General features: G+C 40.3%; 3 protein-coding genes, 5 long non-coding RNA genes and 1 pseudogene across 11 annotated transcripts; 2 read left to right on the forward strand and 7 right to left on the reverse strand.

Annotated features, from left to right (window-relative positions):
- Positions 1–556: 556 nt before the first annotated feature.
- On the reverse strand, positions 557–1,392 carry LOC129750561 (uncharacterized). The gene is made up of 3 exons (XR_008738412.1): positions 1,260–1,392; positions 1,066–1,196; positions 557–1,009 (listed from the first exon to the last, which is right to left on the reverse strand). It is a non-coding gene; the product is annotated as an uncharacterized LOC129750561 (long non-coding RNA).
- Positions 1,393–18,838: 17,446 nt separating this feature from the next.
- On the reverse strand, positions 18,839–26,788 carry LOC129751680 (RAC serine/threonine-protein kinase). The gene is made up of 5 exons (XM_055747336.1): positions 25,989–26,788; positions 25,724–25,921; positions 25,503–25,654; positions 24,786–25,404; positions 18,839–24,713 (listed from the first exon to the last, which is right to left on the reverse strand). Exons 1-5 carry the CDS (start codon positions 26,538–26,540, stop codon positions 24,633–24,635), a joined length of 1,602 nt encoding a protein of 533 aa, XP_055603311.1. The 5' UTR covers positions 26,541–26,788; the 3' UTR covers positions 18,839–24,632.
- LOC129758876 (U4 spliceosomal RNA) lies at positions 19,213–19,374 on the reverse strand (annotated as a pseudogene).
- Positions 26,789–36,735: 9,947 nt separating the features above from the next.
- On the reverse strand, positions 36,736–37,911 carry LOC129757823 (uncharacterized). Its single transcript, XR_008739819.1, has 3 exons — positions 37,565–37,911; positions 37,158–37,344; positions 36,736–36,988 (listed from the first exon to the last, which is right to left on the reverse strand). It is a non-coding gene; the product is annotated as an uncharacterized LOC129757823 (long non-coding RNA).
- Positions 37,912–38,476: 565 nt separating this feature from the next.
- LOC129756849 (protein C1orf43 homolog) lies at positions 38,477–40,254 on the forward strand. 2 transcript variants are annotated; one of them, XM_055753878.1, is made up of 6 exons: positions 38,477–38,883; positions 38,949–39,123; positions 39,180–39,309; positions 39,370–39,456; positions 39,520–39,824; positions 40,141–40,254. In XM_055753878.1, the coding sequence occupies exons 1-6, from the start codon at positions 38,653–38,655 to the stop codon at positions 40,164–40,166; spliced, it is 954 nt and encodes a 317-aa protein (XP_055609853.1). In that variant the 5' UTR covers positions 38,477–38,652; the 3' UTR covers positions 40,167–40,254. The 2 variants fall into 2 exon arrangements, with proteins under 2 accessions (XP_055609853.1, XP_055609852.1); XM_055753877.1 differs by having other exon boundaries at positions 40,122–40,252.
- A 1,414-nt stretch (positions 40,255–41,668) lies between these two features.
- On the reverse strand, positions 41,669–43,507 carry LOC129756848 (CAAX prenyl protease 1 homolog). The gene is made up of 2 exons (XM_055753876.1): positions 43,317–43,507; positions 41,669–43,251 (listed from the first exon to the last, which is right to left on the reverse strand). The coding sequence occupies exon 2, from the start codon at positions 43,244–43,246 to the stop codon at positions 41,888–41,890; it is 1,359 nt and encodes a 452-aa protein (XP_055609851.1). The 5' UTR covers positions 43,247–43,251; positions 43,317–43,507; the 3' UTR covers positions 41,669–41,887.
- Positions 43,508–46,993: 3,486 nt separating this feature from the next.
- Positions 46,994–47,656, reverse strand: LOC129758319 (uncharacterized). The gene is made up of 3 exons (XR_008739946.1): positions 47,564–47,656; positions 47,312–47,507; positions 46,994–47,255 (listed from the first exon to the last, which is right to left on the reverse strand). It is a non-coding gene; the product is annotated as an uncharacterized LOC129758319 (long non-coding RNA).
- A 1,158-nt stretch (positions 47,657–48,814) lies between these two features.
- Positions 48,815–57,150, forward strand: LOC129757250 (uncharacterized). 2 transcript variants are annotated; one of them, XR_008739656.1, is made up of 4 exons: positions 53,625–54,567; positions 54,641–55,086; positions 55,149–56,373; positions 56,450–57,150. It is a non-coding gene; the product is annotated as an uncharacterized LOC129757250 (long non-coding RNA). The 2 variants fall into 2 exon arrangements; XR_008739657.1 differs by lacking the exons at positions 53,625–54,567; positions 54,641–55,086 and adding an exon at positions 48,815–49,418 and having other exon boundaries at positions 56,252–56,373.
- A 1,107-nt stretch (positions 57,151–58,257) lies between these two features.
- On the reverse strand, positions 58,258–59,642 carry LOC129752045 (uncharacterized). Of its 2 annotated transcripts, none has more exons than XR_008738843.1 (3): positions 59,169–59,642; positions 58,492–59,093; positions 58,258–58,423 (listed from the first exon to the last, which is right to left on the reverse strand). It is a non-coding gene; the product is annotated as an uncharacterized LOC129752045 (long non-coding RNA). The 2 variants fall into 2 exon arrangements; XR_008738842.1 differs by having other exon boundaries at positions 58,492–58,873; positions 58,937–59,642.
- Positions 59,643–66,854: the final 7,212 nt, after the last annotated feature.

Genomic DNA, 66,854 nt, shown 5'->3' on the forward strand with positions numbered 1-66,854 from the left:
TTCGTCCTTACGGTCCTCAAGCTGAGCCACCAGCTAGATGAAAACGGGCTACTTCCGGTTTTGAGCGGCCCAACACAACACATTGGCTCCGGTTATCGCTTGGTCAGAACCCATCCACGAAAAAAAAAAAAAAAACGACGGTTTCTTCAGCGGTCAAAGCAAACCCCCAACCTCCTATATGTACCGCTCATGTTCTTTTATCGGTAACTTCCGGTTTAACCAAGCATCGTAATTTCCGGATCGGCCCAGCATCGATCAAGCGCTGTCAAGTTCAGTACAGGCTAGCACACAAACTTCGGCATTCTTGCATCTCGAAATTAAAAATCAATTTCGGATCGTTAACGGCATCATCGGTTTCTAAATTATTTCACAAGGTACGCCTGGTTATGAAAGAAGGTTCAACAGTTCCCTGATAAATCTCCAGTGTCAGATCGGAGAACATCGTGTGGTTATTGGTCATCAAAAATCAATCATCGGCTCATTCCCTATGTCATCATAAGCCTTAAATCCGGAAACACCAAGAAATCAACATCTTTTATCGAGTGAACAGCTGTTTTATTGGTTAATTGGTCAACTGATACAGTGAACATTTAGCTATCAAACATACGGTCGAGGACAACCCCTGGTCGAAAGTCGACGGGTTGAATTTTCGGATAAGCACCGGTCACAACGCAACACCAATACTCTTCGGGTGGGTGAAAACAGCAGCGGTTTCTAGCTTCAGTCATCAGTATGAACAGTGACACAACATTCTTCGGTGAACCACACGTTGCGTGAAACATCGGCCCAGCACATACTCTGTATCAACCTCTGGTCGGAGATCGACAGGTTGATGCACGGTTCAACGGTAAACGAACGGTCGAACATCAGCCTCTGGTCGAAGATCGACAGGCTTAGAATCGACTTACTCAACATGCTCAACCTGCTGCACTGAACGGTCTACAGCAGATTATCGGCGTCCGGTTTCGATCATGCATCACACCCACCAACCAACAAGTTTCATCGTCACCTACAAGAGAGGAATTAGATCAGTTTTTAAAACTTTGAAAAGCTTTGAGATAATACCTTTACTCGAATTCGACACGGCCTATGGATTTCGCTGCTGTTCGCCAGCCAGCATAATTATCCAACAACAGCGACAAAACTAAATCCACCACCCAGCGAGGGGCACTCAGCGATTCCAACAGCAACAGCACCTGAGCGATTAGAACGGAGAAACTCATCAGCTGCAACCCGTATGTTATAAAATGTGGACTTACCTTCGAAAGTGTGATGTTTTTACAACGAAATTTTGTGATTTTGATTCCCGTATGGTCCAACATTCTCGAACTGCTAATCATCTGAAAACCAGCCAGCCAAAACAACAAGCAAATGCATGTGTTTGTCTCATCCGTTCCCTCAGTGCCACTCACCACATAGCATCGAGAGGAGAGAGAGCAAATGCGATCCGGTTGTTGAGATTCCAGTTTGTTTAAGAAGCGTATACACGGACATAGTGTTTGTCGACTGAATGTTTGATGTTAATTTTAACGAGTTGTAAAAAATATTTATATTGTACTGTATAACGTTAGTTTTTTTTTTTTTTGTAAATTATTTATTTGAAACGGCTCATACCTTTAGGCTTTAAGGAGCCAAACTCGTTTTGTTTGATTACAATTGTGTACTTAGATCTAGTTCACTTTTTTTTTTTTTTGAAGAAAAAGAAAGATAGAAAGGGAAATATGAAAATAAAGAGAATTATAGTCGAAGATCGATAGCTTTTAGGAAAAGGTATATCTCGAACATATAGTCCAAGTCCATCATACCTAATACATCCCTCACTGGAACGTCGGGTGGTTTTCCTCGGGCCCGAAGGGAATCTATAAAGTTCGCTCTGGCGAATAGGTGGTCCTCACACGACCAAACAATATGCTCGATGTCATGGTAACCTAGACCACATCCGCATAAATTGCTGCCAGCAATATTTAAACGATAGAGTACCGCATTCATGGAATAATGATTGGACATGAGACGGGAAAATATACGAATAAAATCCCGAGTCAGGTTCAATCTATTAAACCAGGGTTTAAGGCTTACCTTTGGGATAATCGAGTGGAACCACCGACCCAACTCATCCTCGTCCCATCTACGCTGCCAGTTGACAAGAGAGTTTCTTCGAGCCAAGAAGTAAAATTCGTTGAATACGATTTCACGCTGGTAAATGTTGCCTTCCATCGCACCCACTTTTGCAAGGGAATCTGCCCTCTCATTGCCTGCTATTGAGCAATGTGAGGGGACCCAGATAAAGGTGATAGAAAAGCAACGTCTTGATAAAGTGGTCAATATATCTCGTATCATTTCGAGGAAGTACGGCGTGAATTTTCCTGGTTTTATAGAGCGGATTGCTTCAACAGAGCTGAGACTATCAGTTATAATATAGTAGTGTTCAATAGGTCGTGTGGCGATACTATTCAAAGCCCAGTGAATAGCTGCTAACTCTGCAACATATACAGAGCATGGTGACTGGAGACTGTGAGATGCGCTGGATATTTCGTTGAACACTCCAAATCCTGTTGTTTCCTCTATAAGTGATCCATCGGTAAAGTACATTTTATCAGCATCGACGTGTCTATATTTAGCTTCGAAAATTCTTGGAATCAGAAGAGGACGATGCGGATCCGGGATTCCACGAATTTCCTGCTGCATAGACAAATCAAACTGGACAGAAGAATGATCGTAGTCTGGGCTACAAACACGAGTTGGAGAATACGAAGAAGGGTTTACCTGCATTGACATGAGGATATGGTATATAGACATAAATCTGGTTTGAACATTTTGCTCAAGTAACCTTTCGAAATTTACAATCACCAATGGGTTCATGACCTCACACCTGATGAGGAACCGAAGTGATAGTAAATTGAATCGATCTTTCAAAGGGAGTATTCCTGCCAAAACTTCAAGACTCATGTTGTGTGTTGAGGGCATACAGCCCAAAGCGATACGGAGACAACGGTATTGGATACGCTCTAGTTTGATGAGGTGAGTTTTGGCAGCTGACTGGAAACAGAAGCTACCATATTCCATAACGGATAGAATAGTTGTTCGATACAATTTGATAAGATCTTCTGGATGGGCTCCCCACCAGGTGCCAGTAATTGATCGGAGAAAATTGATTCTTTGTTGGCATTTTCCTTTCAGATACTCAATGTGGGCTCTCCAGGTACACTTGGAATCAAACCAAACCCCAAGATACTTGAAACTCCTCGATTGAGTGATCGTTCTGCCTAGAAGTTGAAGCTTAGGTTGAGCAGGTCTACGTTTCTTAGAGAAAACAACCATTTCCGTTTTCTGAGGGGAAAACTCAATCCCAAGCCCCAAAGCCCAGGAAGACAATCTGTCTAAAGTATCTTGTAAAGGCCTGTGCAGATGAGACTCAGTAGATCCTGTGACAGACACTACTCCGTCATCTGCAAGTTGTCTTAGAGTGCAGCCTTCAGAGAGGCAGCTGTCGATGTCACTCACATAAAAGTTGTACAAAAGTGGACTCAAACATGAACCCTGTGGGAGGCCCATGTAAGATGTTCTTCTAACTGCAAAATCTCCGTGAGCAAAGTTCAAATGTTTCTCACAAAGTAAGCTGTATAAGATGTTGTTCAATAGAGGAGGCAGACCCCGGGAGTGCAACTTGTCTGACAAAACCTCTATTGAGACTGCATCAAAAGCTCCCTTTATGTCTAGAAACACTGAAGCCATTTGCTCACGTTTTGCGTACGCCATTTGTATCTCTGAAGACAGCAAAGCAAGGCAATCGTTTGTCCCTTTGCCCCTTCGAAACCCAAATTGAGTATCTGAAAGGAGACCATTTGTTTCTACCCATTTGTCCAAACGAAACAATATCATTTTCTCCATCAATTTGCGTATACAAGACAACATCGCTATTGGACGGTAAGAGTTGGGATCAGACGCTGGTTTTCCGGGCTTTTGGATAGCAATGACTCTCACTTGTCTCCAATCTTGGGGAACAATGTTATGCTCCAAGAATTGGTTAAATAAATTTAACAAGCGAAATTTTGCAGCATCCGGAAGGTTTTTCAACAAGTTAAATTTGATTTCATCAATTCCCGGAGCTGAATTGTTGCAAGAGAGGAGGGCAAGTGAGAATTCGACCATCGAAAAGCTTGAGTCTAGACCACTATCAGACCTATCAGGAGGCACATTCCGGATTATTTTTTGCACAGGTGTAGAATCTGGACAGACTTTCCGTGCGAATTTAAATATCCACCTATGTGAATATTCCTCACTTTCATTTGTAGATGATCGATTACGCATGCTTCGTGCCACTTTCCACAAAGTACTTAAGGATGTTTCACGCGATAACCCACTAACAAAATTCCTCCAATACGCCTTTTTCTTCCCCTTGGTTAACTTTTTAAACTGATTTTCAAGGGAAACGTAAGCTTCAAAATGGACAAGAGTTCCATGTTTTCGAAATTCTTTAAATGCTGTTGATTTGTCCTTATAAAGCTTAGAACACTGAGGGTCCCACCATGGATTAGGAGGCCTTCGATGAATAGATGATTCTGGGATGGGTTTTGTTTGAGCGTCAACTGCACTATCGTGTATCAGACAAGAAAGAAAGTGGTACTCCTCCAAAGGAGGTAAAACGTGCATAGAGTCGATGGCGGTTTTAATTGTGTCCGAGTACTTTTTCCAGTCGATGTGTCTTGTAAGGTCATATGTCATATTTATTGTGTTCGAAGAGCTGACCCCATTGGTGATAGTAATTTCGATAGGTAAGTGATCACTACCATTCGGATCATGGACTACCTTCCACTGGCAATCAAATGATAGTGAATTTGAGCAGAGTGAGAGGTCAATTGCACTTTGTCTTGCAGGAGGTTTAGGTACCCGTGTTTTTTCACCCGTGTTCAATACTGTTAAATTGAAACTGTCGCAAATGTCATAGATAAGAGTAGAACGACTATCGTCAATTTGTTCTCCCCAGACAGTTCCATGTGAATTGAAGTCACCCAGGATCAACCTTGGCTCAGGGAGCACTGAGCACAGGTCCTCTAGGTGATTTCGATCCACTGCAACTCTCTGAGGCCAGTACAAACTGACAACACATAAGTCCTTACCTCTTATTGTTGTATGACATGCAACAGCTTCAATTCCGCCTGATAAAGGAAGGTGAATTCTATAAAAAGAGTGGCACTTATTGATCCCCAAAAGCACCCCTCCATAAGAATCGTCACGATCCAGACGGATAATATTAAAATTGTGGAATGAGATGTTAGATTGAGAAGATAGCCAAGTTTCGGACAATGCAAAGATATCACAGTTTGTTTTATGAAGTAAATAATTCAATGAATCCAATTTTGGAATAAGACTACGACAATTCCACTGTAGTACAGTGATATCTCCGACCTCTCGGCGTAAATTAGCCATCGAGAGATACAAACACTGAAAGGAGGGGCCAAGTTTGCATCAATTGCTTTAAAAATGTCTTTAATACAGGAAGCATTGCAAATACAATGTCTTTCACGGGTTCTGATACATTAAAACACGAAAAAAATCCGTTCAAAATGTCAGTCAACTTAAAGAGCCCAGACTGAGTCGTTGATTCTGGCATCACGTTTGGGGTTTGGGTTTGCGAAGCTCCCGCAGCTGTTGGTTTATTCTGCAGTGGTGCATTTCCGCGGAAACCTGGAGGAACTTGTTTTTCCTTTTCAGCAGCAGTCGACTTTTTCTCGTTTCTATTTGAAGAGACAACCGTAGCTATTTTAGCTGGTATTTTCGGAGAAGGCGCCTTTGTTCGCTTCCGAGAGCCTCCTGCAACGAAGACTGGCTGAACTTCATCAGCCGTATCTGTGTCTTCATTGTCAACTGACAGCACAGAAAAAATGTTACAGGTCTGAGGTTGGATCGGTGGAGAGGCGCTCTTTAATATGGCGGCATAAGAACGCTTGGAGCGTTCTTTTAAAGAGCGCCTCTGTTTATCCCAGCTTGCCTGAAATGCCTCGCAGGAGGAGATATCATGGGGTGAGCCCCCGCAATAGACGCATTTTTGCTCAACTGCTGAGCATGCTCCTTCCCCATGATTCTCCCCACAATGCAAGCATCGCTTCTTGTTGCAGCAATGCGAAGCAGTATGCCCCAACTTGATGCAATTCTTGCATTGCATTGGGCGAGGCACATAAAGGCGTACTGGAAGCCTTAAAATTCCGTCAATCAAGACGTAATGAGGGAGGGCTGTTCCTGCAAATGTAACCCGAATCGAGGCTGAAGGCGAATACTTGGTAACGCCATCAACGACGGAGGCAGTCATGAGTTGGCGACAATCCAAGATTCCGACCGAAGTCGAATCAAGGCTCTTGAACTTACCTACGCCGTGAGACTTAACGTATTCAGCCTCCAAACTCGATTCGGTGATCACACCCTCGATCTCTACGTCTCGAGATGGAATATAGAGCTGATACTCTAAATTAAAAAAATTACTGGCAAGAATTCCGTTTGCGGCCTTCCGGTCGGCCACAACAACGCGCAATTTGTTCGGACGTACTTTGGAAACACTGGTAACGGAGGGCCACCTAGCCAGATCTTTCGTGATCTGCACTAAATTTAATGGTTTTCCGTTAGTTTTGGGCCGGATGAAAACCACCCCCGGCCCAGAAGAGGATGAATTATCAGGATAAACTCGGAGTCGGGTTGTTTTTCCCGCAGCTGCAGATGGAGTAGCAATATCAACTGGCGGAGAAGGATGAACATTTGAAGAACCAGCTACAGCTGAATCCTCCAGATGCTCCTCATCCTCATAGATGATTTGCTCACCATCCACCTCTGGCGGGTCCGACCCCCCGCCTTCGCTCATATTTCATGAAAATAAAAGCGAAGCTCAATTTGATCGAAATATATAATAGAGAAAAAATAGAATTAGAAATAGAGAAAAGTAAGAAAAGTATAACAAACTTGATTTTTGTTTTGATTGGCTCCTTCAGTGGTGATCCCAACCACGTGGTCCTTCTTCGAAGATGGCTGCCACGTCAAGTCTCGGCTCGAGCAAGAACGACCAGATTGATGATGATGATGAGTCAAACAATGGCGGCGGCCCTCGTGGTGACCAGTTGAGGGCAGTCAGCTAGCCAGAAAAAAACCTTTTTTTTTGTCGACCAACACTATAATAGCACCACTTTGGCGAGCTGGGGTCTGCCTTTGGCAGAAAAACGTATAGCGCGGTACAAAACACCGTATTAAACGCCCGAACGGAACGAAACACCCGGATATATTGGACGAAATCTCGAAACGCGACTGTTCACTATGAGCGATACGAGACGAATGATATAACGTTAGTTGATAAGCATTGCAAATAATTGTTAGCACTTAAGTTTTGATGTGTATAATGTTTTGTTTCGAAACCCGTATGGTTTCAAGGGGGCCGGCATGTTGTGGAACGGTATTAATTTGTTGCTATAAAATAAGAGCCACCCCAGCGACTAAACGCGAGGTGAGTTCTCTCCCGAGAACTCACTCTCAAACCACCGATCGTGTGATCGTGATGGTCCAAAACCGATTTGATCCAGCCAGCATAAACCAATAAATCAGTTCGTAGCAAACTCCACCAAGTACACATCGGTAGCACTTATTAATTACCCCCGTCGGCTCGGTCATAGAAATAGTTGGGAATAAAAGTTGAATTTCCCTAAACGGTCGGTTGTTTTGTGCATCTAGTGGAAGAAAAACTCCAACTGTGATCATATCACAGCACCATTGGCGGAATCAGTGTGGGTTGCCTTAATTGCACCCAAATGGTGAAGAAGTTGTGCTGTTTTGAGGTGTTCCCCGGTCGTTCCCAAGAGTGTTAATTACAGTCCACTCTTTCGAACTTTTTACTTGGGACGATCCGGAACAAATGCCAATTGGAAAGTTTTTCTTCCAACATTCAGTGATTTTATAATTTACATCATTTTTATTTTACACGTTGCTAAATTTTACATCATTTTTGATTTTACACGTTGCAAAATTTTACTGGCGTGTAATTTCCAACTAGCACTGAATATTCCGTCATATATGATGCTTCTTTTTATTTACATCATATGTGATGTAATTTTACAGATTTTTTTGGTAGTGTGTATATCTAAACCACCTTGTATCCAAATCCTATATCGCACAGAATGCATAAACATTCCTTATGCTTGAAGCTCAAGCTAGCTACTGCGGCTGGTGATCACCCCAATCACCCTCCCCATAGGATCGCATATAGGATTGAAGGTAAACATAATAACGATTTTCGCCTAACCTGCACCGGAGCCACACATCGCGTTACGCCTCGGTCGTATGCTGCTGCTCGGTTCGAATAGATGGCTCGTTCGATATATTCTCTGACTAAATAGCCGAATTGATTGACTACAAAAATCGATTGTTTTCCTACCACCGTACCCAATTGATTGACCGCAAAATAGAACCACCCGACCAAAAAGGTTTTATAGTCACATGATTTAGTAAAACAAAACTGCGAAGCCATATTTATTAGCAGTATGGACTGGACTGGAGCGAGTCCAGTTGAGATTTTTCTTATGAGAATGAGAATGCCATCTAAGCACTGCATCTAGAAACTGGCCCACGATGAGGGCGGCGGAATTCATAAACGATGTCTCAGGAACACCTTCTACTACGGCCTCAGGTATATCTGGCAAACGTCCGGGAACTTGGTCAGGTTGAACGTCGTCATGACACGCGCTTGCCACTCCAACGAACCGCTGATGAGCTGCCGTCCGTGCTTTCGTGGGCCAAGCTTTCCCATCGATGAACTCCATCACACAACAGATGTCAAAAAGTAATTCAGTTATGACCATTCCATACTAAATAGGCTAAAAGTATGCCAATTGCCAACTAAATAGAGTCCTACGAAAACTTACTAAATTGACCGATCCTCCCCGATAACGTAGATCAACTAATTGTGCTACTAAATCATACGTAATTGTGTGAGCCTACTCATCCATCAGCCGATTTAGTGTGGCACCTATTTCATATTCAAGCGTAGCCTGATTAATCGGCATACTAAAATAGGGTCATTGATTTAGTAGGGTGATTCGTAGCCAAACTAAATCGGCACCGAACCAAATACACTGCCGGCCAAAAGTTAAGGATCACCCGCTAAAAAACATGCAAATTTTGATCGTTCATATCTCAGCCGTGTTAGGACATATTGCAAATCTTCTGATCTCATTTGAAAGATAATGAGCAATAGCTATTTCGGAGGTACTTTGGCCAGAAATAATGTTTTAGTTTTGCACCTAAAACTTAGCCTAAAGTTAGAACATTTTCAAAAAATCGCACTCAATATTCATAGCCGATCATCTCGGGTTAGGGTGGGCCAAATTTCAAAATTTGAGTTGCATTAGAATCCTTATTCTATACTTCTCAAAACACAATAAAAAAATGTTGTGCAAAAATTTAAGAATGTACTTTTAATTAATATTTTATTTACTGTGTCTACTTTTATTTAATAGTGTCTATTTTAGACACTTAAGTTATCGCCCAAAAGTTTGGAATCACCCCTTAGTATGGTGTATCGTCGAAAAGTTTGGGATCATTCTTCTTTTAACATCGTATTGCAGATCTGAAGAGTTCATTTGGAAACTTAGGAGTTGTTGTTTTTTCATAAATTCATACAAAAATTATAGTTTAAAGTGATAACCATAAAAAATTCACCTGAAATTAATTGTTTTTTTGAAAATTCACACTTATAATTCTGAATTTTTTATGGTAATCGATTTAAAATATACTTTTTGAATGAATTTATGAAAAAAACAGCAATTCCTAAGCTTCCAAATAAACCCTGTAAGAAGAAAAAGAGGTTGGCTTGAAGGAAAGAAGATTGAAGTTTTTCTTCTTCCTTTTTCTTTTGCTCCGGCTAGCTCAATCAATTCAGCCAACGAGATTTCGGAACTGTTTCCGAAATAAAATTTAACATGTGATTTAGATTAAATTAATTTTGCTTTTTATTTTGGCCATTGCTACTTTGCTCAATTTATGAGAACAGGATATTCCTCCCGCCGAACATTTACAATGTAGAAAATAGTGATTGGTCACTTGCATTTTGGCTTCTAGGCCTCTCCGATACGGCATCGAAAGCATAGCGAAAACGCGCATTTTCTCGCTCGCAAATGGTCATCGACAGACCAACCAATGGCACACGCGCGTGGGTGGCTCTGAGCAGAGCCGGCTGACTCCCACGCTTCGACGGCGGAATGATGACGAACACTTTGATCCCGGAATCTGTAGATGAAAACCGCGCCATGCGCGATTCAGATTGATGTCGCTTTCCTGAGCGAGGCTCGCCCCACTGCGATGATTCCTGGTTGGCTCGCAGGCTCTGCTCCCGGATTCGAACACTGTCCGGTTTGCCGTTCTGACTCCCGTTCGGCATGCGGATTCGGTGCCTTTCTCGGCTCGTCGGTCCAGCTCCTCTATCGGCTCGAGGGTTCCGGTTGCAGCTCGGCCCTCGGATGTTGCGACCACCCGTGTTGTTGTCAGTTTTCGAAGAAGCGGAAAGGATCCAGAAAGCCTTTTCACTGGGGGCTCTTTTGGGCTTTTTCTTCTCTTCCGAGTACTATCCCGAGCACTTTGTTTGTCTCGTGGTGGCTTATCGACTTTCCAGCACTCTTTTTGTCCGTTTCCTTCTCTATGCGGACCGTCTTTTCGTTCCCGCTCGGTGGGGTCCGTCAGTTTTTTCCGCGCTTGACCGGCTCGCCAGAATCTCTTGTAGCCGGATTCCGGAAAATCGCGGTGAATTCACACGGCACACGGTACGCGACAAAAGAAATTCGCCACTTGCACGAACGACAGCCAGTAACAAAGAGAGCTCGTCAAGCGGAAGCATGTCGTCGTGTGGTTGTTGTTGTATTTTCTTGAAGTCGTTCTTGTATTGCGTGATTTTCTTCCTTTTGACAACAGCGGGTATACAGGTCGACTTACACTTTTGGTGCACTGAGTTTAACTTGCACTGAGTTTTTTCTCTTGTATGCCCGAATAGAACAGAACCATGGTATCACATTACTTTTCCATTGAATTTAAATGTGACCATGAACTTAATGGTAAAAAGAACATCCAGCGAGCGTAATTTATTCAAGAATTTAAATTTCCAAATTTATCGTGTATGGGTGGTTTTTTGACAGCTGCAGAACAGCACGTTTTTTTTCCTGTTTGCAATTATTTTAGGTCGGCAATCGGGGTTTCAAGGATTTTTTTTAAAATTATTCGAAGTGTTCGGAGATGGGCGAAACGGTGAGTCAATAAATATCCAATTTAACAAGAGACAATCATCTTTATAACATTTTTCTATCAATTCTAGCAAAATACAACCGAAACACTGCATCAGGCACAGGAGGCGATAGCCAATGGATACTGGGGGCGGCTACGGAATGCCGGAATTCGCCTCAGAACGACGGAATGCCGGAACCTGTCGCAGACCAATCCAGTGAAATGTGTGAGTAAAGTGTTAAAATTATGAGAATTAATAATAAATGGCAATAAATTCATTTGTTTTTTTTTTTATTTAAACAAAATAAGAAAATTATGACAGAAAAAACGAAAACAAAAAACCCACCAAGCAAAAATTTCGATTACAGCGGTTTAACAATGAAAATCATCGGGTTTTCATAATATTACTATGAAAAATTGGAAGATGCTACAACAATGAACTTCATATTTTTGGGCTTCTCAATGTATGGGAAATCGCCATTTTTTTCATGGTCACGCTGCATAACAATACCCCTTTTTCATGGTTATTTTTGCCGAAACGATGAAATGTATGGTCGTAAACTATGAATTCCAATGTGTATTCACGGTATCGTGGACGATTATAATCATGGTGTAAACCATGCAATTTATGGTCAGTGAATATGGAATTCATGGTTTTTTCACGGTGCAATTCTATTCGGGTGTTAATACTATTTTTATTTATTTAATCTTGTTACATGTTTATCCGAATTGGTTCATAAAACACATAAATGAACCAAGTTTTAAATATAACCGTTACAACCCTTCAGATCTGCAATAGGATGCTAGATGAGAAAGATATGAATGAGATAAATTTGCATGTTTTTAAAAGAATGATCCCAAACTTTTGGCCGATACACCATACTGAGGGGTGATCCCAAACTTTTGGACGATAACTTAAATGTCTATTTATTAATTAAAAGTACATTCTTAAATTTTTGCACAACATTTTTTGATTGTGTTTTGAGAAGTGTAGAATAAGGATTCTAATGCAACTCAAATTTTGAAATTTGGTCCACCCTAACCCGAGATGATCGGCTTTGAATATTGAGTGCGATTTTTTGAAAATGTTTTAACTTTAGGTTAAGTTTTGGGTGCAAAACTAAAACATTATTTCTGGCCAAAATACCTTCGAAATAGCTATTGCTCATTATCTTTCAAATGAGATCAGAAGATTTGCAATATTTCCTAAGACGGCTGAGATATGAACGATCAAAATTTGCTTGTTTTTTAGCGGGTGATCTCAAACTTTTGGCCGGCAGTGTATGTGAACGGCGAAATTTTTCATCTGTCAAATTTCCTATCGGGAATGTTCGCACCAGGGATGCCAGGTGTTGAGGATAAAAAATCTGGGCAATTTTGAAAAAAAGTCTGTGTGTGTCTGTGCACAAGGAAAATCACAAATTTTGTACTGAACCAGAATTTTGACAATGCGTGTGAGCGGGAGGGGGGAGGAGGGGGGGGTGTTGTATTCGGGTTATATGAGTTAAGAACTATATAACTAACACTGTTTCCTACCACGTACCATGCCGATCTTATTTAAAAAAAAAATTGAATGAATGATTGGTCAATTATACATGAATACAAGCGAGAAATAAAGTCTAATATGGCACTTACGGATCAAATCCGATACATGTATATTCATTTCATCACTCAATTAAGAAAGTCTGTAAAATCTGGGCACTCTGAGCAAAAATCTGGGCAAAATCTGTGTCTGGCCAATATCTGGACGAAGGGTCAAAAGTCTTGGTTTTACAGACAAATCTGGGCACCTGGCAACCCAGGTTCGCACAACATTAAGCATGTTCCACGTGCAGTATCTACACCAGGGATGCCAGGTGTTGAGGATAAAAAATCTATTTGGGAAAAAAGTCTGTGTTTGTCTGTGCATCAGCAAGACCGCAGATTTGGTATAACAATTTTGACGATTCCTTCAAAGGGGGGGAGGTTTGAGTGAGCCTACACTACACTGTTTCCTACAACGTACCCTGCTTATCTAATTTTAAAAAAATAAGTTTTTTGAAGGATTGGTGGAATATTAGTGCAAATAAGCGAGATTTCTAGTATAATCTGACAATTACGGATCATATCCGACACAAGAATTTTGCTTTCGTCACTCAATTTTGAAAGTCTGTAAAATCTGGGCAAAATCTGTGTCTGGCCAATATCTGAACGAAGGGTGAAAGGTCTGTGTTTTACAGACAAATCTGGGAACCTGGCAACCCAGATCTACACAGCAAAAAAAATCTGAATGCTTAACAACACTGAAATTGAAATCCTTCATAATTATGACGTGGAACGCGATTTATGAATGTAAATTTACAAAATCATGATTTCAAAGTAGTCGAAGATTCCTTTGAATTCAGCTACAGTACTGTAGCTGAATTCAAAGGAATCTTCGACTACTTTGAAATCATAGTTTCATTCAGCTAAGAGGTTCTTCAAACCTTTGATTATTAGTTACAAAATCAAAAAAGTTGAATCCTTAACAGCACTGAATTCTAATGACACAAATATTACTTGCTAATAAAATGAATTATATTAATTACAGAAGGATTTTATTTTTACTAAGAGATTAGAAAATTCCATTCTTGAATCATATTAACAATAAATTAAATAAATCAAATTCCAATTGGAAAGTTTTTCTTCCAATATTCAGTGATTTTATAATTTACATCATTTTTATTTTACACGTTGCAAAATTTTACACCATTTTTTATTTTACACCTTGCAAAATTTGAATGGCGTGTACCCGCATACTGAAAAACCATATCTCAAACAGTCTAAACGAAACATCTACGATGATTTTGCTTGTAATCGTAGCTTTTAGATTAGACTTTACTTTGACAACGTTAAGAAACGAAACACGAACGTACATGTGAAAAAAGTGATGGTATCTGGAACGGTGAATGAAAGTTACGAACGATTTACTTAATTTTTTCAATAATCGTTAAAATGATCTTGAACCGTTACTCAAAGCGTCCATGATTTATATCACTCACGTCAAAAATTGACGAGACGCAGGTCAGAGATGCCATATGGTTTTTCAAAAACATCAGTACAGATTTTTGAAAATATCTATACAAAACACTTACATTAAAGAATATTCAATCAATAAAAAGAAACATGGTGCTATATGATATATATCAAATCAAAGTTTTTCTTACAATTCAAATATCGATGGATAGAAATCCAAAATTTTACGTCGAATATATTGATTGTTTCGTCAAAATTCTTCAACTTTTGAGTATAATTTTTAAGTTTACGGTTTTATACAGTTAACCAGAATTCCATTTACCGGAAATTCATAAAGCGAAAGAAAATCCGGTAAATGGTATAGTCCGGTAAAAGAAATTCCGGTAAATAGTACAGTCCGGTAAATGGTACTTTCAATAAACAGTAGACAACCTATGAATTACATTCATAGCTGAATAAAATTCAGTAGTCTGCATGGTCTCCATTTTTTATTATTAATGCCATTTTTCATTGAGGATGAATAATTATTTATACTCATCTATAAGTGTAAACTCCTTAAATCTATAAATCTGGCATCACTGCCTGTTTGAACGCGCTCTTTCGAAACACTTGTTTTGCCGGTGAAAATTTATTTCCATTCTCGCGTTTCGTCGGTGTTTCTGGCCTGGAATCTATCACGACGGCTTCGCCCAATTAGGATCAGTGTAACAGTACAAATTGCAACAAGTACCGATGTGCAGCGGAAAACAACCGAATGGATTTGTTGGGGAAGGAGCCAGTCGCCCCGCAACTGGGTCCGATTGTGTCCACTGCGAAACCTTCAAGCTACCGGAAGATCCCGTAAGTTTTTGTTTTTATTGACTTTTAACACTGACCATACTGACTGGACACTCGATTTCGTTTTCTGGATAATTTTTCCAACAGTGCGCAATGTCGATTCCAGAGTGCGCATCGATCGATTTGAAGAAATACTATCCCAGTTAGGAAATGCCACCCAACTTTAAAAATAAAACACGCAATTTCTACGATAAAATCGGGCTAAACAGGACCGTTTTTCCTACAGGGCATTTTTTGTCAAATTTTTCATGTTCGCCACCTGCCGTCGGCATTGCGAACCTGCAAAATCTGACAACGAAAAATTAGACAGAAAATTGTTGAATTTTTGTTCTAAGTGTCATGTCAGTGTGGTCAGTGCTTTTAATTCCAATTTCAGTTCACTGCTCAATTGTATTCCACAGGACGATAGCGGTAGAACCACTGTACCTTTGGCCGGATGGGATCATCGTTGGCGATCTCTGCCACTTGACCGGGTGAATTTGTAGCCGAGTATGGAACACAGCTCAGTTTCCGCGAACATTCATGGCCCAAGGATGGTGGAAAGGAAAGGATAGCACCCACTAGCGCTGGAACAACTAAAACACCCATTCGCTGTGCCTATAGCCAAATGGGACCGTTGTTGGCGATCTTTCTGGACGAAGTTTGTAGCCGATTGTTGGCGATCATTCTGGACGGAGTTTGTAGCCGATTGATGGTCAATTGTATGAAAATGTAAGTCAACTAAATATTTGAAAAATTAATAAATTTATTAAATCTAATAAAAATGATTCCATAAAAAATCCGAAAATCCTATATAATAATTTGCACAAGTGTGCGTGCCACGTTCCCGTATGATTCCAATAAACGTAGGCATACCTTCGAAAGATACGCTTTGTCAAATCGTATCATACGTATTACTGTTAATGTTTTGTTACAAGAGAACATTAAGAATAACTGTAACAGAAACAGTTTGATTGGCCGAGTATGGTTCCCGTGAGTGTTCTTTGGATTTTATCTTAACTGCTTGTAGAACAGTCGCCCCATACAATTGTTTTAACAGTTCTAAACAGTAACATAACTTAACGCCATATTCAACAGACCGTCGTTTTGGAATTCAAGATAAGTGGAATGTTTTTTATGGTTTCAGATATCATTTTCTAAACGTTTTTTTACGCTGTTTCTAATCGTTTTATAACTACAACAGGAACAGTTTTGTTACAATATTTTCGTATTCGGGTAGTTTCCAACTACACAGCAAAAATAAATCGTGTAATTTTAGATCGGAAACGATGCACGAAAACGGAACATCGTTTTTGATCTAAAATTCTATCACGGCGTGTAAATTTAGATCGATAGCGATGCACGAAAATGGAACGGATTATTGTCGTGTAAAAATACACTGCGATGTAAAATTTTAGAACTTATTCTGGATGTTTGCATTTTTTAGTAAATATTCATGTTTCAAATATTAAAAGCCTTTATGAAAAGTACAAAGATGCAATGATTATTTTTATTAGACATTTATTTTCAAACCAAGCACTTACAGTAAAAAAAATTCACACATAATGGGCAGCGCCGGAAGTTGCAGCAAACGTTGCAGAAGATTTCCACCCTGGTCAGTGTCACCAGTCGAATTTCTGTTGGGAGGATTTCTGTTCCGGCCAATCCGGATCCAGGTCACTGTAAAAAAGAAAGAAAAACTGTTCATTTCGAAATATTTAGTTTTTATTCTGTATTTCACTTCATTTACCTTCATCCGTTCGGAATTCCATAGCTTTCTCGGGCTTTTTTGATTCATATACCGCTTTCAGCAAACAGCAAATCTTGCTCGTACGGTGCCTGTATGGAGCCTTGAAGTTAGAACCTCTGCGATCTTACGACATGGGCTTTCACTTTTTACTTTTGCTATCATCATCTCGAGTAAAAACACATAAACTCAAGCCGTGAAAGAAAGGTAAACAATGAGTCTGTCATAATTTACATCGTTTTTGATGTAAAATTATCTCCCAAAGTTGCTTTCTGGATCATGCAGTGTAAATTTATAGCATCGGATCTAATTTTACACTTTTTATTTTAAAGCGATGAAAAATAGACCAAAAATAGTTTGAAATTACATCTTTTTTCAATTACACTAGGGAAAAAATAGATGCCACACGTTTTAGATTGCGTATACTTTTAGAAATTTTTTGCTGTGTAGCACTGAAAATTCCGTCATATATGATGCTTCTTTTTATTTAAGTACATCACATGTGGTGTGATTTTACAGATTTTTTTCGTGCATCGCGGATTGCATTTTTTGCATGAACACGAGTGCCCCAAATGACCCAACTTTTGAAAAAGTTATGCGCTGCAGACTAAGATTGATCCTAGGCCTAGTAGAAGATCCCTTGCCAAATTTGGGAAGGGGTCGCTCAACGAGCCTGAAGTTTGTATGGGATTTGAAGACATTTTGTTCGGGAGAAACATGAAAAACCAGTTTTTTTATCAACAACTTTGATTCCATGTCACTAATATAGACAAAAAAAACTTTGGTTCCCGTCGGCCGATTTCTTTCAAAAACGGGTTTTTTAAAAGCCTAAATTATGAAAACTATTTCATCCGAAGACTGCATTTCGATAAGAGTTAAGATAAAAAAAGTTATTAGGCTTCAAAAATGGGCTAACTTTTTTACGGTGGTATTCATCACTGGTTATGAGGCGTCGATATGTTGGACCGCCCCGACTTATTAACAGTGATGAATACCATCCTTAAAAAGTTTGCCCATTTTTGTAGCCCTATATCTTTGTTATCTCTAATGCTCGTTTCGTCTATTTATTAGAACAAACTTTCATCCGACGGGTCCTACAACACCACAAAGAAGGCTGGAAGGAAGTTGAAAACCCTGAGGTAGCTTCAAAACCACAGCTACAGGAAGCCAACACCGAACCCTAGCGGAAACTGTTCTTGGAAGTGACCCCAGTTAATCCCATTTCCTTTCCTATAATAAGAATTGATTTAACAGTTGAGTAGCCGCGACGATTACGGCCCCTTCTTACTAACCCAAAGTTAGGAAAAATACCCCGGCACATAAAAACTTTATAAGTAAAATGCCTTAATAAAACCAATTGTAAATAAAAAAATCTTTTTTATCTCAACTATTATCGAAATGCAGTCTTCGGATGAAATAGTTTGCATAATTTAGGCTCTAAGAAAACCCGTTTTTGAAAATAAAAATCGGCCCACGGGAACCAAAGTTATTGATGAAAAACTGGTTTTTCATGTTTCTCCCGAACAAAATGTCTCAAAATCCCATACAAACTTCAAGCTCGTTGAGCGATCCAATCTGGCCGAGATTTGGCTGAGATTTGGCCGAGATCTTGTACTAGGACTAAGATCAATTTTAGCCTGCAGCGCATAACATTTCACAGGTTTTGAATTTCCCATACAAATTTGAGGCAGTCTTATGAACACGCTACATTTTCAGTAAGAATTTCTAGCTCAAACATAACCGTTTTCCAATTTTGGGTTATTCCTGCAGGGAACACATAAAGTAAGTTTCAATGCAGGAATTGAAAGCAGGTTATTCAGAAATGCAATATACTTTTCTAATAATCGTATATATTATAGACGTATAAAAGTATGTATCGTAATCATAGATGACATTTTGTAGTTAGGTAGACCGATAAATATTTGCGATAACCCTGAGAGTACATTTAATTTCTGTTCGGCAGAGTTTCATAATAGGTACCTATACCTATAACTCTCATGGTTACAGGAATGATTTCGGATAAGTGAAAACTCTGAAGCATATAAATAATTTTTTTATTTAGTTAATAAAGTAGAGTTTTCTGTTACGTCTTAATCCTATTGTATTCTTCGCGATTTTCGTACTATGTACTACTACTTCCTGCGTGATCATCAAGTGAATCGATTTTTGTTAAACTTTTTCGTTACACTCAGCTTTTGCGTCAATAAACTGGCCGATTTCAAAATAACGCGTATTACTCAGCTGCAATCGAGTAATATTAGTAAGGCCGATGACATAGTGCACGCGACGCGATGCGTACCGACAAATGCCAATTAATGCGGCGAAACACATTTTGATGGAAATGTATGTGAATCGCTAAAACCTGACATACTGAATGCGGCAAAGCAGATCCCAATTTGTTACACCGCTCAAGTTCTCGTTGGTGGCGTTCTCCAATTCTCTCTCACTAATTCACCGGCCTAATATATGAGAATAGACGAAAGCAAGATAAGGGCCGTAATTGTTAACGTTTCAACTAGCAATAATCACACCTCGGTAGATCCTCATTGGTTACGATATCGTCACTGCGCAAAGCTTAAATTTTTTTAACTTATATGTACTGCCCCTACTTTCATAACAGTCCCATATGCAAAAACGAGCAAGCGAGAAAATCAGCTTTTTCTGTTTTGGAATACATTTTTAAATTGTGAGCACAGCTTTCAGTGTAAACAAAAATCGTTTAATGGAATATGTTCAAGGTTGTCATAATAAATCGTAGGACCTGAATTTTTCGAAATTTGGCAACTGGTAAGGTCTGGAGCACCATTTTTGTTTGTTATGGGACTGTTATGCGGGCATATTCGAGACCTTTTTCAAATCTACTCGCATAACAGTCCCATACAGAATATGGTTTGTTCACCAAGCTACCTTCTAAGACTTAAATTTGACCATTTCTGAACTTGTAAATGTAGTTCGTGAATTCCACATTGTAAGTTGAACCTTATCATGGTTTTTAGTTGTTTCTGATAGTTTTTACTCACAGGAAGACCATCCTTCCTTTATCTTAGCCTGCCTTTCAAAAACTGTAGTTAAATTTACTGTGTAGTGTGCATAATTCGATATCAAGTGAATTGCATCTTGTATAAATGACTTAAAGCAATAAATAAAAGATCATTTCACCGAAAGAAACATAGTAAGGTAACTTCATCCGTGGTATTTCACATATGGGACTGTTATGCGGGTATATTTCATATGGGACAGTCACTAGTTGATATTTTTTTCGTAATTTCTAGAACAAAGTCTCTTTTTTTATTGTTTCATATTGAAGTAAAATGTACAAAATGACGAACTGTCAGGTTAGATGAAAAATGACGAAAATTCATATGGGACTGTTATGCGGGTAGGGGCAGTGTATACATATTGGATTGATGCTTTTTTTTGCAAACAATTGCACATTCATGAATTTATTTATATTTTTTCCGGTATTTTTATAGTTATACTAAGCACCGTTTTGTGTTATTATCATCATTATCATGTCACCAAACCAATCTATTGTACAATTGAAATTGAATAAGAATATTTGGAACGGAATTTCACGAACATAAGTGTGTCAAAATATCAGAATGGTACATAGTTTTGTGATCATTACAAATTCAATCAAATAAAGAACATGATTTTCAGTGGAACAAACTATCATTTTGTTGAGACACGATTCGTTGAAGAAGTACCAAAAAATTCTAGTTTGGGATCCAAATGTTTCCGTATTTTTGTTTTACATTTTTTTTTAGTTCCAAAGGTTTTAGAGCATATTTGTTTTTCAATTTACTGTACTGTTTACTATATCTAACTGTTCCGTGTACAGAGAATTTGTACGAAAGATTATCTTATTCAATAATTGCAAATTATAGACATTCCGTTAATTTAGATACAAGCAAAAAAGAAAATTTCAGAACAAGTAAATTGGATTGTATGACATCAAGTTCGTTTTCCGCTCCGAACTTTGCTGGCTTTCATATTTTACCTAAATAGCAAAAAACGCTGGTAGCAAAAGACGCGTAAAATTGAACTTCAACGAATTTCACATCATGGCAAAGCGCAAAGTTGGAAAAAGTGAATTGTCGTGTCACCGATATTTGTAATCGTAAAATGTATACATTTATTTACAGTGCTGAAAATATATCAAATTTTTTAAACGCAACCCTTAAATGCTATGAAGACGAAGTATAACTAGAAACACGAAAATTGCCACTGTTTGAATGAAATTTCAAAAACCTTCGTTGATTGTAATTCTTATTATTATAGTATATGTGGCTGTAGCATAACTTAAGAGATATTTGAGGCCTATACCTCGATTATTAAAGCTAAGCAGCCATGTGTTCGGAAAAGAAAAAAGGAAACATTTTACAATTTTACTAGGTATATCCCCGAAGGTATTGGAATTTTAAAACCTTTCTATATCCAGGATTGTTCCAGTGTTTTTGTTTAGGCAAGAACTAAAAATGTTATTGGCGATGGGCGCGCTCGCAATCCGGGTATGCGATTTCTCATGTGTTGAACAGAGAAAGCAATAGCCTTCACACCGACTAGCTGTCATTCTTATGGAAATCTGGGTAAGAGTAAATAGCAAGCTTTATGCTTTTTAGCAGGCCCAAGCCCAAAACTGATTTTTTTTCGTACTATCACCTTTAATTTTTTTTACTACAACGAAATGAAGTACGAGTCGCATTGAAAAAAAAAACAAATCGGCCTAGTTAGTTTTTATACGCACGTTATAGTTATTAATGTTGAAATCTATGCTTCAATTACGTTTCTAAAAGCCTGGGGATGGTACACATTCTTAACGTTAAAACATTAAAATTATGCTTTCTTTATGCATTTCAAATTAATTCTTGAACTTATTACCTATTATATTCATAGATTAAATCTTTGCTCGGTTGTTTTGGAAATTTATAAACTTCGCAGAGGATTTCGTTTTTGAAGGCGTTAGAATCTTCATTGTATCGTTCAATCATTAAGGGTGATAAATATTTTGAGATGTGTTTCCGGCTGATATTTTTAAAATTTTCAGTAGCTACTAACTATCCAAATTGTGAAGTGTTTTGATACAATTTGACAGGTTGCCTTTTTGACAAAAATGATCTACGAAGTTTATGAATCGATTTTTAACTGATCATCGAATTCTGTTCCCATCCCTCTGTATCGTGTTTTTACATTTTATCACAGTTTGATGCTTTTTTATAGTTTTTTATGCTCCAAACCCCTCTTCTTTCGACGTTTGCATCTTCATGCTACATGATAGAAACAAATAAAAAACACAAAGGAAAAGCCAATAACGTTTGCAGAGGAGATGCACGAAATTTTGCATGAATATTAGGGTGGCCCAAAATTGTACTATGTCTGGGATGTTGGGGGCTCAAGCTTCAAATGATAGCTTAGGGTGTAAGAAACAATATTTTATATGGTGGCGACTCAGGATAATGATGTTTAAAGGTCGCACTGGTTCGATTTTTGGAAAAAGGCCAATTTTTCGACATTTTGTCCTAATAACATTTTCAGATCTTGAAAAAGTTTCAAACATGTGTCTCTAATATTTTTTAAATTTTCTTCATAATGTAAGTTTTAAACTAAAAATTTATTGGGACTGTTTTGGACTCTCAATTTGTATGTATGTTTTTTTTTTAATTACGCAATACTATGAATTTTTGAGAAAAAAAATTTATAATTCACAATAAAGTGTACTTTGGATTAACATTTTCAATCAACATTGAATTCAAAAGATGCGCAACGTTATGATGTGCAACTTTGCAGAAGAAAGTGTATAGCTATTACTTGTCGTTAAAAAGTTATTCTAGTTTTTCTGAGTGAAAAAGTCACAAATTTCAAACTTTTGCTAAAAATTGCTCCTTGGGTGCTACTTGGGTGACGGTTTGGTGAATGTGCTATGGCTACAACCACTAAATAAATTTAAAATAAAAATCTAGAAACTTGGAATGGTTCTTTCTGGTGATTTAAGGATCGATAAAAGGATGAAAAAATTTGATATCAGAAGTTTATTTGGTTCTTAGATTACTCGAAACTCATCAACATCATAATATAGAGCAATTCTTAGCAAAAATTTGAAAATTGTGACTTTTTTCCACAGTGAAACTTGAATTACTTTGAAACGACAAGTCATAGCTATATACTTTCTTCTGCAAAGTTGCACATTATAACGTCGCGCATCTTTTGAATTCAATGTTGATTAAAAATCTTAATCCAAAGTACACTTTTTTGTTCATTTTAATTTTATTTTTTACAAAAATTCGTAGTATTGCGTAATTCAAAAAATCATACATACAAATTGAGAGTCCAAAACAGTCCCAATAAATTTTTAGTTTAAAACTTACATTATGAAGAAAATTTAAAAAATATTAGAGACACATGTTTGAAACTTTTTCAAGATGTGAAAATGTTATTAGGACAAAATGTCGAAAAATTGGCCTTTTTCCAAAAATCGAACCAGTGCGACCTCTAAACATAATTTTTCTGAATCGTCGCCATATAAAATATTGTTTCTTACACCCTAAGCTATCATTTGAAGCTTGAGCCCCCAAAATCCCAGACATAGTACAATTTTGGGCCACCCTAATGAATATGGAATGGAGCGTAATGCAGCAGAGGACATAAATCTCACAATATGTTTATAACAACTGGTGATCCGAATTTTTTATTGCAGTCAGTAGAATTTAAAGTAGAATTAGATATTTTCGCAGAATCTTATGGCCGGGGTTAAGGCCAAGGTGCGGGCATTTGCGTATGGACTGTTAATAAAATACGCGTAAAATGGTAAAATGAAATTTAATAGTTATTTTTCAATCCCTTAAAATTTGATGAAAACTCGAATTTTGCGAATCAATTTTGGGTGTGGCAATTCCATCGTGGACAACCTTCACAATATAACCGAAAGAAAAAAAGCACTCAAAAATATTCTGTAAATTACACCAACCGGAATTTCGTAAACGATAAATAATCATATTATTAACCATTGCCTATAATCTCATAGAAGTCAAATAAAAATAGATGTAGTGAATGGGATATGAAAAATGATCAATTTAATTTTTGAAACTGTATAATATTTGTTTGTTCATGACAGTTTTTTTAGCGGTATGATTAAATTAATATTTTTGAGGTCAGTGTTTTAAATTTAAATTGTCTGACGAAATAATTACAAACAACTGATGCGAAAATATGTAGAATGTTTGTGAGATTTTTTCCTCAGTGATGAATTTATAAGGATTTAACCTCACGGCTGACATTCAGCTAGCCGTGTTCCGGGCTATCGGGTCGCGACGATTGTCGCTGATTTAGTTTCAGTGTTCTTTCGTGTGAAACGAACTTGAACAAGTTGTAATTGCCTATTGTGTACTTGAGTTTGAGAACTCCTGAAGGACCTTTTATTCCATATACCAAACGGTCAAACTTTGAAATCCAAGTCCGACTGGGTGTTAGTTGTAGATAAGCGGTCCGCCTTTTTTTTCTTTAAAAAAAACAAGACTATTGCATACATTATCCCCATGTTTCTGCAAACGAAATAGAAATGGCTTCTCATAAATTTAACGCTCTTCTCTGGTATAATAATCCTGTATCTCAAACACTAGATGGCAGTTTTAAACAGCAAAAACAGTTTGCAATTACCTGGACCCTTCAGCTATGTCATTCTACAAACGAAAGCATGCATTACTTGGTAACCCAGCATGGCGATACTTTCCCTAGTAAAAGCACTTGAAATATTCGCCTTGAGTCCGGAATTTGAGTTTCCCAGCAGTGTAGTCTTTCGGTTGGTTTCCTAAAGTTCAGAGCGTATGAATTATGAATTTCAGTGCATCGACACGAAACTGTTAGGATTGTTGATGAACGAAGGCGTGTTCAAAGTAGAAGCCATATCTTGATAGCTGAACTGTAATTAAAAATTAGGAAAATTTCAAAAGGTAATTGACACATCATTGAAGAGAAAGTAATACGATTTTACCTGTGAAAAGTGTGGTTCTTCTTGGATTGCTCCAAGTGGCCCACCATTGTCTGGAGGAGTCAATTCAACGCTTTCTCCAGTGAATTCCTGATCAAAGTAACGAGTATCGGTATCGGACGTGACTTGTGGTTTAAACGGAGGAGGAATTCTTTTCTGTACCAGATCCGTCCAATTAATACTAGAGAAGAAAGGATGAATCATAATTTCTTTTGAGTCGTTGGGTCCTCCGCCCAGTCGATCCTTCGGTTGTTTCATTAACAATCCACTGAGCAGATCCCTAGCATTGGCACTGATGTTTCTCGGAAATTTGACTTCCTCCATTAGGATCAAAGTGAAAAGGATGTCGTGATCCCGATTATAAAAAGGTAATCGACCGCACATCATTTCGTACATCACAACGCCAGTGCCCCACCAGTCCACTGCTAGGCCGTAGTCGTTGTCTTCCAACACTTCGGGGGCCAAATATTCCGGTGTTCCGCAGAATGTTTTGGTAGTGCGGCCGTACGTGATCTTTTCCTTACATAGGCCAAAATCAGCTATTTTAATGTGTCCGTCTTTGTCCAGTAAAAGATTTTCCAGTTTCAAATCTCTATATACAATCTCGTGTGAATGAAGATAGCTGTGAAAGAAGCCCAAAATTTGTTTAATTTGATTTACATAAGCTGCGGTATTCTTTTAACAATGATTGTAAGTTTATGATTGTTTCGGTAAACTTACCCTAAGGCAGAAATGATTTCAGCTCCGTAAAATCGCGTTCTATCTTCCGAAAAAACTCTCTCTCGGCTCAAGTGGAAGAATAACTCGCCCCCGTTGACGTACTGCATCACAAAGCAGAGCCGGTCAACGGTTTGAAATGAATATTTTAACGACTAGAAATGGTAATAAGATGAAACAGTATTCATAAATGTATTGTTCGAATTATGTGTTTTTGTACTCACGATCAGGAAAGGATGATTAGTTTTCTTTAGTACGCTATTTTCAGCCATGGTGTGCGCGACTTCGTCCTTCTGAACAATAACATCTTTTTTAAGAATTTTTATGGCGTACAGTTTGGCTGTCGTTTTTTCGCGACACAAGATAACTTTTCCAAAAGTACCTTTACCAAGCACCTTTAAAAACTCGAAGTTTTCTAGGGTCTGTTAAACAAAACAAATATAAATTAGATATGGAATCGTTTTGCATGTGAAATAAAAATCTACTTACCACTTTCTTACGACCACTGAGTTTTCCTGTTGAGGTTCCTTGAACCGAAAACTTCTCAGTCAGCAACTCGTCCTCGGCAATCGAACCCATTTCTACATCTTCGGTGCCTTGGATATCAGCCTGATACGCTTCAGATTCCGTCAAGCGGTTAGCAACGCTTCGGATTGCCTCGACCCATTCCTGTCGTTCGCGCTCTTCCTCGACGTGGAACATGCGCTCGATAACTGTAGTCCACTGCAATCCCCGAATGATGAATGTGAATGGTCGTGGTCTGTCAACGGACATGATTTGGCAACCGCGAACCGTAAAATTATTGGACGGCTCAGCCTGAAAGGAAGCATCTGGCCTGTTCTTGTAGCCGACGAGGGTACCGTCATCTCGCAGAATGAAATAGCGAGATCGCCAATTCTTGATGTGTTCGCCGCGCTTGTAAAGCCATCCCTCTTTTATTACCTGTGCTGGGGCAGCACTCGCTACGACCGGTAGAGATTGGGTGGCGCGACTAGGGGTCGATATGGGTACCGCTTGTGTTTGTGCGGATGCCTCTGACATGGTATGGTACAGTTTTCGTACACAGTCCGAGTTTAGATAACAAAAATCAATTCGATGTTACCTTGCGAGTTTTATTCTTTTCTCAGTAATGGCAATCCAAAGCCCACACGAATTACGTTTTCTTACAATAGTGAAAACGTGCACAGTTTGGCTGTTATCTTGGTTTTGCGATCGCTTAAAGGAGATTTAAATGCTTCTTTCGCTAGTTTTCCGCGACGCTAACGACAACAGTACCTACTGTTTTCGTACCTATAATACAAACATTGATAATGAATACCGATTGAGTTCTAAATTTGTTGATTGTACTTTCTTTTCTGTATATATGTGTTTAATAGCACACTAACTATGCGAAATGAATTATGAATTTTCTTTTTTTACACAAATTTTAATTTAAAATACACTGCCTATACTTATAAAACTGTACTACGTGTAAACCATTCTATAGTTCTTGTCTATAGGATTTCTTCAAAAGTTCAAAAATTGGGAACATGGAATCTTTTTTTTATTATTAGTTGGAATATAGAAATTTCTAACCGTTGAGTCGTCACCACTATTACGGCTCCCTCCTCTACCAACCTAGTAAAATGCTGAGTTATAGATACACTTGTCTTCAAACTTGTTAAAGTAAAAGGCATTTTCCCGTCTCATGTCCAATCATTATTCCTAAGAAGCGGTACTCTATCGTTTTAATATTGCTGGCAGCAATTTGTGCAGTTGCGGCCAAGGTTACCATGACATCGAGCATATTAACTGGTCGTGTGAGGTCCATCTTGTAGCCAGAACGACTTTCATAGACTCCCTTGGGAGGAGTCCGAGGAAAACCACCTAACGTCCCAATGAGAGATATACTAGCTGTGCTAGATTTGAGCTTTGAACTACAGACCGCGTTCGTTTTTGGCAACACGCCCGAAAATTTTATGTATGTATGTATGTATGTATGTTGGTAATCCACCATGGGTGCACGGATTCACCGCAGTTTCTGCCAAAGTATGGGTTCACATGCATTCCTTAGATTATTAGGTTCGACAAATCTCCAATGCAGCGCGCCACCATACCCGGACCCCATGGCTTCGTATGAACTGTTATGTGGTGAATGTATTGCGTGTGTTGATGTAGGTATATTTTGGAAGAACGAATCAATCAGGTGGGCTGGTTTACTTACAGGTATTCCGGCATCCGTGTATATATCTGGCCAGCTGGCAACTGATTGAACATTCCAATTATATAGTCAGTTATATAATAAAACACATCTTACCTGTCGGCCCGCTTATGGGATTCGAACCCAAAAGTTTTTCTTGCCGATACCGGGAATCGAACCCAGTACGCCTGGCGTACCAATACCAGACTCGCGCCAGCCTTTCCACTAGACTTTCCACATCGGCGCTGCAACACGCCCGAAAATTTTATGTTGCCAAAATCGAACGGTTTTTTTGTCACTTTTTTATTTCAAATTTTTATTTAAAATTATTCAAAATTGATGTATAACCTTATATTAGCATAAAATTTTTCAATTTGGCACAATTATATTAGTTTTAAGCAGTAAAACATGTAAAGAATCGTGTTTTTACAGTTTAAAACTATTAGAAATAAGCCCAATTGAGAAATTTCATGCAAATATTACGTTTTACATTTATTTTGATTAATTTGAAATGAAAATAAAAAATAAAAAAGTTACAAAAAAACCGTCTTTTTTGGATGTTGCCAAAATCGAACGGGGTCTGTATATGCTCAAAACCTATCTTTTACTGAAAGCTATCGATCTTCGTCTATATTTTTTTTGGTATGGTATAAGCCGTTTCACATAAAGATTTACAGAAAAAGGCATAAGTAATATTAAAGCATTTCGGTATCGAATTTTGAATACGGCGAATGCGCCCAGAATGCGCCAACATCACTGTTTCGAGAAAAACGCGTTCAAAGTTTGACAGCTCCATAAGCTCCCAGCAAAAATTCTAGTTTGTTTTCTTTATATCTCGAAAACCAAATATCCTCCAGTTAACGTTGTAGTACACTTAAAATGTAGGTCCCCGAACGTACTTCTAGAGTTTATTTTGATTAGGTCGTATGAACCAATATAAACAAAACTGAGTTACCTAATGCAAACGTTTAACAAAAATGTATTCCATGATCGGTAAAATTTGGTTTCATTTGATTAACGGATAACTTTACCAAATTGATTTGAATTTAGGACGTATGATGACTTTTCCATTTTTTAGAGCAATTTGATTTTAGCGCCATTTTGCGTTGCCATGTATTTGCCGTGTTTCAAAGATCCCTAAAACAATTCGTCAGGCTGGTTTTTACGACGTAATGCTTCCTCGTGAAAAATGCTTTGCCAAGTGATAAAAATTCGTATGAATATAAAAGAAAACTGTGTCCAGGAGTGATCATAGCTGTTCCAACAAAATTAATGGCTCCAAATTGGTGTTGGGTGAGTATCATAAGCTACACTTTTCACTGTGTGAATAGCCTGCATTTTTTTTCATTGTAGAAGCAAACAAAATAATCAAAACAAATGGATGCTGTGGTGTTCATGGTTTAGATATTATCACAGTAACCGGTGTCTGATTCGTTAAATAAAGATTATTATAAATTGTACCTTTAAAAGAAACGGATGTTATTCTTTGGTTCCCACATCTGGCGACGAAGGTGAAATTCTGGAAGGAGTTCTTCAAAGGTAGGAACCAATTCAAATTATTGAAAGAAAGAGAACTTAGTTCGAATTTCGAATTTTTTTTTTATCAGGCAACAGCCGCTGCTATACGCAGAAAAAAGGCACAAGCCGCTGCTTTTAGCAGAAACTAGGCAACAGCCGCTGCTTTTTGCAGAAACCTAGGCATCAGCCGCTGCAATTCGCAGAAACCGAGGCACCAGCCGCTGCAATTCGCAGAAACCGAGGCACAAGCCGCTGCAATTCGCAGAAACCGAGGCACCAGCCGCTGCATAACGCAGAAACCGGAACCGCTGCAGTTCACAACGTGATCTGTGATTCGTGATTCGCAAAGAGAAACCTGGTCCAACAATCCAACTTTGGTGGAAGACATCCAACCAACGGTTACCAACGTATATTATTTTTCACCAACAACCCGTATCCAAGGTAATGTTCTCAATATATTATTATTGATGAGTCACCTAGTGGAACAATGAACTTCATTATGGAACCTTCAATGATTTTCTTTCGTTTTCGATTCAATTCAAAGAATGGAAAGTTGGAATATTTCACCATTTAAGTTTAATCATCTTTCTGATACGAAAGTAAAAAAAGAATGGTTACGCTGGCGTAGGAATTTTGAAGTAATCGTTGCTGTTAGTGGAGAAAAAAATTCAACGAAGTTAAGAAATATTCTTTTAGCAAAAGGCGGTATTGAACTTCAAGATTTATATTATTCTTTAGAAACTCATAATGCTGAAGGCAGCTCGTCTAAAGAAGATTATTTTAAAACAACATTAAATTTATTTGACAAATATTTTTTACCTAAACAACACGATGCTTTTGAAAGGCATGAATTTTGTGAAATCGTTCCAACTAGAAATCCAGATGGAAGTTCTGAATCTTTATCAAAATTTTTAATTCGTTGCTCAGATCAAGCAAAAAATTGCAATTTCGGAAGCACTTTAAATGAAAGCAGGGAAATGAGAATTATAGATAAAGTTTTGATGTTTGCCCCTCCAGAACTTAAAGAAAAACTCCTACAAGAGGAAATTTTAGATCTTACAAAAGTTACTAAACTAGTAACTGCATTTGAATCAATCAAAATGCAGGCCAAATCTATTTCTGGAAATACTCCAACTAATCTTCAAGAAGACATACATTTTATTCGTGGAATGAACAAGAACATAAAAGGTTTTAGAAGTGGCTCCTGTTTCCGATGTGGTATGAAAGATAACTATGGAAATAGTTACCACTGAACTCATGTACGGAAAAACTATTGAAAGGTGTTAGAAGGTTACAAAAATTAGAGCCCTCCGACGAAAGGTTCGATTATAAGAAGAAGAAGATGAAGGTTACAAACGTCATGTAAAGTCTCTTAAATTAAAGTTGGCGACTACTTTTGACAAGACATAATCCAAAGTCGAAATGGTTCTAGAGTAGTTATTGAAGCTTCAGAGGGAAAACTTATGAAAGAAACGCATAGAATATCAATAAAATTCCTGCGGTGTTGGTAGGAATATGGTAAAAAATCAATCTTCAGGTAAAAGTAAAGTTGTTTTCTTTAATTCTTATATTTATACTGCATTGTTCAAAAGATTTCTTGAATATTTTTCTTTTATTTTATGATTCAGACTCAGGAAATAATCAGGATAAAAAAAGAAGGAGAGATCGATGAAGCAAACGGATTTGAAGATGGAATGAATTCTACCTACATATGACCACCACTTTCGTAGTATAGGATTTCGATCAAATAGAAATGATCAACCCGAATCTATTATCACAATCCAGAAGAACCAACAGGAGATACAGTGAATACTACTTCCGGTGTTGATACGAGAGAGGGTTTGCAAGATGGAGCAACAGCTAGTTCAGACGAAGAATTCAAAGGATTTAAAGAACCAAGAACCAAGTCGAATTAGGAAAAAAATCAAAGAGATATGATAACTTTATATTGTAATTGTTTCAAACAAAAGGAGAGATGTGGTGTTCATGGTTTAGATATTATCACAGTAACCGGTGTCTGATTCGTTAAATAAAGATTATTATAAATTGTACCTTTAAAAGAAACGGATGTTATTCTTTGGTTCCCACAGATGCTTTTTTACATTCCTCAAACGAGCAGTAGCGCCAATGGTAGTGGTCGGAAATGTCCGGGTAAACTCCCAATGGCCAGTTCCAGAATGCAATAATTACAATACCATCGATCAATGATTTCCGCGTACTAACTGGATAGGAATATCATTCAAAACTTTCCTTCAATCAACTCCGAAGGAATAGATTAAGGTTTGGGCCAATCGAATCAGTTTTTACAACCAACATTATCGATTGATCAAAAGACCGTTTGCGCCTAAAGAGAAATGCAATAAGTCGTAAGTACATCTTCATTGATAAGAACTGAATTAATGCAAGTGTCAAGTACATCATCATGTTCTGCGTTCAGCTTCACATTGAATTTCGCATTTGTAGACGAATTAGACCAGCAACAATAAAATAAGAATTGAAAAGGTTTTTCGGAATTCAAACAACGATTTTCTCAAAACATGCCAAGTGCATACGACCTAATCAAAACAGACTTCATCGCCCAGCGGGTATAGCCCGATTTGTTTACATTTGGCGCATTCGTCCGATTCAAAATTCCAATTTGTTCATCCTTGTTCTAATGCGACTTTCATGATTTTACTAATTAACGTTTTATGTCATATTTCCGAATAGCTACAATGCTATGTCCAGTTATCTTTCGTAATTTTTTATGCTTCCTGTTAAAAAAGATGTCTATTAATCATTAATCTTGTCCTATCATCCTATGACTCGATTAATGATGAACAGTTGATAAAAATCATATTATTCTGTTCTTGTCCTTGTAAAATAGTTACATGAAACTTGAAGAAGTAAGTGTAAGTTACCTACACAAAAACTATTACATATAAACAATCAAATCTTTGCGTATCAGACGTCAATACATGTAAAAGTTATTTAAAAGTATTTCTTATTATGAGTCGTATCGTAACTAAGAAATTCTATTCAATAAATACCTTCCCACCAATGTTCCAATACAAAGTATGAATGAAAAATGACGTCTTTACATCAATGATAAGCTATTCAATCACTTGATGCTGTTATTTTATTTTTTTCTTGATACCAATTCCACGGAGTGTTAAGCATAATAATAGAAATCAATCAGTTTTTTTACTTGCCTTCAGTTTATCGTTGCGATTTCTTTGGAATCGTAAAAACACCTCAATCGCTAAAACGCATTTTATTTCACTTCGATGGTGACGGGGTCACATATTTTTCTTCGTCGCATTCCACTATCACACGAAATGAGCAGATTGAAATTCGATTTCCAAAAAAGTCTCGCACTTTTTCTTCACTATTTGTATAATGTTCGATTGTTTCAAACACGCATTAACCGGAAACGGTTCCGCAGATTGAAAATATTGGACCGATTTTACGAATTATCGTAATAAACGGAGTTTTTTTGCCCAAAAAACACGACGTGACTTCGAAGTGGACAAGAAGAAAAACGTTTTTGACGACGATGATGGCCGACAGACATGCACGCGAAAGGGATAAAATGCGAAATAGGATTTTTTTTTAACATTTCAAGGAAGAGAGGGAACTATTTGAAATTGGCTGTTTTGAAACTCATTTTTCCATATCAAAATGAGTAAAAACACCAGCGATGCCAAATGTCCTGAATTTTCAGGATTTGTCCTGATTCTCGAGAGACCGTGCTGATGATTTTTCAAAAACTCTCGATTTTTTCAGATTTTTTTGAATATTTCTATAACGTAAATTTCATAAGGGCGAAATTGCCATTTTTGTACCATTTTTCATATCTCGATTCAGGTAAATTTTATCTGGTCCTACGCCGTGTTACAGAGGCTTTCCGTGGTCGGTGCCACAAATAAATGAAATACTAAATTTGGCAAACAGACATTATATTGTGCAACTTTATTCAGGGTTGCGAAGTTTCAAAGTCACCCATTTTCTCCCTTCCCATAAAGATAATGATAAAAGCGACTTACATCAGTTATTGCTGCATGCTGTTGTGCCCATGTTCGGGATTCCTCGAGCGACGTTCGCTTCCGACCCGATGCATGCTCAGATTGCTTTGGCTGTGGCGCTCGACGACGACGAAATTGATTCCTGCGGACCCAGGGGATCCCTGTCCTTCCTTGTCCGACCCAATGTCCAACCTTAGGGGCGCGGACCGGATATTCCGCTGATCAGCACCACGCTGGCGCTGCGATTTGCTATTCGACCGTCCGCCGAGGCAAACCAGTACACTTTTCTTCCACAGGCTGCACTCACACCGCGGATCGCGGTATCTTCCGGCTGACGCTTGACTCGCGCCACAGAATTTCCGGAAACACCTCCTCACGCTTGTCATCTGCTGACCAATCTTCGAACGGCGGTGGAAAACAGAAGCTCACCTCCCACTGCTCGGACAAATCCACGGGTGGATTCAAAATCCCGCTTCTGAGTGATTGCACTTCCGGTCACAATCGGAATGACCTCCCTTCTCCGTGTCTTGCGAGTTCGACTACCGGAAAGACTCGCAGACGGCAGTGTCTCTGGCACCAGGTTTTCAAACCGAAGAAGGTTCCCGTATGTGGTTCTGCGTGAATGGGAATCGCATGCAAAAGGTGACCGCAACTCCAGCAACAGGCTAGCGGCGATTCGATAAAAGAAATGCCCGTCAAAACGCTCCTGCTTCGGGCGATAAATAAAAGTGCAATGCCACTGGACGGCACGTAGACGCAAACCGCGTAATGTAGGAATTCGCTCCTCGCTGGCTGGATTTTCCGGATGTTCCCGGAACAAACTGTTCCTGCTCAAATGGCCTCACGGAATGGATTGCCGTAGGGGTCTTCTGCCGACGTCAACTTCCCGTCTCGTGTCTTCAAAACCGGAAGTGGTGTCCGGATTGAATTTCGGAACCGATCGCCAACTGCTGAGCGATGTAAACCGAAAATGCAAATGCGCAATCCCCGTAGGCGGCCCTGGATGTCAGCGAACTAAAATGTTCCGGTGTGATCGGCCTCACGGAATGGATCACTGCAAGGGCCTTCTGCCGAGGTTCGCCTCGGACCACGTGTATTCTGATCCGGAAGTGGTATCCGGATTAATATCCGGATCCACTCGATGACTGCCGGGCTACGCAAACAGCGAATATAAATGAAAAAAAGGGGTCAGTACACCTGACCCCTTTTTGTGTCACTTCTTCGTTTGCCTGTTTTCTGGCCGCTTTGCGGTTCTGCACTGGGCTTATTGGCGAACTGGCTGGTGGTCAGAACTGTCGACTCTTCGTCACGTGTGGACAGATTCGTTCCCTTGCGCTTTCCGGGTTGAAAACGACCGGATTATGTGGCGCTCAGTTGGTGGCTTGGCGACTTTTCCTTGCTTTGAGCCGTGATCCGCTTCAAGTCGTCTTCGGCCTTACCGGATTCTTGGATCGCTCGGTTCTTTGGGTAGCTGACGGCGAGATGCCACTGTGGCTTCGGCCGAGAAAAAATGATTTTCCGGGGGCAGTGTTTTTCACCAATGGCGCACTCTTACTTTTTTCAGCACTTTCTGTGCCCTCTTCCGGAAGCGCAATGTTGCCAACTGTCAAATGGGGCTTCTTTCTAGGCCTTTCTAGCCAATTCTTGGCCGTACGAATGTTGACAGATGTCAAGCCCGAGTTTCTACTATGCCTGACAGATATCTGGATGAATATTTTCTTGCAGTTGCGGATTTCTGTACCGTGTTTTGCTCCAGTGTTTTGTTTTTTCTTTTGCAGTTTTTATTCACGCTTAATAATCTTTTATGGGGGAATGGGTTAATAATAAACTGTTTGCGAATATGCTCTTATCGTATCAATAATAATCAACAAAATAATCATATGTAACAGCCGTTTGGCCTAAAGTCATTTGGCATAAAGCCGTTTGGCATAACGCCGTTTGGCATAAAAGTCGTTTGGCATAAAGTCATTTGGCATAATGGTCATTTGGCATAATAACCGTTTGGCATAATGGCCGTTTGGCATAAAAATATAAAAACTCATATGGTTACATGAAATGTTGCTAAAAATTAAAATACATTAGTTTTTTTTTCAATTTACCGAGTTTCTAGGTTTATTCAAATCCCTAGTAAGGCCCGTGTCTCTAGGTTTACCCAAAGCTAGGGACAATCCCCTAGCCCGGTCCGCAACGCGAAGCGTGAGGACCAAACGTCATTTTAGTTCGAACGCGATGCATGAGGAGGCTTCCTCGAAATTTTGATCCATAATTTCACGACGGCCCCGTCTTTCGAGGTTTATTCAAAGCCCTAGGTAAGCCCCGTGTTTCTAGGTTTACCGAAAGCTAGGGACAATCCTCTAGCCCGGTCCGCAACGCGAAGCGTAAGGACCATACGTCGTTTGAGTTCGAACGCGAAGCGTGAGGAGGCTTCCTGGAAATTTTGATAAATAATTTCAGGATGGCCCCGTCTTTCTAGGTTTATTAAAAACCCTAGGAAGGCCCCGTCTTTCTAGGTTTACCCAAGGCTAGGGACAATCCCCTAGCCCGAACATCATTTTAGTTCGAACGCGAAGCGTGAGGAGGCTTCCTCGAAATTTTGATCCATTATTTTAGGATGGCCCCGTCGCCAAACGGCCATTATGCCAAACGGCCATTATGCCAAATGGCTTTATGCCAAACGACTTTTATGCCAAACGGCGTTATGCCAAACGGCTTTATGCCAAATGACTTTATGCCAATCGGTATACAATCATTTTACCTCGCTGAGAGGTGAGTTTTACCTCGAAGAGGTAGAAGTTACCTTTTTGGCTTTTACGAGCGTTCACCTCGCTCTCTCGGTAAATTTTATCTTTTAATTATTTTCCGTGGTCAGTATGGTCGCAGCCCAGACAGGAAAAATCGCCCGAAATCGGCCCGATTTTTGTCCGTTCATCTGCTCGATCGGTCCGAAATCGTATAAGAAATCGGGCCGAGTTTAGTAGAAAATCGCGCGAAAATGAAACACTTTTTCGGACGACGATAAATTTTTTCAACCAGTTCGAGCAGATCAAATGTCAAAACAAGCGGACCGTTTTCCAACCGAATCTGAACGGTTTTCGAACCGTTTCTGGGCCGATTGCCATCGTCGTTTGTTGACAGATGGGATACAATTAAGCGATGCCAGGTATCAATAATTGCTTTCGAAGAGGTTAAGACTAAAGAGACATACTATAGGCTCGTTAGTTAAGACTAATTTGGAATAACCCAATTAACCTATCGGCATATGAACATGTTCAAAAATTGAAATTTCTATTTAAAACTTGTATGTATCGCTACGCTGTAGGCGATTCACAAATGCTGTGAAATTAGGATTAAGCTAAATTTAATTCTTGACCAAATACATATAGGTGTTGTACGATTTAAAATTAGATAATTTTAAAAAATATTTAAAAAAAAAATGAAGTCTCAGCGGTTCTGTCACGATTATAATTTGAATTTTTTTTTTGGTTTGTAGAATTCAAGCAATCAGACATTTTCGAAATTTGAATCTAGTTTTGATTCACAAGAATCAAAACTTAAATCTTGAAAATGATCAGTTCAATTAGCAAATAGTAAAGAATTGTGACAACAGTACTCACCTTGCTTTCCCCTTTGAAGTATCACACCGTAACTGATTAAAAGTAGTCCAAGTTAAGCCTCCACTTCTGAGCCGAGATCCGGATCCGGGTACGATGTCCGGGATGAAATTCCACCAGAGCCCATACCGTGTGTACATTTCCTTGGAAGCTTTGTTTGCAATGGGTCGATGTTTTCTATAATTCGTTAGAAAATAATATAAATAATACTTGATTATTTACAATTCAATCAATCAAACATTTTCGAAAATTGAATCTAGAAGAAATCCACAAGAATTAAAATTTAAATCTTGAAAAAGATCAGTTTAATAAGAAAATAGTAAATAATTGTGACAACGCTACTTACCTTGCTTTTCACTATGAAGTACCACGGCAAAAACTAATTATAAGTGATCTAAAAGTGAAGCCACCACCTCTGAGCGTGTCCGGGATCCGGATCCGGATCATAATACGATGTCCAGGATGACATTCCACCAGCGCCCGTACCGTGTTGACATTTCCTTGGAAGCTTTGTTCGCATGGTCCGATATTTTCTGTGGGGACGATAATGGATTAGAAAATTATATAAACAAAACTTGATTATTTATGGCGTGTTCGTAAATTGTTTTTTTTTTTATCGAAGCGATTTTTTGTCGATGCTGGCGTTCGTAAATTATAAACAATCGTATGCAAAACATTGGAAAGTGATTTGACATCACCCAAAACAATCAATTTTTCGAACACGCCATTGGAATTCAATCAATCTAAACATACCTTACATATTATTAAATTATCGCCGGACAATGGCTTCTTCTATACGGCGCTCAAAGCATTTCTGAACAGGAACAACGGAAAAAGCAGAAACCTAACTGCGACCAAATCCCACAACACATTTCACAACAATAACGCACCAAAACACGCACCCGGATTGCTGCGATTGAAAACTGCTCGTGTTTCGTTTTGCTCATCGCAGCACTGCGAAAAATATCGTCTGTTTTCGAGCAATCGAGCAGGCGGATGGAAATCGAGCCGAAAACGAACCGAATTCTAACCGCTAGAATTCGAGTGCCGCCATGTCTGTTTTGCAATCGGCCCGATTGAGCAAACCTTCCTGACAGGGAAGCTGTCATTCTTCCCAACTCGACCCCAAGGTTCTTAGATACACTAGGTTCTCCGACTTTCACAGTAAGTAGGCGAGGAGTGAGCGGGGCTCTCAATGTGTTTGTTTATTTTTTGCTCAGCTTTTCTGTGGTTTGTTGGTAAACAAACTTCATGAGTTCCGCATAGTGGCATAGCCTAAATAGCCAAAATGGCTGAATCGGGAATAAGGCATTTCCCCACTTGTCAAACGAACAGCTGATTTTTCATGTTTACATTTTCTCGGCATATCGTGGTAGGGTAAGCATAACAACAACATTAAGCATGTTCAATGACCGTATAGACCGAAATAAAATTTGCAATGCAATTGTAGTGGTTTTGCAAGTGCATCTTGCTGAGGAGAATATAAACTTTTTATTTAATTAATTGTAAATTCATAACAAGTTGAGACATGAAGGTATGTTAATGATTCTAATTAAAAGAGTTTTTAATAGAAAGCAATGAACAGTGCTTATCGTCAAAGATCAAAATGGCGACCAGTTGGTGTTTACATTTTTCAAAACAAAAACAAAAAGCTACCCTACCACAATCTGTCTCAGGAAATACTCTATTCGTTATTCGGGAACACCTCCTGAATATATACCCACCTTGCTCGACCCTAGGATTTTATTGATTTTATTCACTTCATGTAATTTTTGCTTGATACAATCATTCGTTCTGTTCTCATTTTCTCATCACAGGGTTTCCAGGCCCTGCTCCAACAAATGTTCGAAAAAATACCCGAGCCAGGTCATCAGGAGCAATCACATCCGGTCAGTTTAATCGGAAAAGGCAGCAAAATGGAGGAACTATCAGGGGTGATGATTGTGATCATCATCGGAGGCGGAGTGCTAGCCGCCACGATTTGTGTCATCGTGGCCAAACGACAAATTGTAAGATTCACATTACGACAGAGAAGGGGACCTCACGTCGCAGTTGGTCATGACGCCAAGAAGGTAAGTAATAATCGTTTCGTTCTACCAGACTTTTACCTAACATTAAGGTTTTTTTTCTTTTTTAGTCGATCAAGAAAGAAATCGAACGAAGAATTGATTGCATACAAAAAATCTATTTCGAACCTAGGCTGCTGTGGGATGACAAAAAGGACGGTGATAAATATATTTTACATCCGAATTCGAATAACTTACCTCCATATTACTACAGAATGAAAGCGATGGATGACATCAAAGAGCTAGGTAAGAATATTACACAAAATGTTAACTTCCTTAAATAAAAAAAAACCTTTTTATAGAAAAAGAAATTGCCAAGCAAGACGGCACAACCAGACATCCCAGAGACAGTTTAAGAGCGTTCTTGCTAACAACGCTGGCTGCACCCCTTAATGGAGCAGAGCAACGATTGATTCATCAATTTTGTGACATGTTAGTTGTTCAACACAAAAAAGATTAGATTCTGTTCAGATAATTTTAAAATATTTCAAGGTACGAACATGCTCGTCATGATCCTAACGAGTTTGGTGAGGAAGAACATCAAGCATACCAAAGACTATTGAAAAAATTGACTGATGCGTAAGACTTGAAACAATTACTAGGTATTTGTACCATTTTAGTAATATTTTTTATCTATTACAGCGCAAAAATGCTCAAATCGTTCACCAATAGTCGCAAATCTTCTCCCAATCGAACACCGGTTAAGAAACAAAGCAAGATGCAGTCCCTATTGGACCCATCGCGCTTGAGGCCACCTCCGATGGGGGCAACTGCCGGCGTAAATACTGGAATAACTCCCAACAGTACAGATATTGGTAATCAAACAGCTCGCATGAACCTTTCGCTGGGGGTTCAATTACAACAGCAGCAACAACAGCTCCGCCAGCATGAACCGGAAATCGACGAAAACGAAATACTCAGCATTTCACAGTACCACGGAGAAACGGGTTAGTACATTTCGATTTTTAACACTTCTCTCTTATCGATTGTTAGCTGGATAGCTTGATTCTGCTATCCTCATGCACGGGCATATACATATTCTTAAGTTAGCAAATTAACAACATCCTAAATAATTCATTATGGCTTGCAAAAACTATAATCAACGTTAACAGGACAATACGATATATCAGCTTACACTAATTGCTATATTTCTTCTCTCTCTCTCTGATCTTTTCTATCTAACTTTCGATGCTTATTTGGCTTTGTGTCTGATTTTATATATTTGTTGGTTTACGATCCTAAAGAAACTTTTACCATACACAGGTCTTTCAAAGATTGAAATGGTCTAGTATATGTCCTCTGATAAATGAAAAAAAACTTATGAACCTAAATAAAAAAATACATAATGAAACATTATAGCCTAGTGATACCATCGATAATCTTCAAGGTTTTCATGTTCTTCCGATGACATACCTACGTTCCTTTTTTTAAATCCTAGGTTTCTGTGAATAAACCGCGCTCGTACTTCCAGATGATTAAACCGGGTAAGTGAAATTACTAAATTATGGAAAAATGGGATCTGAATGTTAAACCCACTTTGTCCATCCGTTTGGTTTCTAGAATAGTATTTTTAAGAATTTTGTTAAATTTTATGTATAGAAATTTAATACCGAATTTGTTTATGCCGAGTGTTGCACTGGTGCACCACTAGGTGCTGTCATATTGTTTGTTTATTCGGACAGTGTTGCGCTGGTTTTGACCTGGTGGAGCTCTGCTTACGGACGGTGGCCCACCGATGATTTAGCCAGTGTTGCGAGAGAGCGTTTGATTGAGTGAGGCAGCAATACACTGGCGACGATTTGTGTTTGTTTTTGTCGGGTTAAGTGCCTCACTGAACGAGGGGAGAAAACAAATACGGTATAAAGCTAATAAATGTTCAACATCTCCACTGCCGTCCCAAGAGAAATTGTCCCATGTGACGTGCAAACGAGAAAAACGTGATTGAAATTTCAGCTATATTTCCAATTTGTCTCTCAAACTAAAAACTCACCGACAGGTTTTTCATAGTGAACAGTTTCAGTTAATCATTTAACAATGTTTTCTGCCAAAATTAAATTTCCTTTAACAAACGGCAAATTAGAGCTAAAAATACTTCGTGTGACACTTTTGCGTAGAATCAGAACGCATACCGATGCTAGTTCTACGAAAAACTGTCACACGGCTACACTTTTTCTATCATTTAAAAGGCTCGTATAGTTTCTTTTTTTCCCAAAAAAACAAGTTAAACCGTAATTTGAGCAATACGTTCCTCTTTGTTTATAAAAATGTATAGTTCAGTATCGATCCTGTAAGTAGTGCCTACCGAAAAGTGTTGATGAAAATTTCTCTGAATAAATCAAGCAAGACTTCTCGCCAGAAAAAGTTTGCCCCCGTGCCAGTGAAGAAAACGAAAACGCTATATGTAACACTGACACAGGGGCAAACTTTTTTTCATAAATAAATAAAAATGGTAATGGTTGTTACACTCACCCTCATGCTTATCCTCAACACTGACATGACAACTTCTACGGGATGCATGCAACCGCCTACTTAAGGTTCAAAACTCGGGCAAAACTGGTGGACTTCTGATGTATTAAAAAACACAATGACAGGAATTAGGGCAAAACTCGAGGAGAACTAGGTTGCCTCTGCAGATAAACGAAAACGCTTTAAGTAGGTTTTGAAAAGAGGTTTGAAAAAGTACTGATTACATTATACAGCTTACAAGTCAAGGTGTGTATTCCTTATCTGGAAATTAAAGCAAGTTACCACAAATTCCAAGAAATACTGTTTCAATAATAAAACCCAGTAGTTTGCAATCTAATCTAGCCTTCAATTTATTTGTAAAATATTTATAGCAAACTACGCGAAAAGTACATTTTTAATCGCTTTTGAAGTGTAATTTTGTTCATTAAATGCAATTTATGACATACAGCTCTTCCTCCAGTCTGCGCTTAGTACGCGCCCATTCTATAGACTAGATCCTACTTCTAATTTGATCTGATGCAACTTATCACGATCCCATTACTTTCTATCTTTGTTTTTTATTAGCGTCCACCTTAAGACGCTCCAAACGCTGCAAAAGTGTCGGATGGCTATGGTTCCACGAGGAGTACATCCAATCGTAGATCGGGAATCCCAGGTTGTCAATGTGTAGTTTGATGAGAGCTTTTCCAAGTTCCTTCGAGTAGCCCAGTCCGAGAGCAAATTCATCTGCTTGGTATTCAAATCGACGGGACAGTATAGTCATTGCAAATGAGATCACGGTGTTATAGGGTGCCAGAACATACATAACTATGACGAGAAATCCGATCAATATTGGTTGAACATTCTCCGGAAACCCGACAGCTTGGTATAACGGTGAATATTTGAAGAGTTGCGAAAATGCCATGAAAATCAAGAACATTTGTACTTGCATAATGATGATGTTCTTTTTAATGTGGCCCAATTTCCAGTGGCCTAGCTCGTGAGCTAGCACAGCAAGAACTTCTTTATTTTCACAGCCTTTTCCCTTTTCATCATTGGTCAATGTTTCATCATCTGGTAGGCCTTTGTTCAGAAGTAGAGTGTCGAAAAGAACGATACGCTTTGCGCCGAATAATCCAGTAAAGTATGCATTACTATGGGCAGATCGCTTAGAGCCTTCGACCACAAACAACTTGCCTAATGGGAATTTGAGTGAAGCGGCAAGGTTCTCGATACTGGTCTTCAACTCTCCATCCTCCAGGGGTCGGAACTTGTCAAACAACGGAGCAATGTAAACCGGATAGATGGTGATCAGCACGAGCGATACCATTCCGACGAAGGCCCACAACCATATGAAGAAATAATCTCCTCCGATTTGGACAATGTAGACAATCGCAGCAACAATTGGCACTGACAACAGCTGTCCAATCAGGAAGGATTTTATTTGATCCTTGAGGAAAAAGGTAGGCGTTTGTTTATTGAATCCGTGTTTCTCCTCCAGCACGAAAGTAGCATAAATTTTAAACGGCAAATCTTTAAAAGTTCCAATGATGTTGATCAAAATCAAGAAAACAATACTGACATGGATTTCATTTGCGGTATTCAATCCGAACTGGTCGGTAAATTCTGTTGCCCTAGCCCACACTTTTGCTATGAATCCCGAATAGATCTCTAGCGTTGAAATGGCTATGTCACAAACTAGAAGCTTGAACACTTCGTAGTTCGCTTTATCGAGACCGTACAGTCGGGCCTTTTCAAACGTTTCCTTTGTCATTACATCACGCAGCTCGACCGGAACTTCCTTGCTGGTTTGATAGACGTATATCTGCCGACGGGTGAGATATAAATTGACAAGGTTTTCCACTATCAGGAATATCAAAATGGAATAAAGCGTCAGCTCGCTTGTTTTCAACTCTTCCAACATGATGCCTAGAAAATCATGTACTTATAGAAAAAAAAACCACGGAACATTATGGAGTTCGGTAAAAACTTACCTGCCCTCAACACAGGATGGTTTCTTGCATGCACGGGAATTAATATTCTTTTTTCGAGGAAACAATAGATCCGGGTTAAATGCCGGTGCGGTAACCTCGATCGTAGGTAAACTTATTGCTAAAATTTTTCCCACAGAGCCAAAGAGAACAGACGTGGTGCACCACATGTGCACGCTCTTTTTTTTAAACCCAAAATTAAGTTGGCTTGGTTCAAAACAGCAAATTCAACTGCGATCAGCGTTGCCAACCTTCCAGATTTTTCTGGAATCTTTGGACTTTTACCAGACATTTTTTTAGGTTTTCAGACTTCCAGATTTTTGCCATTTCTTCCATGAGGAATGCCGCGATAAGATGATAGTAAAACCAAGGTGGGTATATATAGGAGGTGTAACGATATGAGGAACTCCCGATTCAGCCATTTTGATTCGGCTACTATGGAGTACGTGGAGTTTGTTTACTAACAAAGCCCTCAGCTCGAACAAACTTTCCGATGTTTACAAATAAACTCACTGAACCTCATCGCGCTCTCCTCGCCCTGGGGGAGGAAGACTGAAAAAAAAAGAAAAAAAAATTTCAAACGTCAAATTTCTCTCATCAATCTACCGACCAGTGCGAAGGTTCAAAATTTTACTTTCTTATTTAGTAATTTTTAATAAAACTTTTTTCATGCTGAAAAGCACTTGTTTTGCATAAAACAATGATTTAATTAGGTTTTGCTTTGCTCTGGTAAATTCCTGCATGATCAGGCGTATTATGTCGCTCAAATTTCGTCAAAGTTTTGAAGCTGATAAATAAAAATGGCTTGATTAATGGTTGTTCTAAAAATATAGCTAAATCTAAATTTAGCACCTAAACAACTGAGTTACATGACTCACTACACGAAACTGATCATCGTAAGTTAAAATTTGAACGATTACAAATATTTTCAACAATTGCTGGCTTTTTGCCGAACAGTAAAAAAACGATGCAGAAAACGATGCAGCAAATTTCAGTCTTCCTCCCCCAGTCCTCGCCTACTTACTGACAAAGTCAGAGAACCTTGTGATCTAGTAACCTTGAGTTAGTGAACCTTAGGTGTGTTCAACAGAACTCAATCGAAATCAATTGAAATGGATTGACAGTTTATCAGCTGTTTTTCCAATTGACTTCGATCGATTTCTATCAGGCTGCTGAATGAACAGCCAGACACTAATACTAACGCGCTGCTTTTGCTGTCATTTTCGTATACAGCTGTGTACTTGGAGATTTCTGGCTTTATTTAATAATGAAAATTATAATAGCAATCGTCTGTTACTGTACTGTTGTTCTTACTTGATTAAATGGAAAAAACCGAAAAAAAACCCTTTTTTTTATTGATTTATCGATTCTTAATAAACATGACACCAGCCCGACGGCCCTGCTCCAAGTCATTAGTGGCACTGAACGAAGCACAAAGGAGATGCAGGACCAACGAATGTGACAATTGTGGGACTTTCCTAACAGTCGAACACATATGTGCGGAATGTGCTATCTACGAGCATCAACGAATTGCAAATGATCTACCCAACGGAGTGCGAAACATATTAGCAAACGAACAAGGAATGGAAGACAAATTATTGGAATTTTTAAGAACAACGGAACTATTTAAGTGTATTTGATTTATGATTTTATTGATAGTTATTTAATTTTCTTTGCTCTTTCTATCTAAAAGAGGCGAATGAATTATAAATTTAAAGTATCTTTAAAAATAAATAAAACAAACAAACAAACAAAACTGCCAAACACTTTTCCAACACTTCACCACCGAATCAGCATGAATGTCGCAGCACCACAGCCTCAGCATGACTGCCACAGCACCAACGAATCAGCATGGCTAGCACAGCACCACCGACTCAGCACAGCACCACCGACCCAGCACAGCACCTCGACTCAGCACAGTACCACCTCAGCATGGCTAGCACAGCATGGCTAGCACAGCACCATCGACTCAGCACGACTGGCACTGCACCACCGACTCAGCTAACTCGCACAGCACCGACTCCAGCACCCGACAAAAAAACACCAAAGAAACAATCAAAATTAGTCACAACAAACCAAACCAGCTGTTTTTGACAGTAAGCAACTGCATGTGTGTTAGTGTAATTGAAACCGATCACGCAGAAAAATATATCTCGCGTGAGCTTTCATTACGTCGAATGAAACAAAATTTGAAAAACTGAGATATTCACTAAAAAAGCTTCATTATAACATTATCTACCTATGTGATTGATAAAACAATCAATTTAAACCCTTTTAATATATAAAATTTAAGACTTTCAAAATGACGAATGAAACAAAACCTTGATTGCCAATTTCAATGTTGCTTACGTCCCTTCTTCCAAACGGCGAATGTGCAGAGGAAGAAAAACCTAGCACTTTCGCTATGGATTCCATGAGCAAACAAGTGTACACACGTAGAGGTTATCAGAATATCAACCTAGCAATGAATATTATTTCAGATTCTTCTTTTCAAGCGTTCTTAAATCGATACTCAAGCAGGCTTTCGAACGCTGTAAAATAATGCAGCAAGGAAAAGAAACCGAACAGCAGCAGTAGCAGCAAACCTAACAACTAACTGCATCAGGCTGAGCGGCAGCAGCCTGCTGCTGTTAGTCACCCAATCACCCGATTCACACTTTTAACACGCATTCACTTATAAATTTACCGCTGCACTCGACAACTCAATAAGTTAACATTCACTATGCCGAGAAAATTGAAAATTTACCGGTAATTGCCTCAGAAACATTTGGGCGTAAGTGCAAGTTGAACGAATCAAAGGACGAATGAGACAAATTTCCCCTCCAGCTGGTCGGCAACAGAAAACTGATCAGCAGCAGCGAGCTGGTTTGACCGATCGGCGATGGCGCACCCGATTCACACATTTCATTATGCATTTACTCACCAATTTACCGCTACACTAGATATTTCACTTATTAAACAGCCATTACGCCGAGAAAATAGAAAATTTTCCATAGTATTTGCATCAGAAACATTTGGGCGTAAGTGCAAGTTGAACGAATCAAAGGACGAAAGAAAAGAGACGAATGAAACAAATTTCCCCTCCAAACGACGAATGTGTTCAGACGTATGAACGATTTATGTTTTAATATGTCGTATGTTCCTATATGATTAAAAAATAGCTCTAAAAATTGCAAAAAAATAAATTCATAATGTGGAATATCTGACACAATTAGTTTCCATGAATATTGCATATTTTTTGAAGGGTTATCGGCGAAGGAATGAAAATAGGATTTGAAAAACACTCTTCAAATTTCAGAACCGATTTTCTCGGTTCGGTGTTTCTGTTTCATTCGACGTAATGAAAGCTCACGCGAGATATTTTAAAAATAAAAATATTTCGGCCAAAAATAATAAAATTTTTGGTTGGGAAAAGGCACAAATATATTTTTGGCCACACTGAATAAAAATATCGATTTGATTTAAACTTATCGTTTGAATGAAAATAAAATACACCCTTTTTAAAAGTGATACATATTTTCTATCAAAATAATAAAATTTTGGTACGAAAATAAAACGAATTCGAATTGAGACAAAAAAATATTGTTATTCGATATGAAAGCAGAAATTTGATTGGTTTCTATTTGGATGCATGTTATTTATTGGATTTCGATGAATGATAAATAATTGAACAAAAAATTATTTTAATTTTTCAAATACGTTTAATTAAATAAAAACATGATACTACCACTAAAGCTACACATGCGTTTTGTTGACCACCAGTGCTGATTCCCGATAATGCTGCCCATTTTGCAGCAGCGGCAGGCGGCAGTTCCACCTTCATAACCGACTACCACCGGGAGAGCAAGAAGGTGCTGATGTCGGCCGAAGGTCGGGGCAAAGCGCCCATTTGCCGAAATCCGAATAGCCGGCCGGCTATAGTTCAGGGCATTCACACACCAGCTAAAAAAGAGCAATTAGGACGCCTTTTCTTAATCTAAATCAGTAGCTATATTTACCTATGGCCCGGGCCAGTTTAGCGTACCGGACAAAACAGCTGCAAAATAAGCCGACTGCTGCTGAACATTCTTGCCGTCACCGGGATCTATGGGAAACGGACTTGGATGTTTTTGACATTTAATCCATCTCTGCAGCAGTGATGATAACTTCCAGCCTTCATTTCGGCCTTTGAATCCGCAAACCATTAATATATTCCTGAAAACAAACACGTAATTAAAAAAATCAATAATACAGTTAACATAAAACCTTACTTTAACTGGAAAACTTTACAAAGGAATCAGTTCCATGAGCCGGCGGACCAATTTTCGGATATTTTTTTTCCTTTTTTCAACTGATCGTTTTTTATTCACACGATTATTATAATAAAGCCTTTTTCGCTTAAAAATAACTCAAATTTCAATTCAAGGTAATAAAAAATGTGTGTGTGCAAATAACTATTTTTTATCATTATTTCTATTCCATTATTTTGTGATAGCTATAAAAAAATCTACATTTAGAATATAAAATAAATTAACAAAACGTTTTGTTGAAACGACTCCCCGTTCTTTTTCTGCGTGATGGAAACGAATCCTGCTCTCGAGCTTGATCGATTTCGATTGGTTTCGATCGGCTTCGATTGGCTTCATTGAACGTCAATTGGATTAGTTTCGATCACAACATTGGCTGAGTGAACAACAATTTACCAATCGAAATCGATTGAAACCGATTTCAATTGGTTGTTGAACGGGCTTCTTAATTCATCACTCACGCTATTTTTTTTAAACTCAAAATTAAGTAGTTTTGGTTCAAAACAGCACTTCGGTGGCATCCCTCAACTTTGAGTTTGACTGGGCAATAGCAAAACTAAGTTCTGATAGGCATACTCAATACTAAGTTCGGCAGCCGAACTCGAATTTATCCTTTTTTTTTCTAGGGTAGCTTATTTTCAGGGAATTAAAGGATGGTTCAAATTTGTTGTACCCGGATGTTGCTGTTCCGGTACATTGCATTGCAATTACAGAGCGGTGGAATGTTTTGACACTCCCGGTCAAAGAAAACTTCCGGATGTTACTTCCCACGGGAAGTAAACAACATCCGGAAGTTTCCGGACATTCCAAGCCGCTCACCATATGATAACAATGACGGACAGAATTTTACGCTGACACGGTGAACATGCATTCCATTATGAAGTTCCTTCATAGTCTTCCGGTAGTTGTTCCGGAACGACAAAATTTGCGACGTGTTCGTTGGTTGCTGTTCCGGTTCGGACTGAACTCGCTAAGTGTTTTCAGTCCAACAAAGAGAGTTCAATTTTTAGTTCATAATGTCGAACTCAGCTTTGATCCTTCGCCGAAGGAAAAAAAAGGGATCAATTTTGAGTTCGCAGTTCGAACTCTGTTTTGATCCATCGCAAGGAGGAAAAAGGGTACTTAACTTTAAGTTCATAGAATCGAACTATGTTTTGAACCTCGGTCATACTTAATTTTGAGTTAAAAAAAAAAGAGCGTGCTCCCTGTCAGGAACGTTCGCTCAATCGGGCCGATTGCAAAACAGACATGGCGGCACTCGAATTCTAGCGGCTAGAATTCGATCGGTTTTCGGCTCGATTTCCATCCGTCTGCTCGATTGCTCGAAAACAGACGATATTTTTCGCAGTGCTGCGATGAACAAAACGAAACACGAGCCAGTTTTCAATCGCAGCAGCCCGGGTGCGTACGTGTTTTGCTTTTGGTGCGTGTTTTGCTTTTGGTGCGTGATTAGTGTGAATTGTGTGTTTGTCCCAGTTCTTATTCTGACATTTCCGCTGTTCCTGCTCAGAAATGCTTTGAGCGGTATAAACCTAAACAGAAGAAGCCATATAATATTGTCCACCAATAATTTGATGAAAAGCAAGGTATGTTTGTCCTAAATTATCAAGTTTTATCATTTTCCAGCCCATTTTTGTCCCCACAGAAAACATCGACCCATGCAAACAAAGCTTCCGAAGAAATGTCCACACGGTACGGGCTCTAGTGGAATATCATCCCGGACATCGTATCCGGATCCCAGACACGCTCAGAGGTGGTGGCTTTATTTGGATTACTTTTAATCAGTTTTCGGTGTGTTTTTTTCAAAGTGGAAAGCAAGGTGAGTACCGTTATCACAATTATTTACTTTTTGCTTATTAAACTGATATTTTCAAGATTTAAATTTTAATTCTTTTGGATCCAATCTAGATCCAAATTTCTAAAATGTATGATTGATTCAATACTAAATAATCAATTTTTATTTATATCATTTTTAACCCCTTGTTGTTCCCGTAGAAAACATCGTCCCATGCAAACGAAGCTTCTAAGAAAAAGTCCCGTGTGTACGAGCTTTGATTGAATGTCATCCCGAACATCGTATCCGGATCCAGATTCTAAACACGCTCAGAGGTGGTGGCAATTTTTTAATCCATTATCGTTTTCTTAGAAAACATCAACATAACAAAATCTTGTTCCTATTTTTCTTTCGATTAGGTACTAAGAAATATTGGATCACACCTCGAATTGAAAATAAATAAGGTACACCGGGGTAAGTGGGGACCGTTTTTAAAAGACATACACCGTCTTAGCCGATTTAGGCTTTACAGACTGAATAAATGACGTGGACAACTTAAGATTAACATTTAACACCCAGTACCGAGATGGGAATCGAACCCATGCCATCAGTGGACCAGCGATTACCGTCGTACCACGCTAACCACTCGACCACCGAGACGTACAAAGTTCTCCTGACGCAAAAATCTCGAGAAGACCTCCATATATGCGCTACAGATCCTGTATCCGAAGCAGTAACATTCTCGGAGGAACTACAGGAGCAGCCCCACGAAACAGGCTCCGTTCGTTTGGAGCTGCAGTGCAAGAAAGCCATCATCAACCGGCTGCAGGAGTGTTTGCCGCAAAGCACCCCCCAATCTGGTACACCATCTGTTTTGGTTTGACCTGAGCAAAGAACTTTGTCTCACCAATTTGCTGCAACCGGGGGTGCTTCCCGAGCAACTGCAGCTTATTTTGCTGCTGGATCAAACCTTGGAGAAAGGTAGGTGTTTATGATTTATTTTTGTGATTTGTTGTTTTTTTAGCATTTTTTTTTTGTAGGCCAACTCAATTCCCCAGCCCAAGAGCTACTAATCAAGCACGGCTGACCCAAAATGAGCGCATCAAAAATGAAATCCGAAAGAGTTTGGTCGAGTGTTTGGAAAACGAAGCAGTAACCTCGGAGTATAACGTTAAATGTGGTCAGGAACTACATAAGCAGCAGCGCGAAACAGGCTCCGTTTGTTTGGAGCTGCAGTACAAGAAAGCCATCGTCGACCGGCTGCAAAAGGGTTAGCCGAAGCAGAGCACCCCTTAATCTGGCACACCATCTGCTTGGCTTTGACCTGAGCAAAAAAACTGCGACTCACCAATTTGCAGCAACCGGAGGTGCTTCCCGAGCAACTGCAGTTTATTTTGCTGCTGGATCAAACCTTGGAGGAAGGTAGGTATTTATGATTTATTTTTGTGATTTGTAGATTTTTAGCATTTTTTTTTGTAGGCCAACTAAATTCCCTACACACAAAATTTTCGAGGCCTGAAATTAGCAAAATTTTGCTCAAATTTGACCAGCTAGAAACTTAGCAATCATTTTAGCAAATTTTTTTAACTCGAATTTTAGCAAACGAGAGAAAAATTTAGCCGCCGCAATTTTTGCTCACTTTTTTAGCAAAAACCGGTAGAAAAGATCCTATTGGATTTGAAATTTCAATTTTTCCAGGAAATTCAGGGGAAATATCTGTTTATAAAATAGAATACCAAATTTTTTCACTTAATTTATTTGACACCTTTTTTTTTAATATCAATTAACACTTTCTTCACTAAAAAACAAAACCGCACTTGACCGCGGTAGCTGACCATCCGCCAAGCGGAAAACCGATGCGTCCAGATTGGCTTCCTTCTTGTCGATCATCATGATGGCAATGCTGTCTGTTATCGCCGGCAGCAGCAACCTGTAGGAAGAAAACAAAGAATTTTTCAAATTTAAAACCGGACTTTCCATTGGCCAAATTTGCTCTTACCTGTCCGCTCCCGATGTGAATTTATCCACCATTTCCGCATCCAATTGTCCATCACATGCAGCAATGTTGACCGGGCTTCCATTCCGTCGTTATTGTCAGCCCAGTCTCCGCAGGTTCCGCCAGCATCTAATTTACTCAACGCACTGATTCGCGTCGAACTTTTTTTTCTCGAAGACGGCGGCTGCTTTTCGAACGAAGCGGCTAACTAGGCTGCGTTTTTACCAAAATCAAGCAAAATAACAATTTTGCTATCGCGTAAGTAAAACAACCCTTATTGCTAATCGAAAGTAACCCAATATTTTTGCTAAGAGGAGCCTCGAAAATTTTGTGTGTAGTCCAAGAGCTAATGATCGAGCACGGCTGACCCAAAATGAGCGCACCAAAAATTAAATCCGAAAGGGTTTTGTCGAGTTTTATGTGAGGAACGTCGCAGAGAAAGGGAACTCCGTCGGCTTCAAGCTTTCATTTATGGATCTCTCAGTGAGAACGTTAACGCTTCGCGGGCTGAACAACCTGAGAATCCTTTTGCTGCAGGAATCCGACCGGTACTATTCATGCCAGCTCCTGGATGACTCATCACCCACTCGCACCACATTAGGACGCTCAAGCTGGTGGGTGCTGGAAAGTATTATCCTGGATGGCTTCGGGACATTGCATGTGATTGATAATTACTATCCCTGCGTATGTCACATCCACACCCTGCTCGATAGCCAACGCCTGTTATCAAATTAAGTGGCTGGCCTTTCAAGCTCTCCACAGTCTGTTTCATGCCTAGCGCATTCAATTTGCTGAAACAAGGTGGTGTAGGAAAAGCTGGGGCAGCTTCGGCCATAATTTCATGGGACCATTTCTTCAATTCACTGTTCCGGTACTATCAGAATCTGAACAGGAGCAAAACCCCGGCAGTGAAACAGTTTACCGCAACAGAGAGCCCTCAGCAGAAACATCAAACCTCAGGAAATTGCAATCATCGACGCAGCCTGCTCCCACTTCGACACCTTCACACCATTTCCCGGACGTTAGGGATGAATCATTCTTAAAAAAAAAAGGAAAACCCAGAAAGTTTGGAAAGCGAAGCAGTAACATTCTCGGAGGATGACATTGAATGTGGTCAGGAACTACAGGAGCAGCACCACGAAACAAGTTCCGTTTGTTTGGAGCTGCAGTACAAGAAAGCCATCGTCGACCGGCTGCGGGGTGTTTGCGGCAGCACAGCACCCCCAAACTGGCACACCATCTGCTTGGCTTTGACCTGAGCAAAGAACTGCTACCCACCAATTTGCAGCAACTGGGGGTGCTTCCCGAGCAACTGAAGATTATTTTGCTGCTGAATCAAGCCTTGGAGGAAGGTAGGTATTTATGATTTATTTGTGTAATTTGTTGTTTTTTAGCATTTTTTTTGTAGGCCAACTCAATTTCCCAGCCCAAGAGCTACTGATCGAGCACGGCTGACCCAAAATGAGCGCATCAAAAATGAAATCCGAAAGAGTTTGGTCGAGTGTTTGGAAAGCGAAGCAGTAACATTTTCGGAGGATGACGTTGAATGTGGTTAGGAACTACAGGAGCAGCACCACGAAACAGGCTCCGTTTGTTTTGGAGCTGCAGTGCAAGGAAGCCATCATCAGCAGAATTTTACAACCCTGTTCAAGAACCCTCCCAATAATGGAAAGCCGGGAAGCTATTATGCAGGGAATAACCGAGGGAACCGAAAGAAAACAGGTCAACGGGTGGTTTCTTGAAGGAACGTATAGAAAAGAGACGTGCAGAAGCAGCTCAATAGAAAACTGAAAAGGAAGCTAGAAAGAAACAGGAGCGTGAAAAACAAGAATATGCAGCCTCCGGAGGGGGGGAGCGAACTTTTTGCTAGGGAAGAAAGCGACGATTACCAGTGCTTCAAGGATTCGTATATACTGACGATGACTCAGTGCAAACCAGACGCTACCAGTAAATTGTGTGGATCCGGATTTGTTTGATGTCACTGAGTTGGAGAGTGGAACCTTTGAATCATTCGCTGAAATGAAAAAACTTAGATGTCACTCACAAACGAAAGCACAAACCTGTGGTATTCATCCATACATTTTAAAGTGAGGTAAACGAGATAGCTTCGTTGAATCGAACGCTGGAGGAAATTAAGCCTCGGTACATTACATCGTAATGTACCACAGCAATGTGTAATTCCAAAACAGTTGATCAATTGTATCTTACTTCGTTGAGGAGGGAAAACAAGCGTTTTGAGCTATTGATCGATGCAAAAAGAGTAAGTATCGTAAAGTTTAACATCCGTATCATAACGTGCCTTACATATTTATTACACATTTGAGATATTTAACATTTTTAAGGCATTATTTAACTTTAATATTAAATCTAAATTTCTTGTTGTAATATCGCCCCTTTCAGCTATAACTTTCGTTTTTTTATCTTCAGACAATGGTCATCCCACAGTATCAAGACGGCAGATCGGAGGACGCCCGGAGTTCCCGGAAGTTCTTTCGCTGCCTTCGTAGCAGCAGTTGGTGCCTGAAGATCGCAAAGGAGCTCAAGACATTGCTTCAAGGTAACCGTGTTCTGAAAGTGTTCAGAAATACGAAAGACTATACAGCCAACCTTCGAACAGGAGAAAACGATTAGCACCATCAAAAACAATGAAACCGAACAGGAAGAGGCTAACGATAAAATCTAAGATTATTTAGAAATAGGTGAAATAAGGAACGATCCTGTTGTCAAACGGACTTTGCAGAAAACATGTCACTGGATATCATTTAAAAAGGACATCAAGTCATCGGTCAATACTATTTTTGACTGATTCACTCAAAAATATCATCTCGTTAAATCCATTGCACTTTTAAAAGCTAAGCTGAAATCCTCTTCGGAACCGGAGGAATTTGTCGACAGCACTGAAGAACGATCGGTTGCTAATTTCGAAAGACGGCGTTCTAAAGAGGGTGTGAATTTATTGAAACTGTTCCATGAAAAGTAATTTCCTTCGTAGCAGCATACCTGACGATAATGTTCTTGTCGACTTTGCAGAATCAACAACTATTAAAGCTGTTTCCGAAATGCTTTCGTGGCCTGCGTAGCACCAGTTGAACAACTAGAAAAAAGGGCTTCACCCTGTCGGCAGGGATTTCTACCGGAAACAGAATCGAAGTCACTAATAATCAAAGGTTTGAAGATCGGACATTGTATTAATGAAAGGTTGGTTCAACAAAAGATATTTTCCATTATATTTTGGTTTACATTGATCTTTTATTATTCTTTATCTTTACAGTATTCCGGCCTTCCAAATTAAAAAAATATATTCTGTTGCTTTATTTGTTTATTGATTGCTGGACAAGTTCGTCGATCTCCTAGAGGGCAACTGGATATCACTAAGGAGGTAGAAGTTGGGTCTAACAATCGAGCACTGGGACCACCGAAACACCATAGGCAAGTGCTGGACATGTTTGAGGAAATTCGGCTGATGTGGCTTACTGTTTGTTCAATTGGGCCGCTCAAAGTGTACTGCTCCGAGACCTGGCATATCGATCATCAAATCTGCAATCGATTATCAAGTAAATCCTGCTATCCAATGGGCCCCAGAACGTCAACTCCTATCAACATTATGAAGATATTTCCATTGCAAGAAAAAAAAAAAGAAAAATTTGTTAACGACAATAGCTGCAGAATGGAGAACAGGACCCTGAATGAAATTATGAGTAGCGTAGATAAATCTAAGTAAGATACTAGCAGCCAGCGGCTAAGTTCGAAAAATAAACTTTAATCATCGGGGTTTTCAGGAGTCGATCCGAGGCATGGTTCCGGAATATTCTGTTGCTGCAACAACAGCAGTTCGAAGAGGCAAAGGAACATGCCAATAAGAAGATGACTAAGAAGAAATGAAGGAGTTGCCCCGTGCAAGACCGTGTGGGAAAGTGGAGATATATTTTCTGCTACCCAATTTTATTGTTTGTTGAAGGTTGTATACTGTTTACCGGAATTCCATTTACCGGAAAACCATTTACCGGACTGCTATTAACCGGAATGAACCGTTTACTGGACTGCTTTTTACCGGAATGAACTATTTATCGGAATGTCATTTACCGGATTAAGAGTTTTAAGTACAAATCTATTATTGTTTCCCGTTTACCCGTAAACTTTTGCCCAAAATGGTTTTTAGATTTTTAGGCAGGGTTTGGGTACTTTAATTGATTTTATGCTAACCAGTGTCGCTTTTAAAAATTGTTTTGGTAGACGACTCCTCACGCTACGCGTTCGAACTTCAAGGACGTATTGTCCTCCACGCTGTTGGACAGGGCTAAGGGATCACCCCTAGCTTTCACGCAGACCTATGAAGCCCCGGCAGACCTAGAACCATGTATTAGAGCCGCCGCTTCCGACGACGGTTCGGCGGCCACCTCGGATTTGGGAGCCTCGGCGGCTTTGTGCCGCCGCAGCGCCTTCATCCTCGTTGGTTGCGACCTTGCCGCAAATAATAATATTGTAAAAACTTTTTTTTTAGAAAGAAGTTCTTTATTCGAATTCTAGTTTTCCATTTTTTGTGAAATTATAAATTCCGGCGATAAAAATTCTGGGGAATGGTTCAGTCTGATGTAATTTTTTGGGGAATTGGGGTACGACCCAAATTTATTTGTATTAAAGAAAATCCGGTAAATGGTAGTTCCGTTAAATGGTTTTCCAGTAAATGGTATAGTTTGGTAAATGATTTTCTGGTAAATGGTATAGTCCGGTAAATGGAATTCCGGTAAATAGTACACTCCGGTAAATGGTATTCCGGTTAATGGTACTTACGGTAAATGGAATTCCGGTAAATGGAATTCCGGTAAACAGTATACAACCTTTGTTGAATGATTTGAAGATTCTTTTTCTTTTGTATCCGTAGGTGCATGATAATTAATGGCCGTTTCTTTTGCCAGTGGACATCAGACTGTTCCCTACGTACAAAAAGGTAATCAAGTATCCGATGGATTTGTCGACGATTAAGAAAAGCCTGCAGGATTTGGTGTAAGTTTGTTTGTTTGTAAACTTGCAATCAACATTTATTTTTATTTTAACAATTTTTCTTTTCATCCTTCAATAGCTACAAATCCCGGGTGGACTTCTATAACGAACGTCCTGCTAATCTTTGACAACTGATTTCAACGAGGACTATTCACAAGTGGGCACAGTCGGTCATTGAATGCGCCAGTATTTTTAGTGATGTTGGGCTGAACTGACCGTGAAGCCACCCACGCAACAACCACAACAACAGCAACCATCGTCACAGCAGGATCAACAACATTCCGGACCCTTATCTTAACTAGGCAGTTAAATTGAAACTAGTTTTTTTTTAATATAGGTTTGTTTATTAAGGCATTTTACTTATAAAGTTTCATTTTGTCGAGTGGATCACTTATTAATCTATGTTAGAAGAGGGAGGAGCCGTAATAGTTGCGGCGACTCATATGTTAGCTTTGATTCTAATTTGGAAGGGAACATTAATAGGAAACATATACAGGGGGGAGTTACAAAAGTAGACGACAAAGTCAGACATTTTAAGAAATTTGAAGAAAGTTGAAACAAGGTAAAATAGAAGGAAAACAAGGCCTAAAACAAATTAAGTGGATATTACAGGTTTATTGAATTTATCAAGTAAACAACTGTGGGCAAATATGATGAATTGTAGTATTGAGACTGCATAACCAAACTCATACAATGAATATTGATTCGGCCTTAAAAAGTTTATCATTATACAATTATATTTAATATAAGCTACTATTCGAAACCTAAAATAGAAGAAAAAACCTGAAAAATTAAAGAAAAACAAATAAAAAAATAATTTGTAGCTTTTTGTTAAAAACCGAAAAACCTGAATGAATGGCAACCATGGTAATCGGTCTAGAAACGGTTTGAAAAACCGTTCGGTTTCGGTCTGAAATCGGTCCTTTTTCGAATGGACGCTATTGCAATCGGCCCAGAAACAGTTCCAAAAATCGTTCGGATTCGGTCCGAAATCGGTCCTTTTTCGGATGGATGCTATGGCAATCGACCCAGAATCGGTTCGAAAAATCGTTCGGTTTCGGTCCGAAATCGGTCCTTTTTTTCGGATGGATGCTATGGCAATCGACCCAGAATCGGTTCGAAAAATCGTTCGGTTTCGGTCCGAAATCGGTCCTTTTTTTCGGATGGAGGCTATGGCAATCGACCCAGAAACGGTTCGAAAAATCGTTCGGTTTCGGTCCGAAATCGGTCCTTTTTATCGGATGGACGCTATGGCAATCGGCCCAGAAACGGTTCGAAAACCAGTTGGTTTCGGTCCGAACTCAGTCATTTATTTCGGAGGGAAAATGGTAATCGGCCCAGAAACGGTTCGGAAACCGTTCAGATTCGGTTGGAAAACGGTTCGCTTGTTTTGACATTTGATCTGCTCGAACTGGTTGAGAAAACTTATCGTCGTCCGAAAAAGTGTTTCATTTTCGCGCGATTTTCTACTAAAGTCGGCCCGATTTCTTATACGATTTCGGACCGATCGAGCAGATGTACGGACAAAAATCGGGCCGATTTCGGGCGATTTTTCCTGACTGGGCTACTGCACTGAACAAAATCTGGCTATAAGGTTTATTGGGAATTTTAGTGTTTTCGCACTAAAGGAAAATCCAATACTTTTTATCAGAAGACGAAAGATTGAATTTATAGGAATTTCCAATGAACTCTAAATTAAGCCAAAATGATAAAATTTATTGTTAAGGATAGTGAAATGAATGTTTTTACCAATGTAATGAAAAATGCTTGTATTTTATTTCCTTTTTATTGTTTTTTTTTTAGTTGTTTATTTATATACAGTAGCTTGCTGGCATATATGATAGAACCAATAAGGTAAGTCAAAATTTTAATTAAAATTTGCTGTATTTTAAGAAGTAATACAACTTTACTTTTGGCACTACAAGGCACTCTTAGGAAATCGATCGAAACATTGAAACGTAGGACGGGACTCCTACTCAAGCTTCATCATACTTCTACATCCGAATACAAAAATCTTGAGCTAGCCCAGTTCGTCGATAATTCGGAATTCAATCTGAAAAAAGCAACAGTTTGTTAGAACACTATTGAACACAATAACACTATCATCAAATTCTAATTTACCTCCAGTTCCGTTTCATCTTAAACCGTTCCGGCAATCGGCTTCGACCACTAGACTATAATTGGTCAGTCGGATTGGAGGATCTGCGGCATGTTTGGTTTGTTTGAACTTGGATCGTGATTTTTCCATCCTCTTATGGTGTATGATACGACGGTCAGAATCCGGATGCTGCGACTGCAATTACACTTCTCTGAACGCAAATTCAACTCGACGAGAACGAAATAATGAAGTGCCTCATCGTACAGGCCACAGGCGAAAATAGCTTGACCATGTAGCACTCTCTTCGATGACCGAGACCAGATACCGATTGGTATCGGTCTGTCCCAATTCGGTGTGAAGTTGTTACCACTTTGTCCTCTCCCTAGAGGGAGTTCTAGACACTTTCTGTAAATGTGAAAAAGTTGTTATAAACAAAAAAAACACAACATTAATTATGCCGTGACTCACCAACTTGCGTATCGCTAGACTTTGACCTCATCCGCTCTTTTATTTACCCCATTTGGATTTTTGTCGACACTGCTTTGTCGAGGTTTCCAACTAAGTTCCTTGGCTATTCCGGTTATGTCCTGTTATATGGTTCCGGGGAATATGGTTCCGTTCCAATCTTGTATTAAAAACATTGGTCACCATTTACAAAACTCGCACAAATCATTCGAAAATATACGGAATAGGAACTCACCTGTATATTTCCTTCATATTTTATTTAACTTAGTATCGATGGGCCGTTATTAACTAAATAATCAATTTATTGGGAAAATTAAGCTATAATTTTCAGTTGACAACGATCTGAACAAAAATTCATAATCCAACGTCACAGATCACAAAGCAGAAATGAAAGGTATGCCACACGAAAGTAATAAAAGTTATTGAATTTTCCTATGCATTTTATCAAGTGGATGATGCAGACACAATTTATTGGATTTTCATATATCTTTCAGAAGACACTTTAGTAGCTTAAATTTGACTGCGAATAATAGGATTTATTGGAATGACCCTTTAAATTGAATCGCTCAATTTGGTTTGATAATTATTGGATTTTCCTATGTATTTCACAAGGTGAGTGAGGCAGATACAATCTATTAAATTTTCCTATATCTTTGAAAGGATAATTTAGTAGTTTAGATTTGACTGGGAATAATTAGATTTACTAAAAGGACCCTATAAATTTAATCGCCCAATTTGGTTCAGTGTGGTCGCCATTTTGAACTTGGGAGATTAGCACTGTTTAATTATTTCTTCAAAAGATATAATTTGTTGCATTTGAATTTATTTTAAGAAATAAGTCGGAAAATTGATACGATTAAAGCGATCGGCAACATAACCCATTTAAAAAACCCAACCCCATGCTAAGCAGCGCTAGCGTGTACAAGGAATACATGCAAAAACACATGAAGAATACTGAGCGTGCAGAAAATAGATTAGCAAAACTGAGCGTGCAGAAAAATGGGTAAACAATACGGAGCGTGCAGAACCGCCGAAACGTCAAGTCAGTTTCCGGTGAAAAAACGAGACGGTCGGTCGCCACATTTATAGCGTGGTAGTGCGCGTGATTCCGGATTGTGGTGCCAAGAAAAGCTGTGCCAGAGCCGTTCCCAGCACATCCGGAGCACACACGAAGAGAGAGTGCCATTTACCGAGAGTGCATTTTACCGACGTGCACCGAGTCAGGCGAAACAAAAGGAAAGCCAAGGGTACCCAGCGCCGAGAAATCTATTCGCAAGGAAGTCGGGTGTGGAGGAAAAAAGCTTTCCTTTCCAAAAGGGTCGCAAAAGGCGGCCCTTTTTTCCCCAATTTCCTTCTAGGAAGCTCCTCGCCGCATCTAAGGCGCTACAGCCGAAAGCCACTGCCGAAGTAAAGGGCCTCTGACCGCCGCAACAGCCACCGAAGCTCCTTGCCGCATCCGTGGCGTAACCTCCGGGAATCGCCGCCGAAGTAAAGGGCCTCTGACCGCCGCCACAGCCACCGAAGCTCCTTGCCGCATCCGTGGCGTAACCTCCGGGAATCGCCGCCGAAGAAAAGGGCCTCTGACCGCCGAAGCAGCCACCGAAGCCCATTGCCGCATCCGTGGCGTAACCTCCGGGAATCGCCGCCGAAGAAAAGGGCCTCTGACCGCCGAAGCAGCCACCGAAGCCCATTGCCGCATCCGTGGCGTAACCTCCGGGAATCGCAGCCGAAGCAAGGGTCCTCTGACCGCCGCAGCAGGCGATCATCGGGCGCAGCAGCCGCCGAAGTTCCTCGCCGCACCTGTGGCGTGACCACTGCCGAAGTAAAGGGTCCTCTGACCGCCGCCGCAGGCGATCATCGGGCGCAGCAGCCGCCGAAGTTCCTCGCCGCACCTGTGGCGTGACCGCAGCCGAAGCAAAAGCCTCTGACCGCCGCAGCAGGCGATCATCGGGCGCAGCAGCCGCCGAGGTTCCTCGCCGCACCTGTGGCGTGACCGCAGCCGAAGCAAAAGCCTCTGACCGCCGCAGCAGGCGATCATCGGGCGCAGCAGCCGCCGAGATTCCTCGCCGCCTCTGTGGCGTGACCACTGCCGAAGTAAAGGGTCCTCTGACCGCCGCCGCAGGCGATCATCGGGCGCAGCAGCCGCCGAGATTCCTCGCCGCACCTGTGGCGTGACCGCAGCCGAAGCAAAAGTCTCTGACCGCCGCAGCAGGCGATCATCGGGCGCAGCAGCCGCCGAAGTTCCTCGCCGCACCTGTGGCGTGACCGCAGCCGAAGCAAAAGCCTCTGACCGCCGCCGCAGGCGATCATCGGGCGCAGCAGCCGCCGAAGTTCCTCGCCGCACCTGTGGCGTGACCACAGCCGAAGCAAGGATCCTTTGACCGCCGCAGTAAGGCGATTATCGGGTGCAGCAGCCGCCAAAGTTGCTCGCCGCATCCGCGGCGTTACAGCTGGAAGCCACCGCCGAAGCAAAGGGCCTCTGACCGCCACAGCAGGCGATCAACGGGTGCAGCATCCACAGCAAATTTCGTCGCCGCATCAGAGGCGAGAGACATCGGGAGTCCAGGCCGAGGAGGAAGCATGTTGCAACCTTGTGAAACGAGTGAGTACACGCTATTTCGGGGATAATGGGGGGTGTTTGAGTTTTCTAATGTTGCCCAATACACGTAAAGTTTACCTCAGCTTGATTTTTTTGATTGTGGCACCGACCACGGAAAGCCTCCATTACAAATGGCGCCCAACTAAATCGAACCTTATGATTTAGTTAGATAAATTTCAATATCATTAGTAATTGCAATGATATGAGTATGATTTTGAACAGTTTATTAGTTAAAGGAACTGTTATGCTTATTTTGTTTATTATCGCTCGAATTATTCAATCGTATCAATTTTGTAATCTGTAAGTCCACTTATTGTTAAATTATCTGGTTTTTTGGATCCAAATAAATAATCATGAACAAACTAATTGAATTGTATCATCTTAATGATGAGGAGATGGAATATGAATTGGCCTTGCGCCATGTTACAAATCTAGCCCCATGCTCTAGAAGAGCTAGGGTGGTCAAGTTAAAAGCCCTTGTCCAAGAGGACACCCTTAGAGACACCATTTATGTTAATTCGGAACACGTAATGTCGCCGGAGTTGAACATCGAGGTCTGCCAAAGGGCAGTTGTAGAATTGAGGAATCAGGTCGATTTAGCTACCCAGAATAGAAACGCCGATCAAATGGCTTGCGCGAAATCGAGATTGCTTCATTACCGGCAAAGATTATCACTGATTCCAGTGGTCGCGAGTTTAGAGGAAACGCGTAGGGTCGTGTGCGAGCTTGTAGAGACGCTGCTAGCTCAGATAGAGTGCGTGAACAGTACAGTCAATATGGTGTTAAGTGAAACAGAAAACACTAGCCTTTCAACTAGTGTCCCAACCATCCAGGCAGAGAACAGTAGCAGTAGGGATGCCTGCGATGCGTTGACGATTCCACCGAGGCCACAAGCAGTCGGAAATGATGAAGGAGCACGAGCACGGATGCAAGAAGCGGATGTCGAGCCGTCTTCTCTCCCATTCCAAGGAGGCAGACAAGGACAGAGGGACTTGGAGGAAGTAATCATCCGGAGGTCGGGTAGTTCGGCTGGTCTGGCTGCTGTGAACGTTCTGGACGAACTGCGGTTCGACATTCAACAACGACAAAGGAGGCAGCAGCAGTTGAACGACAGCTTTACAAACCGAAGTGGTAGCAACTACGACAGGCGGATGCAGAAGGCGATTCACAATTGGCCTTTCAAGTTCCGAGGCGAAAAGGATACCACGTCCCTCAACATTTTCTTGGACCGGGTGGAGACGTTTGCCAGATCAGAGGGAATCGACGATCAGACACTTCTGGCTTCTATCAAGCACCTGTTGCTTGAAGACGCCCTCGACTGGTACTCCAGAGCACTCGCCCAACGTCGCCTGTATTCCTGGCAAGCATTCAAGCAAGAAATTCGACGGGAATTCCTGCCTAGCGGGTATGCTCAGATCCTGAGGTTGGAAGCCAGCTTCCGTTTTCAAGGTGCCAACGAAACGTTCGATAAGTTCTTCCGTGACATCACTACACTATTCCGCTTCATCGATCCACCACTTACGGAAGAGGAGAAGTTGTTCATAGTCAAGAAAAATATGAACATGGACTATGCAACAATAGTAACAGCCGCTCAGCCAAAGACACTGATGGACCTGGTCAACGTCTGCAGCAACTTCGACGAAACAAGGCTATTACTGAACCAGCAGCGCAGGATTCCAATTCCGCACAACAGCTTACTAGAACCGAACTTCGCAACACCAGCAACAACAAGTCGATCTCAGCAACACCAGCAGCAGCGTTTTGGGAGATTGCAAGCAGTGGAGGCGGACGAGCAGTTGTACGGAGCCACATCATACTCAGCACCATCGCATCGGCTACCAATACAACAGCCACGCTTCAACAGAGTACATGCGGTGGAGAACGAGGTCCAGCAAGGTGCGGCCTCAACGTCAGCTATTCAAACTGAAGCAGATCTAGTGGATCCAGAAGATGCAAACGGTTTGCAAGGGGACTTCAACCAGCTGTACGAGCAAGTTTGTGCCATGAAGCTTCAACTGGAGCGCAGATCGAATCGTTTCAATACAGGACCACAGCAGCAACACTCTCAACAACGACCGGAACAGCGTCAGCAACTGCCTACAACTTCGGCAGGTCAGAACAATTTGGTGAATCGGCAAGGCAGTCAAGCGGAGAACTATCGAATACAACATCCGTTGCAACAGCAAGCTAAATGGGCGCCGCGGCAGCAGCTTCAACAACAGCAGCAGCTTCAACAACAGCAGCAGCCTCTACCAAAGCAGCTTCAACAACAGCAGCCTCAACGGCAATTCCAACAGCATTATCAACCACAGCTCCAGAACCAGCAGCTTCAGCAAGCAGGCAGCAACATGTACGATCTAGATCCTGTTCAGCATACAGCGTACCGCCCAGCGCTTTGCTGGAACTGCGATGAGGAGGGGCATAGGTTTCCGGATTGCACGAAGGCACAGGCAATTCTCTTTTGCTACAGATGCGGTCGGAAAGGTTACACGTTACGCAGCTGTCTTGTTTGTAACAGTGAAGCGGAAAACGCCGCAGCGAGGAGGTGGTAGATGGAGGGCCAGATTCTTCGCAACACAGCTATCAACCTTCAATACCTCCCGACTTACTAGACATCAACTCTATCATTATCAATCCCGGACATGACAATCGTCCACACGCCGTTTTGGACGTTCTTGGAAAGAAAGTTACAGCTTTGTTGGACAGTGGCGCAAACTGTTCGTTGTTAGGTGGCAATAAAGCACAGATTGTAGAAGAGCTGGGACTACGAAAAGAAGCATTGAGCGGTGGGATCAAGACAGCGGACGGAACGCCACACCAGATCAATCACTTCACACGTCTGCCAATATCGTACAACAATCGAAGCGAAATCTTGCCGGTTCTTCTCGTGCCTAGCTTGCCAGATTGCGCTATCATGGGCATGAACTTCTGGCAAACGTTTGGCGTCAAGGCAGTGTGCTTCTCGATAATGAACAATGAAATTGAACAAGATGCAGAACCGATGAAGGCGCTTTCACCAGAACAGCAAAAGCGACTAGACCAAGTGGTACACATATTTCCGAAGGCAGAAGATGGTAAACTAGGTAGGACGCAGATCTACGAACATCAAATCGACGTCGGAAATGCGCCACCAAGGAAACAACGGTACTACCCAATGTCGCAGTACGTCCTAGCGGAAGTTAACAAAGAAGTCGACCGAATGCTATCCCTAGACGTGATCGAAGAAGCAGTGTTCTCACCGTGGAACAATCCACTGGTAGCGGTGAAGAAGAAAGATGGCAGATACCGGGTATGTTTAGACGCAAGACACCTGAACTCAATCATGGTGAACGAAGGTTATCCGATACCGCAGATCTCCGCAATCATCAATAACCTCGGAGGATGCTCGTACATATCTTCAATTGACTTGAAGGATGCCTTCTGGCAAATGCCGCTCCAACAAAAGTCACGACCCTTAACAGCATTCACGGTACCATCCCGTGGTCACTACCAATTTAAGGTTGTTCCTTTTGGCATCTGTACGGCAAGTCAAGGACTCGCAAGACTAATGACACATCTTTTCGCGGACATGGAGCCATTCGTCTTTCATTATTTGGACGACATTATTATCTGCTCCAAAACGTTTGACGAACACGTAGCAGTTCTTCAGGAAGTGGCAACCAGACTACGTCAGGCGAATCTCACCATTTCTCCGGAAAAATCCAAGTTCTGTCGCCAACGCATAAAATATTTGGGCTACGTTCTCAGTGAAGGAGGATGGAGGGTCGACGAGGAAAAGGTGGAGAGCATCGTCAAATTTCCAGTTCCAAATACACGAAAGGAGGTTCAAAGATTCCTAGGCTTATGCGGATGGTATCGACGCTTCATTCCGGAGTTTTCACGAATTGCTGCACCAATCACGGAACTCACGAAAGCCAAGATCAAATTTCGATGGACAACAGCAGCAGAAGAAGCTTTTCTCAAACTCAAGTCAGCTCTAGTCACCGCGCCAGTACTTGCGATGCCGGACTATACAAAACCGTTCTCAATAGCATGCGACGCTAGCGATGTCGCGATTGGTGCTGTATTGACGCAGGACATCGAGGGAGAAGAACACCCGATCAGTTATTTTTCCCAGAAGCTATCTTCGTCGGAGCGAAAATACACAGTTACAGAAAAAGAGTGCTTAGCAGTTATTCGTGCGATAGAAAAGTTTCGTGGGTATATAGAAGGGGTACGTTTCGTCGTCTACTGTGACCATTCCGCCCTCAGCTACCTGAAAACTTTAAAGAACCCCACAGCTTTGATGAGCAGATGGCTTTTGAGACTCAACGCGTTCGACTTCGAAATCAGGTACCGGAAGGGCAGCTGCAACACCGTACCAGATGCGCTATCCAGAGTAGTCTGTTCGCTAGTGTTTTCAATATCCGAGGAGAATGATCCATGGTACAAGAACATCGTCAAGCAGGTGGAAAGGAAAGGCGATAAATATCCCGATTTCCGTATCGCGAACAACGAGCTCTACAAAAATTGTCATTGTAAGGATGAGGCTGGTTTAATCACGCATCGATGGAAGAAAGTTGTTCCGGAAAACCACCGAGCAGAACTCATTCGTCGATATCACGACGCACCATCAGCAGCGCATCTAGGATTCCAGAAGACGTGGCACAAACTACAGCAGCACTATTACTGGCCGAAGATGCAGGACAACGTCGCCCGTTACGTCAAAGCATGCACTACGTGCAAGGCTAGTAAAGCGCCCAATATAAGAATGATGCCGCAGATGGGGAAGCTCAAGCCAGCAAAGGTACCGTGGGAGTTAATATCCATTGACTTCGTCGGGCCGCTCACCAGATCTAAGAAGGGCAACACAGCTCTTCTGGTCATCGTCGATTGGATCACCAAATACGTCATTGCTCACCCGATGCGAGCAGCCGATTCAACCAAGATGGTCGAGTTTCTCGAGGAAAAGGTATTCCTGAAGTTCTCCAGGCCAAGGATTATATTATCAGATAACGGCAAGCAGTTCGAGTCGCAGGTGTTTCGAGCGCTGCTAAGCCGTCACAACATCATCCATATGAAGACCGCTTTTTACGCACCGCAGGTCAACAACGCCGAGCGAGTGAACAGAGTTCTAATCACTTGTGTTCGATCGTTGTTGGAAGAAGATCATCGAGAGTGGGACAAGAACCTGGCCGCCATCACCGCAGCCATCAACAGTGCGAAGCACGAATCAACCGGAGTCAGCCCGCACTTCGCCAACTTCGGAAGGGAACTTCTGTTGCACACGGACCTCTACACTCTGCAGGACTTAAACGTGTCGGACGATCCAAAGGTCGCGCA

The sequence above is a fragment of the Uranotaenia lowii genome, chromosome 3 (assembly GCF_029784155.1).
Source record: "Uranotaenia lowii strain MFRU-FL chromosome 3, ASM2978415v1, whole genome shotgun sequence".
Taxonomy (NCBI): Eukaryota; Metazoa; Arthropoda; class Insecta; order Diptera; family Culicidae; genus Uranotaenia; species Uranotaenia lowii.

Coding starts and splice junctions, on each gene's coding strand:
- LOC129751680 (XM_055747336.1), bottom strand. CDS start 26,540: ATGTCAGAGGCATCCGCACAAACACAAGCGGTACCCATATCGACCCCT. Junction 25,405..25,502: donor GAAATCATTTCTGCCTTAGG/GTAAGTTTACCG, acceptor CTTCTTTCACAG/CTATCTTCATTCACACGAGA. Junction 24,714..24,785: donor AAGAACCACACTTTTCACAG/GTAAAATCGTAT, acceptor TTTTAATTACAG/TTCAGCTATCAAGATATGGC.
- LOC129756849 (XM_055753877.1), top strand. CDS start 38,653: ATGTTCGAAAAAATACCCGAGCCAGGTCATCAGGAGCAATCACATCCG. Junction 39,310..39,369: donor ATTCATCAATTTTGTGACAT/GTTAGTTGTTCA, acceptor AAATATTTCAAG/GTACGAACATGCTCGTCATG. Junction 39,457..39,519: donor TTGAAAAAATTGACTGATGC/GTAAGACTTGAA, acceptor TATCTATTACAG/CGCAAAAATGCTCAAATCGT.
- LOC129756848 (XM_055753876.1), bottom strand. CDS start 43,246: ATGTTGGAAGAGTTGAAAACAAGCGAGCTGACGCTTTATTCCATTTTG.